The sequence below is a fragment of the Glossina fuscipes genome, unplaced genomic scaffold (assembly GCF_014805625.2).
Source record: "Glossina fuscipes isolate IAEA_lab_2018 unplaced genomic scaffold, Yale_Gfus_2 0, whole genome shotgun sequence".
NCBI lineage: Eukaryota > Metazoa > Arthropoda > Insecta > Diptera > Glossinidae > Glossina > Glossina fuscipes.
This window is the reverse complement of record NW_023998414.1, coordinates 13882961-13950170: the sequence shown is the minus strand read 5'-3', so window position 1 is coordinate 13950170 and position 67210 is coordinate 13882961. Positions and strand designations below refer to the sequence as shown.

The 67210-nt window shown below is 32.6% G+C and overlaps 8 protein-coding genes across 18 annotated transcripts; 2 read left to right on the top strand and 6 right to left on the bottom strand.

Annotated features, from left to right (window-relative positions):
• Positions 1–176: 176 nt before the first annotated feature.
• Positions 177–2278, top strand: LOC119644277 (p21-activated protein kinase-interacting protein 1-like). The gene is made up of 5 exons (XM_038043817.1): positions 177–340; positions 403–552; positions 759–1268; positions 1334–1410; positions 1616–2278. The coding sequence occupies exons 1-5, from the start codon at positions 254–256 to the stop codon at positions 2181–2183; spliced, it is 1392 nt and encodes a 463-aa protein (XP_037899745.1). The 5' UTR covers positions 177–253; the 3' UTR covers positions 2184–2278.
• An 82-nt stretch (positions 2279–2360) lies between these two features.
• LOC119644287 (nuclear envelope integral membrane protein 2-like) lies at positions 2361–4352 on the bottom strand. Its single transcript, XM_038043829.1, has 3 exons — positions 4086–4352; positions 3505–4009; positions 2361–3447 (listed from the first exon to the last, which is right to left on the bottom strand). Exons 1-3 carry the CDS (start codon positions 4177–4179, stop codon positions 2772–2774), a joined length of 1275 nt encoding a protein of 424 aa, XP_037899757.1. The 5' UTR covers positions 4180–4352; the 3' UTR covers positions 2361–2771.
• A 3159-nt stretch (positions 4353–7511) lies between these two features.
• Positions 7512–23577, bottom strand: LOC119633590 (probable serine/threonine-protein kinase drkD). Of its 5 annotated transcripts, none has more exons than XM_038027225.1 (5): positions 23534–23577; positions 15597–15722; positions 9619–10927; positions 9420–9501; positions 7512–9329 (listed from the first exon to the last, which is right to left on the bottom strand). In XM_038027225.1, exons 3-5 carry the CDS (start codon positions 10845–10847, stop codon positions 8022–8024), a joined length of 2619 nt encoding a protein of 872 aa, XP_037883153.1. In that variant the 5' UTR covers positions 10848–10927; positions 15597–15722; positions 23534–23577; the 3' UTR covers positions 7512–8021. The 5 variants fall into 5 exon arrangements, with proteins under 5 accessions (XP_037883153.1, XP_037883145.1, XP_037883137.1 ...); XM_038027217.1 differs by lacking the exon at positions 23534–23577 and adding an exon at positions 22468–23299; XM_038027209.1 differs by lacking the exon at positions 23534–23577 and adding an exon at positions 18514–18764.
• Positions 23578–23732: 155 nt separating this feature from the next.
• Positions 23733–37356, bottom strand: LOC119634777 (translation factor waclaw, mitochondrial). Of its 4 annotated transcripts, none has more exons than XR_005246982.1 (6): positions 37288–37356; positions 36663–37227; positions 36331–36599; positions 35332–36265; positions 35087–35267; positions 23733–23953 (listed from the first exon to the last, which is right to left on the bottom strand). XR_005246982.1 is itself a non-coding variant. In XM_038029142.1 (5 exons), the coding sequence occupies exons 1-5, from the start codon at positions 37347–37349 to the stop codon at positions 35142–35144; spliced, it is 1956 nt and encodes a 651-aa protein (XP_037885070.1). In that variant the 5' UTR covers positions 37350–37356; the 3' UTR covers positions 32765–35141. The 4 variants fall into 4 exon arrangements, 1 of the variants encoding a protein (XP_037885070.1); XR_005246980.1 differs by lacking the exon at positions 23733–23953 and adding an exon at positions 25501–26506; XR_005246981.1 differs by lacking the exon at positions 23733–23953 and adding an exon at positions 25501–26246.
• A 3218-nt stretch (positions 37357–40574) lies between these two features.
• Positions 40575–45225, bottom strand: LOC119637745 (RUN domain-containing protein 1). The gene is made up of 4 exons (XM_038033969.1): positions 43951–45225; positions 43712–43918; positions 40986–41816; positions 40575–40903 (listed from the first exon to the last, which is right to left on the bottom strand). Exons 1-4 carry the CDS (start codon positions 45165–45167, stop codon positions 40714–40716), a joined length of 2445 nt encoding a protein of 814 aa, XP_037889897.1. The 5' UTR covers positions 45168–45225; the 3' UTR covers positions 40575–40713.
• Positions 45226–45397: 172 nt separating this feature from the next.
• On the top strand, positions 45398–47816 carry LOC119634139 (protein bcn92). The gene is made up of 4 exons (XM_038028097.1): positions 45398–45467; positions 45582–45683; positions 45751–45871; positions 47576–47816. Exons 2-4 carry the CDS (start codon positions 45604–45606, stop codon positions 47651–47653), a joined length of 279 nt encoding a protein of 92 aa, XP_037884025.1. The 5' UTR covers positions 45398–45467; positions 45582–45603; the 3' UTR covers positions 47654–47816.
• A 27-nt stretch (positions 47817–47843) lies between these two features.
• Positions 47844–50238, bottom strand: LOC119634129 (6-phosphogluconate dehydrogenase, decarboxylating). The gene is made up of 5 exons (XM_038028085.1): positions 50125–50238; positions 49898–50006; positions 49704–49818; positions 48303–49173; positions 47844–48233 (listed from the first exon to the last, which is right to left on the bottom strand). Exons 1-5 carry the CDS (start codon positions 50130–50132, stop codon positions 47891–47893), a joined length of 1446 nt encoding a protein of 481 aa, XP_037884013.1. The 5' UTR covers positions 50133–50238; the 3' UTR covers positions 47844–47890.
• Positions 50239–54214: 3976 nt separating this feature from the next.
• On the bottom strand, positions 54215–63629 carry LOC119642858 (D-2-hydroxyglutarate dehydrogenase, mitochondrial). 4 transcript variants are annotated; one of them, XM_038042167.1, is made up of 6 exons: positions 63579–63616; positions 59391–59483; positions 55307–55852; positions 55066–55234; positions 54864–54993; positions 54215–54804 (listed from the first exon to the last, which is right to left on the bottom strand). In XM_038042167.1, the coding sequence occupies exons 2-6, from the start codon at positions 59478–59480 to the stop codon at positions 54231–54233; spliced, it is 1509 nt and encodes a 502-aa protein (XP_037898095.1). In that variant the 5' UTR covers positions 59481–59483; positions 63579–63616; the 3' UTR covers positions 54215–54230. The 4 variants fall into 4 exon arrangements, with proteins under 4 accessions (XP_037898095.1, XP_037898100.1, XP_037898085.1 ...); XM_038042157.1 differs by having other exon boundaries at positions 54216–54804; positions 63543–63629; XM_038042172.1 differs by lacking the exons at positions 59391–59483; positions 63579–63616 and adding an exon at positions 55942–56050.
• Positions 63630–67210: the final 3581 nt, after the last annotated feature.

Below are 67210 nucleotides of genomic sequence, written 5' to 3'. Positions count from 1 at the left end.
AATTAATTTAGATGCGTTTTCGCTGTTTTATTATAATAAAAATATTGTTGAAATAATTTTATCATTAGCTTGCCATCCAAAGCAATGCTAACCTTTCAGTGTGCATTAATTAACGGGATATCACTTCGAAATGAATTGTTTATTTGAATCATATGTGCATGTTGAGCTTGCATTTACGCGTGTTTTCTCCCAAATAGTAAACATAGTAAACATTTGCATACACTTACCTGCACGTGCTGTAAATACTTTCGTAATGGACTTACCCATTAAAACGAACAGTTTGGAAATAATAATCGGTACTTATGAAGAATTTCTGTTGGGTTATAAAGTTGAATTAAAAGTGAGGATATACATTAAATTGTAATAAGTTTTAAATAAAGCTAAACTTTCATCGATTTGCAGGATAATAAACCGGTTTTAGTGCAATCGTTCGCTGACAAATCGCATTCGGGTTCAATTAGATGCGTTGCCGTCCATAAACAATGGATAGCTACTGGGGGTACAGATGATCGTATATTCATCTACGATATGACTAGCAGAAGCCAAACTCAGGTAAAAATTTAACAAATTATTATGAAAACGGTCCAAATCAATTATTTAAAAAAAAAAAAAAAAAAAAAACCAAATCCCATAACTATTGCAATGCCCGGAATCAATTCGCTTCATTGTTGAACACTTAAATGAAAACAATATGATTTAAACTATTTTTATATTCAACATATACATATGTGGAAATGTTAAATATTTGCATTTTGCAGATTTTACTATGTCACGAGGGCTCCATAAATGCCTTAACATTTACTCCAGACGGTACGCATTTGTTGTCCGTTGCTAACGATGGTCGCTTCATTGCTACACGTTCGAAAACATGGTCAACTGAAGCTTGTTGGAAAAAAGCACATAATCGTTTAGCGGCAACGCATGTCAGTTGTCATCCCAGCGGCAAATTGGCGTTAACATTAGGTTCTGACCTAATTTTATGCACTTGGAATTTAATAAAAGGTCGGATAGCTTATAAAACGAATTTAAAAAGTCGTAATTCTTTGGGTCGTCAACCCAATTGTTTAACTTGGTCAAATTCCGGTGATTATTTCACACTCAGCGGTCCGCGCGTAGTGGAAATTTGGTCTATTCAAACGGCTAATGTGTTACACAGTCATAGCACTAAGTCAAAACCTATTTGCATATGTTGGACGGACGCTGAAGCTTGTGTTGTGGGTTTGGAGGATGGTAAAATTATGTGGCTTTCACTAAGCAAGGACGAAAAGGTAAAATAATTGTACGTAAGAGGCTAGGAGCGCTTTATTGAAGTGTCTTTATCTTTTATTCTCAGGAATTTGAATTAATCGCTCATAATGCTCGAGTAAAAGCTATGCATTCATTTAAAGACTATTTAGTAACGTCATCAAGGTAAGTCTATGACGTAGTCTAAAAAATATTTCGTCTTAGTATTACATAGATGACTTCTAGCAATTCGAAGGGTCAACGCATAGTCATATCAATCGAATGACAATATAAATTTTCAGCTCATGGAATCTAAATATTTTCTAGACTACCTAATATAATACGTTTTGCATTTATATTTGAAATTTTCAAATGCTCTTTTTTCCTAAAGTTCTGGCGAAATAAAGCTATGGCAAATCAATGAAACAGGGAAACACTCAAAGGCAAAACTTAAAGAGCTTGCAGTTACCAATGTCGGATGTCGCCCCACTTGCATAAACATACTTGATCTTGAGCAATTTGGGAAAGATTACGGCATTGCTCGCAGCTGCGATGAAAGTAGTAAAGAAACTAAATTAGTGAATAATACAGAAAAACCGTTTCCAAGAGGTGTCGTCATCATAGAATGTGATGCAGACGATGAACAAGAAAGTAGTAAGCAAACTAAGGCGAGTAAAAAAAAGCCAAATGGCGACGATAAGGCTGAAAAGGAGGCTATCGAAGAGAAAGATAACGAAGAAGAAACTCTTGATTACGTCAAAAATGATGCAGATGTCGATAGAGATGGCGACGATACGACATATAGCGAAAGTAAATGGACATCTCTGCACGACGCATCGAAGAGCAATAGACACAAATCTAACAAATCGCAGAGTGAAAAGAGCGAGAACAAGAAAAAGAAAATTCACGGATACAATGAGCAAAATATTTTGCCTTCTAAAGCGAAGAAAAGGAAATAGCCTTCTTCTGTTAAGAGAGAAAAAAATGAGCAAAATTTGAAAGCATCCAACAAACAAGCAATAATCACACAGACAAATTCCGTGTCATCGCCGCAGTGTTAATGTTACTCGCGGTTGCTGTCATCGTAAAAATCGAAAAAAAAAATAAATTATTTAATAAACCGATAATTAATTGGGCCGATATACGGAAACCTGAAAGTAGTTGATCCTTTAATTTTATTCTAAAGATCCGACCACTGTTGCCCTTAAATTTCCATTCGCTAAAGCTGCGACGATGACTGATCTTAAAGATTAAAGTTTTACGTATCTCTGCCGACTTCATATGTTTTCTTCTGTTTTTCTTAAATTATCAGCTCAGGTTTTAATTTCTTGTAATCAAAACTCATTATATTAATCACCTGGCTGAGTCTTTTCGGTAGAATTATGCGATTTCAAGTATATTTATGTGTATATATTAATATTTTTCTTTTTTTTTATTAAGTAGAACAATGTTATTAATGTTAAGCCTATGGACTTTACTATGTGAAATCGTAATACAATCGCGGAACACATTATTTTATCTTCTCATCTGAAAATTTTTATGAATGTTTATCTCTTTTGCTTTAATAGTTTATCAGACTTTAAATGTTCAGAAACTGATACTGTGGCTGTTAAGCGTTTCTTCGGAGTTACCAATGATGTATAGTGTATTCGAGACGTGCCACTTGCCAATTTTGGTCCATTTTCCATATTATTTCCATGAATCCGTTTCAGAACAACCGGGTAGTCTTTGCTTAATATGTAGGAACCATTAGGCAGTGGATAAAGTTTTTGCGTGTTTAGCTCAAATTCACTAAAGCTGGTATCTGTGTCAGAGTCAAAGTTGTTATTCGATTCAAGAGGTTTCAATAGTTTATTATCGCTTTCCAATAAAACATGTTTGTCACTATTTCGCTCTTGCAGTATTCTTTTCAAGGGTAAATAATTTAAGACAATTATTGCCACCATGATAATAACGATAGCTTCTTTATATTGACTTGACAGATAAATCGAGGCCAAAGCAATTATTTGTATTAACCATTTAACAATATTTTGCGAGCGCTCATTGGTCGGTGGACCCTGACGATAGCAAAATAAGAATGATATCAATCCACTAATAGCAACATATGAAGCAAAATATTGAGCATATGTTGACAAAATCATTTGAATGTTATCCCATAGTAAACGTAACAAATAAAAACCCACCGCCCAACCGCCAATTATTATTCCATGCATCATTGTGCGTCTAAATAAAAAAATTATCTTAAAGAAAGTGAAGAGAATCATTTTGCATAATACTTACTTTGGTAATAATTTCCCGCACACCCACACAATAAGCAAGATTGAAGCAAAAACTCCAATTATTGTACCAAATATGTAATAAAAAATTGCATTCGTCGTCAAAATTCCCGCAAAAAAGTACATCAATATGCCGCCTAACAATAATAGAAAGCGGCGGTAATCCACCGTTGTTTGTTTCAAATATACGCCGTAAGAATGATCCGTATCGATGCCAAAGCAACGCTGAGCAAATGGAGGCAGCGATTGACTTGAGTGGCTTTGGGAAAATAAATTCATATTCAGAAAAGAACGATTCTGATTATAGCGTTTTTTGACTTCGGCCGGTGTCGAACCTTCATACTGCACATAATCATCGCCATCAACATCCAATTGGAAAACAATACTTGTTAAGAGGCGAGATAACGATTTTGTGGCACCTCGATAGCAGTAAATTTGCATTTCTCTGTTGAACAAGCCGCGTTTAAATGGCGTGTGTATTAACATCGTATTTGGTTCCATAAAATTTACTGAAATTTAGAAATGAATGTCATCGATTTCAGGTTATGAACAAAAAAAAAAAAAAAAAAAAAAAGATTCAATCACTTGCGGGCTTCTCCGGCTTTTCTGAACTCGTAATCCATAAAGCGTTTTGTGTAAGAAAGATTCCAAATAATAACATTAAACTAATTAAATGCATTTTTTAAAGTTTCTATTCCATAATATTTAATTTATATGATTTTTATGTTTTTTATACAAAATGCATGAAATTTCAATAAATTATTTAATTTCAAATAATTATAATCGCATTTGTGAGAAAGAAATGACGCTTTGTCATAATTGTTTCAAACTAAAATTTTTCGTTATTGCATAAACGATGAACTGCAAGTCAAAAACAGCTATAAACAATTTTGTCAAAACAGGGTGGTAATCATATAAGCTGACATAATTATCACCATGTTATTTCCGAGATGTAGTCGATTGTCGCCTTGAGGCTAATCACGTACTATTATCGCCAACATTGCAATAGGTTTCTCCAAATTTTCATTACCATGCAATAATAACTGAGAAAGACGTAGGAAATGAGAGACAAGTTTACATTTGTTTGTTTTCTATAAACAAACCACATATGGTAGACAATAACAAACATGCAAAATGCAACGAAAATTATGTAAAATTTATGTTAAGCGAAAAATGATAAATGAATTTCAATGTTGAAAGGATCGTAATCGATTTACAAGAAATTTACATTTAATTGGTGCAAATTAATAATAATTCTTTGTAAATGGATAATGTTGTTGCACTTTTTAATAGTCAACGACACAAATTGAAAGCAATTGACTGAAGATGCAATATTCTTATAGGAAATATTTGAAAAAATAACAGCAATATGTGATGTATTGGCATCAAAGAAAGAAGTCATTGAAGAGGTTAAAAGAGTGCGATCAGTGAAGACGAAATATTACCTTGATCCTTTAATGGGCGTCACTGTTCTCCTCTTCAATAAACGAGCATAAAAACTAGTTAAGATACTGTGTGTTGGAGATGTGCACATTGATTATCATTCCTCAATTTAGCTCGATATATAAAAAAAAAATTACACCTATGAATTATTTTTTCTTTTTCTTCGGAGTTTAAATGCTCACAAAATTTATTCACAAATCTAGTTTCGCGCACAGTTCAATTTTCGAAATGAAAAACAATTCAATTGCTATCATCTGTTTATATTTTTTCTTACAGCTATTTTTCCACAAATGCAATCCTAAAAGGGAGTTGTGTGCAACTTGTCTTCGGTTTATAATCAATATTAATGCAAACTTGCTGTTGTAAGGTTGTTTGGTTAATCTGATCGGTTCATAGTTATTATATATTATTTGCCTAAAAATGCGTTAATTTTAAAAGGGATATGAAAGACACCGCAATTACTTTTTCCTTAGTAATACTAACGATATGAGTATCAAATAGAAGAAATTGGAGAGTAGAATGCGTCTCGCATACTGGTGGTATGCGAGATTCGCCCCCCGTCGAATATAACTTTATTGCCTGTTAATATATATATATATATATATATATATATTTATAAACATTAAAATAGTACGTTTTGTGGGGCGTTGTCGAAGAAGTGGACCCATGCAAACCATTTTCAATAGCGCTCGTCCTCGGGCCAAAACACATCAAAGCATCAAATTTCCCCAAAATAACTGAAAAATTGGCGACATGTAGTTTGAATAGAAATCTACATGAACGAACATCAGACAGACCGACAGGCATAGAGCTATTTAGCAAATTATTCTAAATCAATACATTTCACTGCCCTCTCACAGACATTCTTAAGGTATAAATACGTATTTTGTTTAAGACCTTAAACGTTGCCCTCTTAATCCCAATAGAAAACAAAACAATTGTTGATTTTTTACATCATGGGCAACATATAACATTAAATATAGGAATAAAGGCACAGTTAACTGTGTCGAGTATAAAATGTTTGAATAAAATATGTTGCAAACATGTTGCAAAGCTGCGCAATTTTTCATTAAGGCAAGTAATCAATGAATATTAATCGACTTACATAAAGCTATGACATTCAGTGCGCTAAATTTCTTGCGCTTCTACGTTTAATTGATACGGAACTGTTATGATATACTTACGCTCAACCGATATATATATATTCAATTTATTCAATTATTAGCTTATCGAAGCTAGTAGATTCGAATACATAGCTATAGACAGTTTGTAGACATGTTTGAATTGTGCGCAGTGGTGTCACGGTCAATGTCAAAAAAAAAAAAGTAACAAAGTTAATAAACGACCTTTTTTGATTATAGCTACATGTTGAAGAATGTTTCCACTATTATGTCGATATCTAAGCATGGAAAAGTATTACTAGGCCGCCCATCTTTAATACATAATTAGAAAGAGTATCCCACAATTTACGCAAGATTTGAACTAAATACCAAAGGTTTTTTTTTTTTTTAAATTCTTATTTTTTTATTGAATCATAATGTACATAGGATACGGTTATATGTGAAATAGCACATCGGATAAACGGCCTCGACGGCTTCCCTGGTGCATACGAACTCTTTTAACGAAATTTCCGAACTGTGGCTGTGAAGCTTTCATTATTTTTGAAATATTGTTCAACAATGAAAACGCAGCTCTACTTTTACTACCCTTGAACTGTCAGCTGCGAGGATTACCAATACTTCATCGCATAAATGGGCGGCAAATTCAAATCTTACGTAAATTTCGGACACGCTGAAGCGAGCCATAAAGAACTCGTTCAAGTTATTCTGAATTTTCATTAATTGCTGAAATAAATCGGAGTTTTTTCGTAAAACATATCGTTTTTTTTTTTTTTTTTTTTTTTTTGTTGTTACATCAAAATTTTGTTATACGTCATATGAAGAGAAAAAGGACTAAAAAATCATTTACATAATAAACTATTTTTATATGTTTTATATATAAAACATAATATATATATGTATGTATATATTATGTTTTAAAATCAAATCAAATATTAAAATTATTGAAATTTTAAAGCTAAGATGACTCTTGTTGGTGTTGTTGTTTTTGTTGTTGTTGTTCTTACTATATATAAATTTCTTGTTAAAACTTAACAAATATGAATTTCAAGTTTCTCTTAACGCGAGACAGTTTAAGATAATAAAAACATTAATTTAATACAACAATAACTTTCCTTATTTGTTTTTTTTTGTTTTTTTTTTTTTACTTGTATATTTGCGGATTTATGCTTATCGTATAAATAAGCATACGTACATTATAAATACATATAAGTGTGCATGTATTGCAATTAGGTATGTATTTATATACATATTGACTAAGTGCCTTTATATTCAAAAATAATTAATTATAAAAATAAAAATAACTACAATAATAATAATAATAATAATAAGATTGATACATAAATATATAAAAAAAAATTGAAACTCTCTAATATGTGTTTATTTATTTTGATCATAATAAAAAAGTGCTAACGCGAAGAAGAAGAAAAGGGAAAGAGAAATACGACGGATCAAAATTATACAAAAAAAAATTAAGAAAACAATGGAGTTTGAAGAGAATTCGAGAGTGTTAGGGCAGTCACTTGAATTGGGTTTTAAATACAAATGCCTAAAGGTAAAAATTGATACTATGTATTACATGACTTAAGATTTTTGATCACAGCCCTGAAAACACAAAAAAAAAAAAAAAAAAAATAGATTCAAATCGATCTTCAACGAATTTTTTAATAATTATAACAAAATCTACGGATAACACATTGATAAAAAAAAAAAAGAAAAGCTCATTATATCTTTTAAATACATGTCAATGTATTCCACCAATGTTTTCATTCTTGACTTTTAAATTATTCCTAATTATTAAGGATTAAAGAGAATAACAAAAAAAGAAAAAAAAAAAAAAAAAATTAAGAAGTAGAAGAAAAAGGTAACTAAAGGAAAAACTCTCTCTACGTATATTGTATAAACGTGCAATTTTGGAAGAATTAAAACTGCAAAGTATTGAGATATGGTAAATATATGATTAACGATTTAATTCAGTGCGATTGGCAGCTACTTCAGCCAGTATGAGTAGATCTGAGGTAGACGATATATTGTCGTTTAAATTATTTAAAATTTCGACAGATCTTTGATTCAATGGTGACGGACACGATGCCAAATTTAATGCAGTAACATCGGCACATTTATTGTCTGTCATATTAATGTCTTTTTCACAAGATCCATTATAAGTTATGGCGAGCGGGGTCTCTTGCAAATAACAACAACCATTTATAGTTAGCACGGAGGCAACTTCATTTTCTATGGCGCTTACATCACGTCTAGTTATGCTCTCTTTCCGGGCTTTACGTTTTTGACTGCCTACCACTGCGACAGCAGTTGCGTGCTGTTGTTTCTGTTGATTTTGCTGTTGCTGATAATGCTGCGATTGCTGTGATTGTTGCCGCTGCTGCTGCTGCTGTTGTGGTTGTTGTTGGTGGTGTAAAAACTGCGAACTGTTGCACTTAGTAGGAGTAGTAGGCTGCGAAACCGGCTTAGGCGATTTCATATTTATATACAAATTATCATTGTTGCCTTTATTATTACGTTTTTTATTGTTCGTTGAAAATTTCTTTTTCTTTTTTGTATTACGTTTACGTTGTAAATAATCATCCAAACTTAAGGCGGGCAGTTCTTTGATTTTCTCTTCTAAATCAAAATTTCCAATATCACAAGGCAGCACGTTTTCCGTTTCGGATAAGGAACGACTTTGTCCAATTCCAAGGAGAGCTTCTCTATCCATGTCCACCTCTCTAACAAGAGAACTTTGTTTACCACTACCATCTTGCAGTAGTGTTTCTGCTAAGCGTACGGATGACTTTGATTTTTTTACTAAAGGTGCAATCTGACCTGAGTTAATTAGTTCCTGATATATTTTACCCTTGCATGATCTGGCACTTTTCTTTTTCGGCACTACACCATCCTCTTCACTGCTATTGCTGGAAAAGCTATTCTCGCTGTAGAGACGTCTTTTAAGATGCTTCTCCTCAACCATTTCCATGTTACCGGGTATGTGAGTGGTTAAAAATTGTGTAGTCTCACCGAGAGCTTGTTGTAAAGCACACTGTTTGCTTTTGTGTTTCTCTTGCAGTAATGAGCTTAATTCACCCATTTGTGCTTCGTCAGCTAACTTGAAATAATTAACATTGTTACGTATTGTATTTTGATCCAACGCGTCAACAATTTCTTCATTGGTAGCAATATGTGTTGGCCGTGTGTTTAGAGTACGTAAAGGAGGTGCGGGCAGTTTATACCATTTAAAATTGGGATTGGCTGAGAAAAAAGCGTCTTTATTCTAAAAAAAAAAAAAAAAAAAAAAAAAACCGGTGAATGAAAAATGAAAAATTCGTAGATCATAATAGTCTTTTTGTATTTATTTAGCTACCTGTTGAGCTAAGTTTGTAAAATATTTCTTATCGTTGGCATCCAAGGAGGCCCACCAGTCCCCAAGAATTTTTGTTATGGCCCTAAAAAAAGCAAAAACAAAAAAATAATAATAAATATATATTAAAGATATATATATATATATATATATATATATATATGCATATATATATATCGCAGTCGGTATGTTTAATTTTCACCTGTTTTCTAAATTCTTATAGCGTTCTTTTACTATAGCCCGATGACGCTTGCAAAATATTAGAAATGCGTTCATTGGACGACGGGCATGATGATCCGGTTTACTGCTAGTTGTGAAATTAGCTCCATTTTCATGGGACACGTTTGGCGTTTCTACTGTCTCGATATCAACATCAATATGTAAATCACTATCCTCAGTCGATTGTATTTTCTGTGCTTGAATAGTATTTTGAGCAAAGTGATAGTTGTGTAGACGTTCCGTTGCACTATCATTTAGCTTCTGTTTTCTTTTATTATAGTAATGCTCATAATCGGTATCGATATCTACCATATCATCGACTTGTCCATTCTGCATTATATTATCAATGAGATCGTCATTATTACCATAATCCTCCTCGTCGTCGTCGTCGTCATCATCAACATCGTCATCATCGTCTTGGATGCTACTCTCTCCGCTTGCATTTGGCGAAGGCATGTCATCGTCGTCGTATGGCTTCAATTTGGCATAATTGTGTACACTCTCTATGCGACGGAAGGCATGTTCTTGGTCCTCGGTACGTTGGGTTATTGTTGCAGTGATTTTCTTACTCGATTCTATTTTATTAGCATTGCTGCTGCTATTATTCTTAGCAAGGATATCGGTTTGTACAGGATACAAATTATTATTGGTTTTGTTTATATTATTATTATTATTATTATTATTATTATTATTGTTGTTATTGTTATTATTATTATTATTTTCTCGAAAAGCATTAGCACTAATATCTAATTTTAAGGCACTTTCCAAATCTACAGGTTTGCATTGGTTATTGTTGTTGCTATTATTAGATATGGGATTAAGACTTCTAACATTAAGTTTCTCATCCGGAAATTTTGTATTCCATTTACCAAATGTATCGTCATTATCTCGGCTCTCTTCTCTATCAACAGTTGAGGCACTTAAATTGTTATATAAGGTACGAAAATTGTTCCAGCAATTGTTTTGTAGTTTTGTATGATTAGCTAAATGTTGTACTTTAACGCGTTCCTGGCGATCCGTTTTAAATTGTTCGCTACCGCTAACCGTTATCAATTGAGCGGTATTTGTTGCATTAGCGATCGCAACATTCGCATAATTTGTAAACGCTCTCGTCTGCGATTGCGGCAACATTCGAATTGTCGAGATATTACATTTATCCGCTGGAAACGTTTTTGGCTTTAGCACTTCCATTCTATTAATATTATTTATCATATTTTATTCTGTTTGATTGCCCGATTTTCTATTTAAATTGAATGAAGTTTTCTTCTCTCACTTTTTCAAAACATTATAGACTAAAAATAATAAAATGAAGAAGAAGAAAAGAACACAAAACACTTAGTATTAGTTCATTTAGAAATTAAATTAAAAATAAAAATAAAAAAAAAATAAAAAAAAACAATTAAAATCTCAAATAATAAATAATTTCACTTTTATTAATCAAACAATATGCATAACAGGCGATATATGTACCAATCAAAGGCAAACACTTACGCATCACACTGATTGGTTCAAAATTGAAAGAGTTATAATCATTTTAGGGTGAATTTTTTTTACATTCATCCACTGCTTAGGATTAATACACTGTAACGCTGAATACTATTTCAAGCCGTTTTCATAATGTTAGTTTGCAGAAATTGGTCCTCATTGGTCCTCCTTGGATATTTTTACCGTTTTCTCAAGTTTTTCGCTTCTTTTTAATATGATTTTCGCATTGACTTTAACACTGTGCAGATAATGCGGACGAATTGATTCGACATTAATGTAAAGAAGTCAAGATCCATACATACGGCCACATTTAAAGGTGGACAACAGCCACAACCGCAACCACAGCCCAGCATTAAATACTCTACACGATCTTACAGCTATTTATGTGAGGAATTTTCAAAATAAGTCGTTGTAAGGGCATTGGTCGAAAAGATGGTTCGATACTGGCCATTCTCGATAGAGTGCATCCTTGCGCCAAAACACGTCGATGAGATACATTTTATCAAAATATCGCAAAAACTGCAACCTGAAGGTTGAAAAAAACAAAACGGACAGACGGGCGGTATAAAGAAAATGAATCTATCTGAAATTCGACTAGGTGTTGCACACATTCGCTCAAGCTTAATATACATTTGTACCAAAAGTGATGTAGAGTAAAAAAATTGAACCAAAAATACATACACAAAAACATTTATCTGGCTTTTGAGTTATCGCCATTATACGATCTACACCGGTATACGTATCCATTATCTTTGCTATCTCGGCGTTTAAACAAAAATCTTAATTTACCAATCATTCGTAATATTTTCAAAAATTGAACAAAAGACGAGAGACGGACACTGGTGATCGAGAAATTTACATTGATCAAGTTAGTTAGGTATTTATGCCGTCGGGTCTATAATGTATACGTACATGTATATGTTACAAAATAAATGAGCAAACAAGTGTATATCTTGTAACTTTGATAGCCGCTGTAAAAAATTGAGTTGCACACTCAAATTTGGGATTGTTCGTGAATTTGGTGATTTTGCGAGTTAACAACTTCGCTTTAAGTTGCAAAAAAAAAAAAAAACAAACAAACAAACAAACAAACAAACAAACACAAAAACTATTGTGGGCCACTGCGCGTTATTACATACCATACACCTCCCTACAATTATTTATTACGACTTTTCTAAATAAGTCGTTATATGGGAATTAGTCGAAGAAGCGATCCAGCCCGAACCATTTTCAGCTGTGCTCCTCATTAGGCGTGAACAGGTTAGTGCACCAAATTTCATATCTCAAATATCTTAGAACTTGCACACGGTAAGTTGAACCGAAATTGACGGACGGACAGACAAGCTTATATCAAATCACAAAATGATTTTGAATCGGCCGATGTAATCAAAAGTGCGTAGAACCGCACCAATTTAATATATCCTTGCACCACAAGTGGCGTTGGCCAAAATTTTGCTATAATTTTTTTAGCGTACATTTTAATAAAAGAAAAAAAGAAATGAATCGGTCTCTTTAGTTAGCCCGGCATTTTAATGTAGATGAACATGAATTTAATAATACTTATGCGAATTGTAACCTTTTGAAAGCAGACTATCTAAACATTGATTGGCAAAAAAATGAAAACTGGATGTACTCGATCTCTTCTTCTCTTCTGTGACACATATGAAATAGATGAAGACACATTTGAGAGAAATAGATTGAAAGAGAACATCGAAATTTGTTTTTTTAATAATTGAGAGTTGTCACAAAATGAATAAACATTTTTGACAGCTCGCTTACAGTATACACTTTGGAAAATTTAAAACGAACGAAAAGGGGAGCAGGGAGTATCATATCATAGTTTTAAGGTGTCCCTGCATACAAGTTCCTATTTTTTTTTTTTGCAGAGACATAACGTTACCTAATTGCCAAAGACCGTATTCAACAATTACGCTTTTAACATTTCTACATGGCCGAGATTTCCCAGTGTTTGTATTTGTCTCTTTTGTCTCGATAGTTTCACTAATAAGTAAAATTATCGCATATGACTTAGCCAGCAACCCCAAGCCCAATATGAAATGTTATTACACATCCACAAGAATCGATTATTTGGGCTTCATATCATAATTGTAAAGGAAACGTATTTTTAATTCAATAAATTGAATTTGTCCATAACTATAAATGCCGTTTGCGAGAACGGCATCCTGATCGACTATTTTGAAAATTCAAATTGAATGAATTCAAAATGTAATTTGAAGAAAGCGATACAAGAAGCAACACACGCGCTAAAAGATTTTGATTAGAGCTTCGACTAGCGCGCCAACATAATCCTATTACCGTTACGTACGCTTTTAGTTCTATTGTCTCCACGAATATTATGAAATGAAAATGTCTTTCTCTAATCGGAACGGCTTACAAAAAGTAGGTTTCACAACATCGTACAGATGATAATATTTAAACGTAATTGGGAGAGAGTGGAAGGGAACATCGAAAGTCTCTTTTACTTCTAAAAATTTATATTAAAGCCATAACTGCATCCCAAAGCATACCTTTTTATGTTACTGCATTTATTTAGAAATGTCGATATAATCGGTTGGGAAAAAAGAAATTTCGATATTTTTTTTCGCTCTCTCTCTCCGTTTGCGGCAACTTATACTGACGTGAGAGATGCGACAAGAGGGCATAAAATTCAAAAATAATTCGATTGCACACCAGAGTTTATTTATTTATTTATTTTTTTCTTTTTTTGCCTAGCGATTATCGAAAACGGGTTCCCCCAAATCAATTGACCTCATTTGGGCAAGAGTGTAATGTTAAGCTTAGAACGATTTCGCTTTAATTATTCCATTTTTTTTTTTTTTTTTTTTTTTTTTTTTTAATGTACGCTTGTTATGCATGAATTTGTTCAACCTGGCAACAAAATCGATCAATCGGCCCCAAACGACGATCTTTGCATGAAAGCTTACTGAGAAAAATTTCAAACAAAATTGTTTACAAAACAACAAAGCAGTGATTTTTTTCTCATATACTAACAGAAAACAAAAATTCATACATCTTGCATTTGCAAGATGTATATGCATATATATATATATATATAAATATAAAAATATATATATATATACGCGTGCGTGTGTGTGCAGATAAAATTACACTCATACATACTAACGCATAGTAAAATGAATATTGAGCAGAAAAATATATTATTTTTTTGTTAAAAAAGAGAATTTTTGCAGGTGGAAGTAAAAACCAATAATTACTAGAAATAATGAAATGAAATGCAACGAAAATCAAGATTAAAAGAGAAATTGAAGAAAAAAAAAAAGGAAAAGAAGATGAAAATTGGGATCAACCTCTTACTCCAAAATGCAACTTCTCTTTTTTTTTTTTTTTTTTTTTTTTTTTTTTTATACTAACAAAAGAAAATTGTTTCTCGCTCAAGTTCCAATAATGATATACATATTCATATTAGTATATGTATCTACTTAAGCATATATTGTATATAAATTTTCAATATTCTAGAAGCTACATTTATTTGACTTCTTTTAAACTTTCATTGTAAACAAAAAAAATAAATAAAAATCAAAATTAATAAATAAATGATAGTTAATAAAAAGTAAAAACGTAATTATGAATTGTGGAATAAAGAGGTGCTCGTTTAAGCTAAGCCTCTATATGATATACTTTACTTATTTTTTTGCTTTTTAATTTGAGAATACATTTTTGTTTTTCTTCAAGCACTTACATATATATATATATATATATATATATATATTTATTTTTTTTTTTCTCATTAAAACACTACAGCAAATTTGTTTAAAACTTATCATTCAAACTTGAATATAAATTTTAAAAAAAATATTGTTTTTTTTTTTTTTCTTTTAAATAAAATTGCACTTAGTTTCCTTGTCTGACTGTCTGTCTTTTAAATATTATAGCTGTTTAATGAATGCGCTACGTGTACACCGATACGCAACTCAATTGTCATGTCAGTGTACCCGAAAAGCGGCAGCAACAGCTCCACACAATACCACAATAAAAATACTAATACATTTGTCATTATTACGTTCATCTATGTAAACTTTTTGATTTCTTTTCCATGTGTAAGTAAGCACTTTTCCTACATGTATGCACTTAGCGAGTATATCGTTCATTAAATAAAATACAAGCAACGCAATGCTTGCTTATGTTTGTTGTCGATGTTTTTGCTTGAACTTGATTATGGTTGTTGTGTCATTGTTGTTGCTGTTATTATTCTTGTCAACAATATATTAAAATAAACATAAAACTGAAGCTTTCCTTCGTTATAGCAAAATTTTTTATAAAAAAGTATGCAAAGACAAATTAATTTTTTTATATGATAACTATATGAATATTATAAAAATTAATTGTTTTAAAATATGAAAACACTTAAAACAATTTATTGTAGCTACTTCGCTCAATTCACGAATGTATAATGAAAAATTTTCACTTTTGTGTAGTTAATAACAAAAAGCTTACTTGTAAAACTCACTTACACACAGATATCGTCTATCTGTTTCTCTCTTTCTCTCAATTGTTGCTTGTTTACATTTTGCTTTGGCTTCTCATTCAATTTTTCAATCAGCTGATTAGATGATGAGCTTTCTGCATTTATCGATATAATGTATACATATATTGTTTGTAAATAAATGTAAAAGAAGAAAGAAAAACAAATTAAAAAAAAAAGAAAAGAAAAATATATATTTCTACTAAGTTAAATAAATTTTCTTTAGTTAAAAAGCCCTAGCACTATATAGGAATGAGTAGATAATATATACAATATATTGCTTACATATACGAATATATATTCTGTACATATGCTACACAATATTTACGTATGCAAATACTATATATATATATATATATATATATATAACATTATCTATATATAAATGATTTTAATTTAATTCAAGTCGAAATGGCAAAAAAAAAAACAATTGCATCAATTTATTTTAAAAAAATGAAATAAATGTATGTATCCATGCATTTATGTACGTGCATGTATACTAAGTTATTGCCTTAATTTTATTCCTCTCTTTGTTTTGCAATTAAAATTGTAGAGTTGCCATCCTTAAATTGAATATTAATACGTTGATTGTGCTCTACTCAACTTAAGAACATATATGCTGAGATTTCTGTTCATTATCAGCAAATGAAAATCAGAATATTAAGGAAGTGTTTAAAAAAAACGATATACATGTCAAATTTTTTGTATTAATACGTTTGAGTATTAATATATTTTGCGCATGTATAGCGAAACTTTTAATAAAAACTTAATCTGTTGCTCGATTGAATGTAGTTTAAAAGTTTAACGAGAATTATAAGAAATATCGTTCTAATCTTTATATTTTCTATAATTTTTGGAGCTTTCGACATATTAGTAAAATCGTCGTTATATTTTAAATGAGTTGTGTGAGTTAAAATCAGACACCAAAAAAGCCGTAGTTATTTTATTAATAAGTACTGATTAGTTTTAGACGACATCGTAATATCCCTAACGTCGCAGAGATCTTTCTCAGATAATTTTTTCATGCTTTAGAGACAAAATGATTAACTTGACTTTTTTAGCGACTAAAGAATTTATATACAGTTTGAAACGAACCTGACACACTCATCTTTTAATATACGTAATAACTAAATTAAGAGTACATATTACCTTTTTTTACTATGATTTTTAAAAATTTGAATAATAAATATGCAAGAAATAGATCGATGAAATTCACACAATAATTATTCTAGATTCTCAATTTCAAAAGGCTATACTTAAATATATTAAGAATTAAAAAAAAAAAAAAAAAAAAAAGACATCGTCAGTAAGAAAACTGATGAATGAAATAAATGGAAAAATTTTAGTTTCGTAAGATTTCAAGATTTTTCTTTTTAGACCGGCAAATGTATTCATCGTTTACTCTTGCATATATACGTCAAAAGGGAAATAGGAATGTACATTATATAGATTCCCATTATCCAGCAATATGTTATATTATTAAATTATAATAAAGTTTCCCCACTATCTTTATATAATTAACAGTTTAACTACAATTGGCAGCCCTTCACGATTTGCATATAAATTACTGAGAAAGTTTCTGGCAGAAGCACTGAGTGCTTTGAAAATGCGAATGCATATGTAAAAATAATCAACAAAAACAAAATTGACAAAACTCATTCATTAAGTTTTCTAATCATATGTTGGAACGGCTGTTATTATAGTTGGGTTGATGGAACTTTTCAAAATCAAATCAATCATGCACATATTTTATTATATCAATTTAAGATCATATCCATATGCACACAACTACTTAGCCCTTAGACAATAAGGCGTTAATGACGGAACACGCACGAACATAATAAAACAGGTAGGAATCGTTTAACGATGAGACAGGGAAGGAGTGTTCTTTTCTTTTTTTTTTTCGTTGCTTTCATTTGTTGTTGTTATTGTTTAACTGTATATTACTCAAAAAATTTCAAGGCCACAAATGTCTACAATAAACACTAATACACATACAAACGTGCACGACTATAGGTAAATATATGTATGCTAAGTAAAATGTATATATATATATATATATATATATATATATATAAATATGTATTGAGTATAGATATTTTTTACGTTTAAAAAAGCATACAAACGATGCCGTTTGTCTTAATATGTATGTATGCATATATGTGCGTGTATTTATGTGGAAACGTATATGTGTGTTCGTTCATTTTTGTTGTTTTATATAGTTTGAATATCGGTCGCTTGATGCGCGACAGAATTGTAGGTAAAACGTTCACTTTCAGGGTCATGAAAATTCGATTTTCTTTCTTTCAAATATTCATATAAATATGAGAAGAGAAATGAACTTTTTGAGTAATAAACAATGCATACACAGATGTGTTGAATTCTCAATGCATAGAATAAGGAAAAGTTAAATTTTGTATGAATGTATAAAAATGTCATTTAACTCAAACACAAAAAATAAAAATATGTTAAGTATATATTAATTATGTATGCAAGTGTGCTAAGTGTTTGCATTTGCTTAAAAAACTTATTTTAATAAATATTATGGAGATTTTCATATACAGATATGCTTTATATTCGCATTTACAAAGAGATGATTACTACTATACATGCAAGTGTCATGTATGCTTATTATCTGTCTGTCTTTAATAGCATTCGCTCTCCCTCTTTCTCTCTCGCCGTATATATAGAAAACTCTCATAAGCGGAAATAAACTACGGTCAAAGGCATTTAAATGATATAATGATAAATATATAATATTATTGTGTCGCGTACAGTAAAATTGCAAATAAATTTAATTAAAATTTTTTACAATTAATGATTAATTAAACCCTTTTCTTGCAATAAATAATGTTTGTCTTTTCTAATTTACTTCATATTTTTACTCACCGCTTTTTAAAAGCGACGACATTGCCACGATATGATTGTTGTATATATAATCCATTACTAATAAGCTAAACTAATAAAGAACGGCTTTGGAGAAACTAATTAGCTCTTTATATTAGTATTTTCTTTTTTTTAAAAATAACTTTATCAGGGTTGCTATGCCATCGAATTTTATCAGTTTTGAGCTTAAACAATGCGCATCACCGTCATTGTGGTAAACACATTTTTATAAAAAAAAAATTTTTTCTTTTTGTGTTTTTTATAATTAGTCTTACTAACCACAAATTGAAAACAAAGACACAGTTGTGACAGTTACGATTAAATATATTTACGCGTATACAAAAGAAATGAAAAAAATATTAAATAAAAATGAAGAATTACATTACACGAATTCTATGTAATACCACACATTTCGATAATCGCAATCAGCATTTAATGATTCTAGAAAACAACACCAAATATTAGAAGTTCATTTGTCACTTGGGTCGATTTAAATGTACGGCTTGAAACCGCCTCCATTGCGTCCATTTTTCTTGCGTCCACACATATAATTGACTATTGAATGTGCACTTAAGGACATATACAAGTATATGTCAATCTTCATAAAAAAAAAAAAAGTTGAAATTAGCGCTCGTTTAAATGTAGTAAATACATATAAGATTTATTAATAACAAAAAAAAAAAAAAAAAAAGAAAAAAGAAAGACATAGAACCGCTCGCAGAATTAGAAAACAATAAACTCCTTAACGGTTAAATGTCTAATATATGCGCATGCGCTTTAATCATCGCAACTAATCTTCTTTGCAAATTTCCAAAATAAAACCGAAAAATTAACGGTTTTTTTTTAGTTCCCTAATCTCAATTGCAGTTAGAAATTTGATGATCAAAGTCATGAGTGACAATTCAAAAAATATATAAAATCTACAATGGAACGTTGTAAAGTACCGGGAGAATGGAAAATACATCTACAACAAGCAGATCAAGACAACTCTCTACCGAAGACATAAGACGAATCTTAAGTTAAATAAACAAGCATCGTAAAGTTAGTGCTGCGATCAACTGAATCGATAATTCTGTTCACAACTTTAACAAGAGTAAACAAAGTACTTCACGGGCCAAAAGCATTTGATAAATATAGGGTGTGTTATAGATTACTCTTGAGACAGAACTTGGACATCATCCTTTTTCTGTTTCTTGTTCGTCAGCATGAATTATAAACAAAGATCTTAAATTTTTGAATTTTGTATATAACTTTTCTTTAAGAAGCAGTTCTGCGTATTTGTCCTGAAGACCATGATCTTATTGGTATTTTACCCATTCTAACTAAGATTTTTGACATTAGAAACATAGGATGTTCAAAGCTGAGTATGACAACACTAATTTAACAGTTCTAGTTTCGAATGGTTTCGGTAAGGCTTTTATTGTTGTGAATCATAGTCTATTACTGGAAGGGTGTTACGTCGGTTTTTTAACGCTACGGCACCTGAGCGCATAAAGATCGACATCAACATATTATTGTCTGTACCTCTTCTTCTCACATAAAAGAAATTGTTTGTGGTGTCGTGTAACGGTCTGTATTAAGGTTGATTTTATTTAGTTGTCATCACTTGTAATACAGAGTGTATTAAGTTTACGCGGATATACGTAACGATCGGAAGGGCCTAAGATAGTCCTATCTTTGTTATAGCTCTCGATTGAGAAAGTGATTCTAAACTTGTCTGGCCATCTTGTTCATCTTGTTGTTTTAATGAAATTTGCTACATTGACGCAAAGGCCCAAAGGCGAACGGTATTGAAAATAGTGTGTATCGGACCAACTTTTTCGATCACTACTCCCCATATACTGCCTTATTTTGAAAAGTCGTTACATGGAAAAAATTGCAATTTTCGACATTCTAAATTGGTATAAAAAATTTAATTATGCTGGGGCAATAATTCGAATCCCCTCTCATATAAGCGGTTCTAAGAAAACTGTTCTTTTTGTATGGTAAAAAGCTTTAATTTTCAATATTTCACGGTGGAAGGAGTTCATAATAACAAGTTGACAAAAAAATCAACCTTACCGAATATGGATCTTGTAAGGTCCGGCTTATAAGGATTGTCAGGGAATTTAAACCCTTATGTGCTAAAAATGCTAATTGTTAATCAAAGTGGACCAAATTTGAATCATATAATTCTATTTCGTGGACCCTACTCCATATAAGATAGCTCATGAATTGTAAGCACTTTAGAGAATTTATAGATTAAATTTCCAATATTTCATAACCAAAATTGGTCGATTATTAAAATTTAATAAAGAAATTAACTGTAGAAAATTTAGATCAAATGAGTCCATTTTTCAGATCCCAAAATATTTACAAGCCATCACGAGAAGCAAGCCCTTATATAGAAAAAAAACTGTAATTACCAATGATTTATGACGGAAATTGAAAAATCATAAGAGTGTTAGGGAAAATTTCACGCCATTTGATATTTCGGTTACGATTTTATGAAAGATATGCCTTTTCGTAAAAATAATATTCGGTGTATAATTACCAAAACGAGCATATAATTATGATGTAGCGCATTTGAAAGTCGGCCTTGCGCGATTACAATGTTTTCACTTGTTTTCATATATTATTTAGCTACCAGTAAGTGTAATATTTATGTATGTGCTGATGATTCTCAATGTCACGTCTAGTTTTCACGTCCGCGCCGATTTGCGGAGGATATAGTTCAACGGATGAATGACGTATAGTTCACTGGTCTAGTATAAGTAAGTTCATTTCGAATTCATGTAAACGATTGTCATCACTCTTAAGTAACAAGTCGATCAATAACTCCTGAGGCTAACACATAGGTATCGTCTCTAGGAAATTGTTTCATTTTATCTTCAGAAAATTCCATCCCCCAAATGACTTTGATTTAGTGAATTTGGTGTGCGCTCATTTTCTTCACAAAGCAATAGAAATATTAGGATCCGCCTGAATGCCCGAAGGCGAGGAATCTCGACTAGCAACTCAATGGTCGTGGGTTCGAATTTCAAGTGCGATACAGTTTTTAATAAAAGCCGATAGTCTTAAATGCTAATGCTTTAAGAGTTTAGTCTTAGAATTTATTTCTCTGGCGAAATTAATAATAAATAATAATAGAAATATTGGAATTTCGTGTGTTAATTGAAATATTGGGTTTTGATGCGGAAATACATTGTCCAAATTCAGCAATCGAGTCTGTAATGATAGCACCTATCAAATGAAAATAACTATTGGTTGGCGGTAAAGTTGCACGAGTACGTTAACGTTCTAAATAAGATATCAAAAGGAAGTATGTTTAGTGCTTTGCATGAAAGTTTGAGCAAAAAGGGAAGCGGTTTCCAAATGGGTTTTTGGAAGCAAAAACACCGAATAAAAGTCGATGGCTATAATGGTACAATTGGATGAAATGAAAGTGGAAATGTTGTCCTGTCCCCGATATTTTCTAGGTCCAAATTCCAGCGATTATTACGTATTCGTTAATCTCAAAGGTATGTTTCAGGGAAAAAGATTGTTATCAAACGAGAAGGTCGTTCTAAGAATCTATAAAAGCGGTATCAAAATATAAGAAAAACCGTTTGACTTGTTGTATCCGTCTATAAGGAGATAATGTGGTTGAATACGAATAGAATACGAAATCATGGTTGTTTAGGTTGAAGACCATGCAAATTGCACGATAGCGTGAGTAAATGATATTTTAACAAAAACCCATTGACTCTCATTAACCTTTGCCCTATTGGAAACTAAACTACGGTTAATTACATGTCATGTCCGTACCGTTTATATCGCATTTATATACCAATGCGTAAGATAACCTTGACAGTCTTTCTAAATATAAACGACAAGTCGTAGTGAATAAATATGCGAGATACGTCTAGCGTAACTAGCGCAATATATGATAAGAGATCAGAATTTTCTTTAAAATTTTTTAAAATAACTTCAACTTACTTGCTTATTTAAATATTAAAAAATATAATTTTTATTCATGAAATTATTTACACTTTCATGTCGCGAGCTCTTGTGCGATAAATGTAATTTCGCCTAACCGCAAATACTTAATTAAGGTTGCGAAGGATGTTCTTCATTGTCAGCGTAAAACAAAAAAAAAACAAAAAAAGACAAAATTCTTTGCAAGTCAATATCAAGACCGTTGCTTGCTCTCAAAGCTTTTTTTCTTTAAAGCATTTCTAAAGTATGCGTGGATATTAACTGCAACATTTTTTCACTCCTTAATTTTATACTATATTCAATATATCACACCGAAGGAGACATTCGCCCGATGCAAACAATTGAAACTTATAAACGACGCGACAAACACAGTACACATCGTAGCTCCTTGATGCATATAAAATAGAAGAGAGCGTTTAAGCAAAAACGATAGAAGGAAGAGCAACCTGCGCATTTTAATCGTAAATGGCGGATTAATTTCTATAGGAGGGCGCAGATAATGCTTTCAATGCAAAGTTGCGTACATTCTACGAAGTAAAGAACATTACAAGAAAAAACGATAATTTGCGAAATATCGATCGTGTAGTATATATATGATAATAGGGAGGCTCATCACCATTACACAACGCGAATATTGCTTTAGAATACCCTCATTTAAATGATAACAGCCGTCTCTGAACGCTTTGCAGGTTTCGATCATTATTAAATGTAAGATAACAAGATCGCTGATTAAATATTGAAAGTTCGTTTTGTGTTTGACAGCAATTGAAAGAGAACTTAAATTCGTTACTAATTTCTGTATCCATAAACGTAGTAAAGCGTAATAACAAAACTGAAGGGTTCCATTGCTTAATGAATAGTGTAGAAAGAAGAAAGAAAAAAAAAAAAAAAACATTAAAATCAATCACAGAGAATTTGTAAACACACACACAATGACAGTTTATATGAGACATCTTTATTTTATTTAAATAAACATGTTTATACGTATATAAGTTTCTTTTTTCTTTACATTCTATATAATATTTGCATATAGATTTTTTTGCACATATTTCTCAGTATGAATTACCTTTATTTTCTTCTTTAGTATGTTGATAGGTTTTGTTTTTTTTTTTCTTTTTTATATAATACAAATGAATTTTTATGTTCATATCAAAATTTACATAAAATTATTAGTAAATTTTTATATATAGGTCTTTATCGTTCGCACAAAAATAACAATTTTATTTAATAATTATTTAATTAATTAAAAGAAATTATTAATTGACTGACTATATATTTAATAATATTTTATTTATGTCGTAAAAAAATTTTTAGATATTGATACATAAACAAACAAAGCGAATAATAGTAAACGGTATGCGCAAAATGAACGAAATAGCGAAATAAAATTAATATATATATATATATATACATATATTATGAACATATGTACACTTGCTCTCTAAGCATTAAACAGTCACGTCAACAAATGTCGTCTCGAACTAAACTAAAAGAGAAAAAAGAGAAATTAAAAAGCTTACAAATCAGCTGTTCATCTGTCCATTTTATGCACACACAACTTGCTAATGCATGCACATTAGTAAAACAATAATAACAGCATAACGAATGCAATGTAAACAAACTCAGCTGATCATAGTTTATTCACACATTAAGCGTTGTACGGTTGATAAACAGAATTAACGGATAAAGTTTGTTTATAAAATTGTTGAAATGTATTGAATATGTATTTGAAATTTTATTATTTTCCATACTTGTGTCCCTTCACGTTTTCCTAAAGCATTCGTTTTCTATTAATTAATTTGTAGTAAGAGATTTAGCTGCAAAATTTAAAATGATCCGAATACAAAGGTAACGCAATGTTAAAGCATTTTAAATGAAGTTAAAAATTAAAGGTCAATCATATATATACATATATATATATATCGGCAACCAACATAGAAAGAAATAATTAGCGTGAAATAAGTAGTGACCTCCAGGCAGGAGGTGCACAATGGTGCCAATTACCACTTTTCTTCCCTAAAACTATGAATAGTTGAAATAATGCTGTTTTTTTAAATTAAAATTTATTTTTTTATAGCGTACTTTTGGTGCTTTAATCGAAAATAATTGAATTTCTCGAAAGAAAAAAAAAAAAAATTTACATATAAATTTTAAATTTTAAATATAACATACACCCATTTTTACTCAAATATTACGCTTATACTAAATTCTACTTCAATTTAAATTCAATTTATTATCAAAAACTGCTGAATGTTACGCACAGAAGTAAACTATAAAACAAAATTTTATTCTCAAGAATCGCAAAACTAAGTAAACCATACTCAAAAGCTACCCGCTTGCATGGAACTAATTTTGGTTTTTTGATCTTATCCTTAACAATCTTAAAAGAAAATTGCAAAAATTTAAAAGACTTATGGGTAAAGTGATTCTAGCAGTCAAATTTATATCATTTTCCTTTATAAAATTCATGGATGAACAAACGAACAAGCGGATATGTTAAGGTGCATTCAAGATTTGAAATTGGTCAAGAATTTGCATACCTTATAGGGTTTTTGACGCTTGTTTTAAATAAATTTTTCATATACTACAATATTGGGTAAGCGTGGTCCATTTTTGTCCACAAATGCTACAGTATTACCCACAGAATATATGTTCACATTTTTGTACATTTATTTGCTATATGAGTATATCAAGAATATATATACGGCCAGTCGGAGATGCTTAAATCGATTTTCAATTTGATGCTGATCAAGAATATATATATATACTTTGTGGGTTCTCTGATGATGCTCCCTTCTCGGCTTTGCAAATGCGTAGAGAATGCCAAAAAAAAAGTTCTATTTGCGACCATGGGGCGGTGGTATCTTATGTGTGGTACTAAAAAACACCTTCGTAGAATTTCGAAAAAATACGGATTTCCCAAAGAAAAACTTTATTATTTCGTATAAACTAGAGATTAGATCGAGAGCGACTTAAAGACGTGTACTTGCGCCGATATTGCAGCACGATGATGCTCCAGCTTACTGCTTGTTCGTAATATTTTGGCCAAAAAAAAAAGACCGTCATTGTGTCTCATCCATCGTATTCATCGGACTTGGCCTCTTGCGACTTTTTCCCTTTTTCCAAACTGCAGAATCCCATGAAAAGATGGACACCTGCCACGCATATCAGAAGTGCTTGCGGGATTGTAAAAAGCGTCCACACAAGTATATTATATCTAAAAGGGATTATTTTAAAGGGGACAAAATAGATATTGGTTTGAATAGATATAATAGATGATTGAGCACACCTCGTATACTTTCTTAGCTGATTTAAAAAAGACGTCTCTCATCAAATTCTCTAAAGCTTTTTATCAGTTTTTACAATTTATTGTTTTATTCACAATTTACATTAAGTATATCGTAATTTCTAAAATTGGTTTCAAAGAGTTAAGGCGTATAACTTATTCATACATTTTCTTTAATAAATAATAATATAAAAAAAAATAATAAAATTAAACTATTTTCTAAATTATTACAGTTCTTTATTGATATATGACAATTGCCCGATGGCGCATTGATTTTTAATTTATATTTGAAAATGTTTTCATAAGTGCAAATGAAACATAAACGCAATAATTATGGTTTTAGATAAAGTAAAGTTATATTAATTGTAAAGATAATGCTTTCACTTTTTTCCTCTATTTTGCTGCATCAACTGTCGCTTGCGTTTACCGTTGTTGACAATCATTAAAAAACTTCACCATTTTAAACATAAGGGCATTCATTTATTTTTACTACCTAAAGTAGCGATAAAGGTAATGTTCAATTGAACTGCCGATGAATTTATACCTTAAGATTAATGCAATGCCTTATGATATCCAGTATTAAATATAATATTTCAATATTTATTAAAGACGCTTTTTTGTTTGACGAGTTAAAGTTAATTATTCGAATCTTGGTTATATTGTATTTAATTCTAAATGCACCAAGCACACAGTGGCACTAAGCCGAACTTGTACACCTAGCGAAAATATTTATTTCTTGTGATATATTTCAAACTAAATATATAAAATATATAAACAAAAAAAAAAATCCTTTTTATTGTTTTATAGTATTATATATTACATTAAATGACGTAAACAAATTTCAAAATTTATCATTATTTATTAAAATAAAGATAAAAGACGCGGCCCATAATTAGCAAAAACCGATCATTCCTTTCGTTTTTTTTCCAAATCGCAAAGCCTTTCCTCTTTGAAATCTGAAAATCGTGTACGAAAAGCAATAAAACCGGCTAAGGGAATCGTCAAGAATTACAAAAACGCCATTTTTTTTTTTTGGCATAATAAAAAATGTACGCATTAGGCTTCCTGCAGGTATATCAATTTATGTAACTTCCATTAAATAGTTTACATAACTCACCAGATTTGCAACAAACATTGCTCTGGCAATGACTTTGCGAACAGCTGTTTGTTGGTAGCGACATTTTAAATTAGTGAAAGTTTTTGGTTTCGGGCATTTTGAAAAAAGATAGATTATTTCTTCTCGTTTTGATAGGTGCTGATGCAAAAAAAAAAATAAATAAATAAATACCTTCTCACATTTCCTATCGCCTTAGATAGTGAAAAGTATATTTTTCGTCTTCACAGTCAATAAGAAATCGTGGCATTTTTGTTATCGCTTGCGTTTGTAACAATTAATTTAACTGTTATATATATAGCATAGCGGATTATGGATCTAAATTCAAGTTAAAAGGTCCAATCCATATCAAATACAAACAAAAAAAAAATATATATATAACATAGCGATAAATAAAGTCAAATTCTGTAAATTAAATATATGAGAAAAGTGGAGTTAAATGTAACTTCGTGGAAACAAATTGGTAATACTTCCCAATAATTGAATTAATTATAAATAAATAATTATTTTGAAATTTTAACAAGTTAAAGTAATTATGAGTTGAAATAAACGTTAAAGTGCAAAGTAGTGCTGGTGGCAGAAAAAAAGAGGGCAAGCAAAAAAAGGATGTGCGTGTTTAACTTCAATATACATGCAAACAATTGTACAGTACAGATCTTTTATTATTTCGTCATTAACAAAAACAACAAAATGTTCGAATCTTTTATTTTTGCTAATTGCATTAAAGCATTTAATTAAATAATGCACACGTAAAGTCATATGCGCGGTATCGAATGGTGTATAAATGGCCACCTAACAGATGATGTAGGGGGAAAAAGACATTCAATCGGACGGTGCTATGAATGAAAAAGTGTAAATTGTATATTAAAAAAGAATTGGCTTTGGTAGAGTGTGGATTATAATGGAAAACATAAAGAAACACTGTTGTATATCTAAATGTTACTAAATAACGTAATTAATTATATAAATAGTAATTTCTGTGATCGCAATTGATTAACAAGTAATTTACACCTATTGTGCCATAATTGATCTTTAATGATATTAATTAAATATTAAATACAAATTGAATCTTTGCAAAAAGCGAAATTCACATTACTAGAAACCTCATTTTTTTTCTGATTGATGTACATATGATTTTTTTTACATTGAGTTGCTACAAAAAACAAATGAAAGGCATAATAGTTGGATGCAGATAAGAGGGTTAGCAGGGAGCGGGATTTACTATAGTAATTCCTTAGGTTAGGTGAACTAAAAGGCGATGGCATAATATCAACATTGCCGCCCACGAAACATCTAATTAGACTTGGTAATCCTTAATAAAGCAAACAAATCCCAATCCGACGAGGAGAGCTCGGAAACAGGCATGCTACTCTAACTAGTTCCGACTGTCTTAGTTGCATCAATGCATTAACATCTAGGGGTTTATTCCTGTCTGCGATTGCCTGAGTAATGAACCCAAAGCTACTCAATCAATTATATTAGACTAGCTTCGTTAAAGATTATATAAGAACGGTGAATATGAAAGGCTTTTATAACAAAATGTAGTGATTGTTATAACGCAATGTATGTTTTTTTTTTTTTTTTTGGCAGTGACCACAATGACAACAGAGGCACAAAACCGGTATGTGAGGACGCATAGTCAAGCTTATGGGACGGTCCATACAAAGTCGTAATGAATGGCCAAGTTAAAGTACACCAGACAAAAGGTATCGATCTCCAGGTTTTGTCAGAAAGGTAGTTGAAAGCCTCTTCCCGAAGCATGTTGTCCGCGAAATGCGCACTTATCTTTGCGCAGGCACTGTTGAGGAGTTAAATGATGCATTGCTGGAACCAGGAAACAACAAAGCACCAGGTCCGGATAACATCCCAATCGAAGTCCTAAAACTAGCCATGGCAGGAAATACCCAGCCATTTTTGAAAGTTTATAATAATTGCCTACATGCGGAAGTATTCTCGAATATATGGAAAAGCCAAGAGTTTTTGCTGTTACCAAGCCAGCTGAGAAACCGAAATTGTATGGGCCCTTATGTATAATTGATACGCTAGGGAAAATGCTGGAGAAGATGATTTGCAGGCGCATGGTAGATCATATCGAGCAAATGGGGGGAATCTTGAATAATCAGTATAGCTTCCGAAGAGATTCGGTCAGCTGTCGACGCTACACTCCAAGTGAAAGCTCTTGCATAAGACGTTATAAAAGGCGCTAGATGGAAAAATGGTAGCAAAAAGTACTCCGCTGTTATCACTTTATTTAATTATTTAATGACTACAACTACAAAGAAAACATTATTTCCTAAACATATGTTGAAATTGAGTTATATAGAAAATAAATTTGAAAAAAAATTTTAGAGTAATATTTTGATTAAAATAAATGCAAAAATATTAAAAATTTATTTGTAATATTGTATGCCAAGTATATTTAATTATAATTTTCTTTGTAGACCTTTGTATTTAAATTGATTCCCCCGTTAAAAATACTGAAGGAAAGAAAAGAAAACAATTAGAAGATGAAGAAGAAATAACGAAAAGAGTGAAAGAAAAACTTCCGTCTACATCATCCCCTATAATAGATAATAAGGCTAAAGGAGAAGGAATAGAAAGCAAAAATTTGACTATCCCGAAGAAGGGACACAAACATTTTTGCCAAAGCACGTATTTGATTAGCCTATAGAATTTTTTGAACAAAATTGTACGCGATTCATATTTAGAAAAATGACGACAACTCAATACCATACATATAACTTCTTAAGCAAGTGTATGGACAAACTCGTTACCATTGCAAATATATCCGCGTAATGCACAATCTTAAACATACATGCTAAAAAGAGACAAAAACATTATGTATATAAGTTCGAACATTTCCTTAGCAACATTATTGCAACATTTTGCCTTTACGGTCTTGTGTAGGGAGAGGACGAACTTTTGGCGAATTTCAAAGTGATGTCGTCTAACCAGGGTAATGAAATTAGGTATTTCTGATAGGCATTTTTGACGACATATCAAAAATCTGTAGTCTAAAAATGGTTATAACACAATTTTAACATTGCATTCTTTCAGTATTTGTGATATACATTTGCATGAGATTTACTAGCAATAGATAAATATTTTTACTTTTGCGTTCGTAATTAGGGGCTTAGTATGTTTTAGATGTGCACGTTTGCTAAGATTATTTAATTTTAACACTTATTTTACTTTATTGTTGTTTATTTCGCAATAAATTCTAATTTAGCAAAGACAATTTTAGTAAAGACACGATCCGTAAAAATGTGGGTTATCTTGGGGGGCTATCTTTCACTTCAGTAAAATTTAATACTTAATATAATACTTGGCAAAAACCAAAAGTCTTGTGCGATTGACGGCTGGTACTGGAAATTATAAATAAATAAATTGCTAACAGACCCTCTCTGATTAAAGAATTGTGAAAGTCTTTTTCAATTTGTTTAAATTGAAGTAAGATACATACAGTAGCAGCAGCGGCAGTGAAATGTAAGAAGATTTCTTACGTTTTAGTAATTCGGCCCTGACTTTGGATTGACCAAGTAATTGAAAAAGAAGTTAGATGTGAAGGCAATATTATGTTGTCTGTAATTGTTCCACTTTTAATTTCTATTAAATTTTTATTATTGATATACCCACACACAGGCCGTGAATGCGCATTCGCCGGCTAATTTTATGGGTGAATTCCATTTAATTTAAGATTTTTAAAAAAAAGTAAAAATTAGGAAGAGTATTTGCTAAAAAGCTTTCTTAAATTAATTGCTTTAGTTAGAGTCAATTTTAACATTAATATTGTATTATTATATTCACCTTTGATTATATAATTATTTTCATTTATTAAACAATTACAACGCATTTTAGAATAAATTTGTTTTGTATAGATCCTGGCAGGTGAGGTGAGTCAACCCTTACAGATCGCAGTAAATCCGGGCATTTAAATTTAATAAAGTAAAATTACGCAGATATAAATTGATTGCAGTACTGAACGATGCATATATACGCTCTATTATCGCTATGAAATGCTTCTCTTTCCCTCAACAGCAGATTTGCGCCATTAAGGGGAAAATTAAAGTACATTTTAAAAGATGGCTACACAAGCGTGACGCCGTCTATAGAATTTCAAAGCATGGGACAATAAAGGGGCGCCGAATGCATACATATGAAGATAGCTGATAATGCTTTATATTTGTGGAAATGAATGACGGAATGACGGATGGAAGAGAGAACTATGAAAAGAGGAAAAGTCCGTCTGCATGATTTGAGCAGATGTTTTTTTTTTCTTTTTAATGGTTTAGGCAAGAAGACAATTTGGTTTTACGCGGGGAGAGTTAGTTAGTTGTGTTGTGCCGTCGAAAGAGTTTGTGCTGCGAAGAGGGAGTTGTATGATAGTCTTGCAAAACTGTTTCACCTGTATGGCTAGAATTAATAAAAGTATTGATAAAACTGCGCATAATAAATGTTGTTCTAATTTTTGTCAATTAATATTGTCAATTATGACAATAATAATGTATTACTTAAATTCTTGTTGCATTGTCTGATCGATCGATTGCTTGCAACACGTATGCAGTTACTTAAAATTATAGCTCCATACATATAACTGCCCCTACTTCTTTGTTAAGCGTATATCTCAAGGCACCCGATTTGCTTTAATTTTCATATTAATTCCATTATTTATTAATTGGAAAAAAAATGTTCAGGAAAAAGTCAATTTAGAAACAAATGTAAATGGTCTTCCACACTGAACGTTTGAGATAAAGATAACAACTATGATCGACGCCAAAGTAATAGCAATTTTAACAGTACGTAGCATCATCTGGCGACGAGATGACGCAAACGTCTACAGGCGTCAGATCAGATGGAATTAACAATCGATTTTTTCATCAATAACGTGAAGTGGCAAAGTATACGTTTCAATCAATCAAAAACCTGTTGAAAACAAATGAAGTATTTAAATAAATTCAACCTGCAATCATTTCTCTAATATTTACATGTAAAGTATTTTGTCAATCAGTTGAGTACGAAGATTTTAATTGCGTCTTATCACGAAACCACTTTTCATTTCTTACGATTAAAGAATTATATTTTCAATGAAATTCTTGCATAGCTTATTGTAATATAAGTGAAATAAACTTAATACATTTCTATAAAGGCCGTTAAATATCGGGTTAGCTTGAAACGATTTGCTGTCCTTTATTAACATATAACAAAACCATGAAAAATACATTATTGTGCGGAAATGCTAAACGCGGAGATTTTGCGACATAACCTACACGCAAATTACAACAATATCAGCATCCGTTTGATTCTAATTACGCAGGTTGGGTGTCGTTTACCACTAAAAAAAAAAAACGTTAAAGCCGGTCGATTTACTATAACGGATATCATATATATTGGCAGTTAACAACTCAAACTAGTGACGGATTCACCGTTGTAAGCAATTGAGAATCTCAAATATCAACACTGATCTAATCTAACTATTAACTTGTATAATGTTAGTGATGTACAAAAATGTTTGAATAAAAAAGGTGAGGACTCAAAATCGCACCTAGTTTTCGCCTCACATGTCGTTCGGGTCTAGATTGAGCTAAATTAAGAGTAACAAAAAAGGTACATAAGATTTGGATTAGCAAGATTGGATGTGATAAACTTAATAAAAGCTAAAAGGGCGATTTTCGATATTTGATGCCATCTTGCTACGACAATCCGATTTTGCCTTTCTTCATGAGCAGCCAGCCGACGCAAAAAGACATGTCGCGTCAGATATTTTCTTCTAGCGGAAACCGCTCAAGACTTCTAAATCTCTTCTTATCTATTATTGAAATCAAAATCTAAAGCGGCAGTGAATTATTAGAATAAATAGATTTGAAAAACGATCAATTAAGATATATCAGACGATGTTGTTTTTTTTTTTTTTTTGTTAGCAAATCTTTCCATATTGCCAATTAAAACCCAACGCCTGAGTAAAATAATCGAATTCGTTACGATACTGATGAATTAACTAATAATTTATATATAAATCATAAACTTATGAACTCCCTTCTTAATCAAACAAATACGTTGTGGGCAATTAATTCGGTAAAGTATTAAATTTCAACGGATGATGAGATGTTTCTATTAACAATTTCCCACTTAGTACGGCATATAAAAATTGCCTTGCGGGTGGTGTAAACAGTTTGATTCAGAATATCAAAATCTAATAGTATATAAAAAGCGAAATTCTAACAAATCAAATGAATTCGGTTTCGAGTCTCAAAGGGATAGATAAATAATAAATTTCTTTGAGTACTCTTTTGAGACCGGAACTGAAGCTGTAAAACACAAGTACACCGCAAGTATCGTGTGAATAAAGCCGAAAACCACACTCTTGTGAATAGAACCACACGACTAACCTCCCAGAAAAATTATGATGCACAGTGACAACATAGCTTGGGAGCCAACAATTTTGGTGAACTGGGCACGATGGTTTACGGCACCCTGTTCACCGCAGCAATATCGCCACAAAGCGGATGAATCGAACTTCAAGACTATTGTGGAATTGTGTGATGATCAGGAATTTCCAAGCACTAAAAGCAAAGAAGAAACGCTAGAAGAGAAAATTTTGAAGTTGAACGACACTTTCATTATTGTGGGCGATAACGTGCACAAGTTCAGAGAAGGACATGCGAAGCACTGCAATCTGAAAGGACGCGAATAGGCTCTAGATATGAAATACATTTTTTTAATGTAATATTAATTGTCATTTATCGAGAATTGTGAAAACACTCCTATCATTAATTAAAAATTTGAACTAAGCAAAGAATTGTGACGAGGTGTACAATAAGAAGTATAAGAAAATTCCTATAATGTACAAGCTCTTTATATATGTAATCTAGGCAACGTGAAATAAAATAAAATATTTCTTCAGCGTGATCTGGTCTTCCGCCAAAATGATTGCTCCGGCAGCCCTATTTAAACGTATAATGTCGGCAAAATTTTGGCCACAAGGCAGAAAGGGATCAGAGAATAATCAAATTTTGGCGAACAGGAATTGATCAATATTTGAAGACAAAGTTAAGATTTAACGCAGGCAAGACTGACCTTTTGCGAATGTGTATAAAAATTTATTAAACGCTTATATATCAGGTGAGGTTTTATAGAGACTAACGTTAGTCATCTTGGTAAAAAGTTTATAGATAGCCACCAAAATAAGAAAATTTGCATTATTTTTAGTTCATATCTGCTTATCTGCATCAAGGCTGACTTGTAAAAACATGAACAAAGTTTTTATAAACTAGCGTAGGTTACCCTGCCTGAGTTCCAAGTTACTGTAATTTCAGTTCAAGGCCATTATTTTGTTTTTTATAATAGTTTACACCATTATAACTGTGAATCTTTGAATTTATGTTGATAAACTGTTTCCTTACATTTTTTTTTTTCGTTTTCATTCCGATTCTTTTTAGCGAAACCAAAGCTTGCCATATGTTGGCTTTGAATTAGACACATAACGTCTTCCATACATAAATACGAATGTTAACCTTTGTTCGGACATTATCTGTGAAGTTATATAAACTATCCGCAAACTGGCGAATATATCATATCTTAATGACCTGCTCCCCCCTAAACTCGACATCCCAAAAATAATTAACAATAAATGAAGTTAGTGTATTTGGGTCAACCGAAAAGCAGGAAGCCTTGCCTACGATCACAAAGTTTGTTTGTTCGGTTCGTTGTTCAGGTCAATGGCGTAATTGGACAGTAATTTTTTTCTCCAAAATTCAATTGTACCGAACAACAGCTACAAATAGATACTGAGCTATTTAATCATTGGACTTTTTGGGGATGAAACAGTTTCGCGTGCATAAAATTTGGTATTTGGAAGTGTAGATCAGTAGTGTGTGTGTGTGTGTGTAGGAGCCAAAAATAAAAATCCTTCGTTCGATTTCAGCTCCTTACTTTAGTTTCTGAATGCGATAAAATATATCTGTTGAACAAGTAAAACGCCTACACTCGCACGACATATTTATATATATATGATGAGAATTAAATTTGGGGTTTTTGCTAATTATGCGTGTATCAATAAACCGATTGAATAGATTTTGCTATGTTGAAAGTTGATGTATGCGCGTAAATTACAGAAATAGACTGAAAAAATATTTACGCCAAATATTTGGGTAATAGCCTAGGGCACTTTAAAATTTGTTTACGTGCATCTTTTCGTATACAATTTTAAATCTAAAACTTACTTTATATGCATATAATTAAATTTATTTCGAAGCTAATTTCACAAATCAGCCATAGTTATCGCTTCAAAACATTGATGAAAGTTTCATGCGGCACTTGTATATTGGCAATTTGACGCATTTTTTTTTTACCTTCCGTTTGTTGTCTTAGCAATTTCATGCGTCGCGTCACATCCCCGCCATACTGTAATTGAGAATTTATATATGTTTAGATTGTTTAATTTTATGTTTGCTTGTAATGAATTTACCAATTTTGCCGTAACATCTTTGCGGTAGGCTTTAATCGTCTCTCTCGCCAATACTTTACTACCTACACAAGCTTGTATCGCTATTTGTACCATTTGTCTTGGTATCATATCCTTAAGTTTAGCAACTATATCTTTTCCCACATCTTTAGCTTTCGTTGCATGTACAATGCGAGACAATTCATCCACTAATTTTCCATTCAGATGAACATCCAAACGTACTAGATTGGTTAAATGATATCCATAGTCTTCATAGTTAAAACTAGCGTATCCGGAACTTAATGATTTTAAATGATCATTGAAATCTACGATTATCTCACTCAAGGGCAGTATATATTTGATAAGCATGCGATCGTCATCTATATTTGTGGAACTCTCCTGGATACCTCTACGCTCCACACATAAACTTATTATCTGCCCCAAATATTGATCAGGAGTCATTATTGTCCCCTTCACCAAGGGTTCGTAATACTCCTTTATATTAAACGGCTCAGGAAATAATGCAGCATTTGAAATTTCCATAATATCTTTACCCAGTTGCTTAATCATCTTCGGATTTTTTAGTAGCAATCGATATGTGACCGATGGTGCTGTGATAATCGGTTCTGCCCCATGCTCTTGTTGTAGTCGCTGACAAAAAACCTCCATATGTAAAAGACCTAAGAATCCTAAACGCCAGCCTTGACCCAAAGCTGGACTAGAATCCGGTTTTACAGTTACAGCGGAATCATTCAGTACTAACTTATCGATAGCGCTACGCAGTGCAACATGTTTTGATTGATCTGCTGGGAAAATGCCCGCAAATACCATTGGCTGTTGTGGCTTGAAGGTGCTAATAACTGAACATTTTTGATTCTTTAAATGTATGGTGTCCCCAATTATAGATTCTTTACTATTACGCATATTGCATGCAACTAAAGCCACTTGGCCCGCCGATCTGTAAATGAAATAGAATATGTCATATAGTAAAAAAGCTTATTCCGATTGAAGACTAACACTCACACGCAATTCACTTCCTTTTCATTTGGGCTTAGAATTGATATACTTTTCACAGGGTAAACTTTGTTTGTAGTTAATGACTGTATTTCTTCACCAACTTGCAATTTTCCATTGAGCAAATACATCAAATTTAAGGCACCGCGATAGCGATCAAACCAACTGTCAAACAATAAAGCTCTAAATGGAGAATTCCTGTCTACTTGTGGTGGTGGTATTGATTCTACGACTCTATCCAGAACTTCTGATACGCCAATACCTAATTTAGCGGAGACCTGAACAAGCGTTCACGACTATATCAAAAGTCTTTAAAAAATTTTTATTAAATAGTTAGTTACCTTTAAAACATCTAATGGATCAATGTTAAATAAACTTTTTAAATCTTTGCAAACTTTAGCTGGATTGGCATGTTTAATGTCGATTTTATTCAACACTGGCACAACGGTTAGATTTCTCGCTTTCGCTAAATGGTAATTAGCTACCGTTTGAGCTTGCACGCCATGACAAGCATCAACCAATAAAATGACACCATCGCAAGCTGCTAAAGAACGTGAAACCTCGTTCGAGAAATCCACATGACCCGGTGTATCAATTAAATTTAGTAAATATACGTCATCTCTGTACTTATGAAATATAGAGACTGTTTGCGCTTTTACTGTTATGCCCCGCTCTCTTTCTACTTGTAAATTATCTAATACTTGACTGCCCGAATTGCGTGATATAGCTCCTGTCAGTTCCAATATACGATCAGCCAAAGTACTTTTGCCATGATCAACATGAGCGATGATACTAAAATTTCTGATATTTTTTACCGCTATTTTTGCAAATTCATGTAAATTATGTTCGGCATTTAGATCCTCAGCAGTTTTGGACGACGAGTTCAATAAACGAATTGCCTGTGTACTTCAATTAAGTTTATTTATTGAATACATATATACAAACACATACAGACAATCAACTTACCGACAATTGAACAGTTTAATTTTTGATTTCCATAACGATATTGGTACCGTCGTCTTTATCATTTTCTTTAAGAATGTTCTCGCAAAAAAAAAAAAAAAAGCAATTATATGCCGGTTACTTCAGCTGACTCGTACACTTGAACTGAGTTTATACGATTTTGTGCGTGTTTTCATACTAATTAGCGTTTTTTATTTAGTTGTCGTTTTTTATCTCGCACACTTCTTATTGCTAATTAGTGATCAGTATAAAATGCTGGATAGCCGTTACGTTCCCTTGGGCAACTGCCCATCATCTTATTTGGATTGTTAAACTTATTTCCTTTGCCCCTATTTTATTGAGTTAGGCTCGCGAGCTCATTCTGCCTTATTGCCAGGGTATTTATTCTACATTAGTTTTTGACTTGGTCTTCAATGTCAGAGCCTTAGAGCCTTCGATTTGATGTATTTTATCAGAATTGTTAATGTTGAAATTGTTCTGCAGCAGAATTGCATTTGGTTTGATATATCAAATGATATGTAAAACGACTTATATATAATTTAATATTTTTGGAAAGAATGTTTCAATCCGAAAACCGAAATAACGAAATTGATTTAGGCAAAGTTTCCCGCTCATTAACTATGCGTTGAGAATTCAGCGAAGTATTGTATTGTATATGGTATTACAAACGAAATAAAATTTTCTGGAAATGGCAACATCTAAGTTTATTGAAATTGACGTTTCGCTGTATGAGGCTCAGATGAACTCTAAATATCTATGAATTCAATAATATGAAATTCAAATAATATGAAATTCTTTATATTTCTGCCGATATTAAATAAGAAAGCAATGTTGCTATTGTATCTTAGGAGATAACCCGACTGCGACAGCTTAGAAAAACTTCTTCAGACACCATACGCCATAGAAAATTTTAGAGACCTCATAAGAGACTTCGTAAAGTATATATAATCCCAATCGGCGTCAAATTTTAAATCAATTTAAGCATGTGCATCTGTCCATCTAGGCAATGTCTGTTGTAAGCATTCTCTTGGCCGACAAAAAAAAACTACCGACTTCAAATTTTGGTAGACACACTAGAAGTTCTTGCACTTGGTATTGAGGACGGAGTAAATTAGTCGAAAGACACGTCCATACTACCACATAAACTGAGAATACCTCTGCTTGTCAAAAGGAATGAAAAACTACTTTTTTGCTAATTATTCATAAACAATAGCAAAGCAATGTACAAAAATTTGAACGCGTATTCTATGGGCGATGATGTAGCACAAAAATGAAAAAAATTGACCATGCCTACCCAATATTACAGTATATCAAAATTTAATTAAAACAAGCTTCAAAAAATCCCATTAAGTATACAAATTCTTCGCCAGTTTGAGATCTTGAATGGATCTTAACACGTTCGCCTGTTCGTTTGTCCATCTATCTATTTGCACAACTGTCGAGTATATCTGGTAAACATTCTCCCGCAAAAGAGTTTAGAAGTGATCTAAACTTTTTAAAGGACTTGTCTACAATGCCCATGCGCCCATATGACAGAAACTTTTATTTCGAAAAAGGGAAAAAAATCAAACGAGCACACTGAAAATTTAGTTCGGTTAATTTTTTTGTCTTTTTGAAAAGAACGGTGATGGGTATAAAAAATTCGACCTTAACTCTGAGATATTCGAAAAATCGCTAAAGATTGCTCGATTTTTGTCACCTTATTGATTAGATGATCATAAGGATAGTTTGTGACTTTATGATAGAGTTTCCAAAGCGAATATTCATAAATTTATTTATTGAAAGAAAATTTAATTAGATTAACTTTTTTTTTTTTTTGTTTTGAAGATTTACCTGTTCACTTCCTTTAAGTGAAGAGGAGTGCATTTATTGGTAAAAAAACATAACTGCCTAAGTATCTTATGTATGTATTAAGAAAATTTTTAAACTTTGAATTTTGAAAGAAGAAGATTTTCTCTTCTTCTTTTTCGAAATATATAAATTAAAAAGTTAGTTATAAATTCGAATTTCAAATAAATCAAGTCAGGCTGTTAAACTTTTTCACCAATTGTTGCACGTAAATTGGGTATGTTTTGTATTACATACATCCATATATATATATATATATATATATTGTATTGTATATAATTAGCTTATAAAGTATTAAAATTAAACAACAATTTCATGTCATTAAATTACATTAATAAAACTGTGTTTGTAACTAAAAACAATTCGCCTTAAGACGAATCTTAAATACCCATCATTAGCTAAAGCTTAGTATTAATATACAAGTTATTTGATATGCGTTGCAAACAGATATACAGGAAGGATATACGGATTTTAGTCATATGAAATGATGAATTGATATTAGATGGACAGATCTGACAGTTATGACTGAAATGTGAATTTTATTTTATTTGGATTATGAGAAAGTTATTTCCAAGGTATAACTAATTTATCAAATTGTTCTTCGATTTTTTTTTACAATTTTCGTTGGCGGATGTTTTTTTTTATTTTTTGTAATAATAATACCAATAAATATGAGATGGACATGTCTAAATTAAGTCAAAATCGTCTGCTCATCGAGTTGGTTATGTTATTTAACAAAAAAAAAAAAAAAAAAAAAAAAAAAAAAAAAAAAAAAAAAAGTGGTTATGATTATTCTCCGATTGTGTGCAGAAAATGGAGTCCGTATAGTTATAGACGTAGCCCGCAAATTGATTATTGGCTTGTTTAACAAACGGTTTTGGAGTGAAATTTTCATTTTCTTCAGTCCTGTGTCACGTTTGTAAATACGATGTAAATATTACAAGATTTTGGAATAAAAAATAATTATTTTTGTTTAATTAATACACACAGAAATAGGAATATATATATATAGTAGATATATATATAGTAGATGAACGTAAGATTTCTTCTCGAATTAAGTTTCATTCGTTCGGCGGCAATTGTTAAAGTTATCGCGATTATAACAATCGATGATATTTGAAACATATCACGATTGCGCAGACGATTCCTTATATTTGCTAAGAACTTAGACAGTCGAATTGCGGCAAATACAAGCTCGCTTAAAATTGTTTGGAAATATTGATTTAAACCTTACAGGAAATAGTCCCAAATCTGTATTGCTTATTAATCCTAACTTTAATGATGGACTTAATTGAACTTGGCCAGAAATACATTCTATAGTAGTATATATGAGCACACTAAACATTCCTACAATTTTTTCTTTTACTATTATTATTATTATTATTATTATTATAATTATTATTATAATTATTATTTTTTATTTTATATCTTTTGCATCTTTCGATTATTGCTTGACAAAAACAAAAATAAATATATTTTTAACAAATAAAATAATCAATCAAGAGAAAACACTTCTTCGACATAGCATAGAGTATGAATGCATAGTAAATAATTTTGCAAGTTGGATAATATAAAGTGAAGTTATAGATTTCGAAAATGTCTTACAGCAAGATCGACTGGTAATTTAAAGTCATATTTATATAGCGTCTCAATCGATCGTAAAGCATCACGGAAACCAGTGCGTGATACATAACTTGTGGACAAATAATATGTTTCAATCAAATCGCTGCAGCTAAATATCAAATTAAGCCAATCCACTAATTGATGCGAACTGCAATTCAATATTAAAAAAAGGAAAATAAGGCCTTTCAAATAACTTTTTCATATATATTTTCCGATATAACGTAACTTACTTTAATCCGGCGCAAATAAACGCCTTAAAATGGGCATTATAGCTTCGTTTATAGGGCCGATGCATAGCGATAATTGCGCCGACAGCGCTTAATAATGTCTGCTTGGCCGTTACAGCCTGTGAATCGACAATTTCTAAATTGAAGCTTTGCGATAACTTACGCGCCGGCGTATTATTATAATCATCGCCGTTTTTAATGTAATAATATTCTAATATCAACTCCCAAGCATGCATAGGACGGCTGTTAGCTGAATTGAAAAAACCGGCATTTGAAGAGGTATTGTCTGCATTCTCGGTTTCCTCGTTGCCAAACGGAGAAGCCGTAAAAGAGGCGGCATCAAAATCGCGAGCCCGATAATTGTGCTCAGCCACATATTCTGGGGACGGATTTAAACAACGCATAAATGGCACAATTAAACTGGATGCTACCGATTCAGTCTGAATACGCAGACCGTGCTGAATTAATTTTAATAATGTCATCGCAAAATTTTTACGCACAGCTGTAGTCAATTCTTTACTTAATGTGGTAATTGAATCTCCTCGAAATCGAGCGCACTGAGCCAAACGTCTATTATGTATTTGAGACATATCGTATGAATCGCATTCATCCTCATCCGAATCCGACGACAATCTGTACGGTTTTAATTGCTTTTTGCTGGCTGCGATTGGAGCAGTTGTTAAAATTCCGTTGTATGTATGATTACGTTTTGTAACAATTTTTGATTTTTTCATGGCTTTATGCATTTTAGCCAGCTTCTCACGATCAAAACTTAAGGTAGCTGCTAACGAAGCGACCTCTTGTATGTCGACTTCAAGCTGAGCTCGTAGATCACTGAAAAAAAACGGAATAACAACAATTAAAAAAAAATTCTTATAAATTTAATTCGCATTATTAAGGATGTATATAATTGAAAACAATTAAAAACATTATAGTCGAGCCACGCTAACCATTAAATACCCTACACCACATTTTTTAGCATGGAATTCTTAATTTTGTATGAAATTCCTGTTGTGGGTCAATTTCCATCACCACTTGTTAAAAGCTAAACTTTCCTGCTCTACACTGGGTCAATTTTCGTGTAAATCGCTATTAGGGTAGGATCCAAAAAATAGGCCAACATACTCCAGATTTGGTATACTTAATCCTTTTTTATGTTAAATTACTGTAACGATATAATTTTCATACCTTTTTGCCATATCAACTTCAGTTTTCGTTGTATGAGAGAGGGTTCAAAAATTGCCCCAGCCAGTCCAAAGTTTTCATATCAATTTAGAATGTCGAAATACTAGTACTTAACCACTTTTGTCGAGAAATTTTGAAAATTACAATATTTTCCCGCATAACGACTTTCCAGAATAGGGCGTTATATAGGGTGTCATCAAAAAAGTGTAACCGAATCTGTACCATTTTCAATAGCGCTCGTCCTTGTTCAAAAATGCGCCACTGTACCAAATTTCATCGAAATATCTCAGAAATTGCGACTTGTTGCTTGAAGACAAATTTACATGGACCGACATCAGACGGAAAGACAGGCTTAGATCAATTCGGATTATGACTCTGAAGCGATCCATACAATAGAAGGTGGGTCTAAACCTAAGCTCTTCTGCATGTTACTTATGACCGCACTAAGTTCCTATATCCTGTATCACCAAGTGGTGTAGGGTATATTGAATATATTTTCAACTTACTGAAAATTAGAGATGTAGGTCTCTCTTTATTTGACTTACTATTTTGCACTTTTCATTCGTTATAGCATATGCATCCATATACATAAAATAGGTAAGAGAGAAAGGTTGGGCATAAGCCGAAGCATTTGCGACATAAACCAAGTAAAAATTGAATCATTGGCATAGGATTAGAGATGCATTTTGCACCGATAATACAGATTCATTTAGAATTCGAGACAGTATTCCAAAAATTTTGCGTAAATCCTCTCTAGGCCTAGCTCCAAATATCTCATAAAATCATGAAATAAAACAAAATTCTTCTAACCTATATAATCACACATCTGATCCTTCCTATTTACTATTTACTCAAAATAGAGGTATAAAGTCGTTGTCCTAGATTTGGCTCTCATGCAAGCAGGTGTAACATTTTCACATAATTTATTTCGCTAATAACCTTATCCACTATTCTTAAGTATTTTGAAGAACTAAAATTATCGGTTTCCCATTTTTAAACATTAATGCTTTTCCTAAGAACGCTGGCGAGACCTGTGAGATCGGCGAGATCGGTGAGCGATATAAAATTGTGTATATATGCAGTTAAGGTCAAGCTTGTACTTCATTTGTTCGACATTCGATTGACATGTGCGTGAATGAAAAAACAGCTACGAGCTAAGCTTATCGAAATTTTCCAGAAGAATTATACGTAAACGCAATAATATTAACGTAACGATCTTATTAAAAATTTATTATAGAGTACATCGAGAGAAAATCGTTAACTTCGTTTTAATGATCGTCATAATGGCATTTCCTTTACCCTTAGCGCAATTCTCGAATTTATAAATAAAAGTAAATTTGCTACCTTCATAGCTACAATTAATAATAGCATATTTATAGGAGAATATTTTAAATTCAAAGAAAAATCCGCATAGTCGTAGTACAGTTTGATAGTGATATGTAATGGGATCGAAACGAAACCGCGAAAATAATATATGTTGACATTCACTTATTTAAAAATGTGTTTTCATGCATTTTTTGATAATTTTATATCACTTCACTTACCCCCAATGATTTCCTTTATCCGTCTTCTTTAAAATATTCTTTTGGAAGTGCTCAGGCTTGCTGCCAAAATGGGTGCTAGCAAACATTTGCATTAATAGCGATGCTTTATCCATTAGACCGTGAGCTTTGCTATGAAGACTTTCGCGAGCTCTTACAGCTTCTGAAGTAGGAGCCGAAGCTATCATTTTCTCGGTTTTTGCGTCAAAACTACGACCAACATCATCAATGTCATGTTCCACGGTATTTGCAGCTTTTTGGATATGCTTTTTTTTTTTTTAGCCGCATAACTGTTATAGGCTTCGGTCATTTTTTCGCCTGTGTTAAAGGCTTTCAGTTTGCCTTCATCGGTATCACACTGCAGAAACGCAATAAATCGCTCCAAATCGGTGATTTGTGTTTTTAATTGGGCTACTAATTGCTCTTTCATTTTTAGTGGTCCCACAAACTCACCAATCGCAGTGTCAACATGTGACTTGAGCTCTTCTGCTGTAAGTTCGGGAAGTTTATATTCGTCGACTTTAAAATTGAGTTTTTGTTTTAATTCATCGATAATGATTTTCTGCTTTTCAAGTATCATATGTTGCGGCAGCACTGGAGCACCGGACTCATAAGCCAATTTCTCCAATTCAATTAACTGTGACTTTAAATGATGAATAAGTTCAAATTGACGTTGATGTAAAGCAACGTCATCGTCGCCGTGTTTTATATCTGAATTAGAAGATAATGCGGAAGAACAACGCTTTGGGGCAGTGGTAATTGCAGCAGAAGCCTCTGGAATGCCACGAAAAGCGAACTCCTCTAGATCTTTAAGCAACTGATCACGTTCCTGGGATGGAGCCTCGACAATTTGCTGTACCCTCAATTGAACATGAGCAAAATGTGAAGTTAGAGCCATTAGGGATGTAGTAAGAAATTCTTGTTCTTCCTCCAAAGTTTTTAAGCGTGTTATGTCAGTTACCAGTTCAGTATTTTCATAATCAAGTTTATCTTGATTGTCCGAATGGCTTAGCAAATCCAATTCAGATTCCGGGCTTAATAATTCTGAGGAAGGACTTACCGCATCATCATAATTAGCACCCAAAGGTGACCAACGTTCGCTTAGAGGTTGTAAGCCTTCATCGAAATCATTTTGGCCATCAAAAAGTGCAGATGTGTCTGCATTTGAAGCAAGCAGCTGTTGCTTCTCTGAGGAAGAGTCTGCAGACTTTGCATCAATAATTATAGCGCAATCCTTGACTCCAGTCTCCATTTTACAATTGTCATTTTCGCGAATTAACTCTTCCAGCTGTTGATTGTTATTGTCAACATCATAGACATCAGTAACGGTGGTAATGATACTTTTAATTGCATTATTACTATTTTTTTGATCCTCCAAAAAGTAGTCATTGGAAATTTCACCAATTTCACATTTTTCTTTTAATTTTATATCCATTTGTTCACAATTCATGCTATTCATCTTAAATATGAAGCATTAAAAATTGATTCATTAATAAAACCGAATTTGGCGAATATTTTTTTCTGAAAAAATCGATTATATTTCTTTCTAACTGATTATGTATACGTGCATATACATACATACATACATACATACATATATAGAAGAGCTACTTAAAGAAGTAATCCTTCTTCTAATAATATTGCAACGGTAAGAAGCAATTACATATAATCGATGTTTTTGCAGTAGTCGCGGCAATCATCATACATTTAATATAAGAATAACGGCAGCCCTAGCTATAAATCAGCTGTCTTTGTGTTCGTAAGTATTTTTAATTTTTAACATTAAAGGAGGACACTTCATTAAGCATTAATTTTCAAAGTGTAACGATTAAAATATATAGTTTTTTTTTTTTATTTAAATTCGTTTGATAAGAATTTCGGACATTTTAAAAGGCATGGCGACGCGGCGCTTGGTTTTATCAATGTATCGGAATTTGTTGCGTGAGGCAGAAAAGCTGCCCACTTATAATTTTAGGTAACATAGTTGATTCAATTGTTGTACATAGTTGTACAATTTTTCTAATTATTGAAATTATTTGTAGAATGTATGCTTTACGCAAAATCAAAGATTCATATCGGGAAAATAGTACAATCAGCGATTTTGATAAAATCAAAGAATTGGTTGGAGTGGCGAAATACAATCTTGCTTTAATTAATCGACAGGTGAGTGAGCGTTTAACAAATGAACATGCCTGCATAGGATTGAGCAAGCATGCATATCTTCGCTTCGTTTTTGTTCTAGAGATTCTAGGGAAACTCCGGCACATAATTATATGATTTGCTTGTTAAACTTGATTTTTTTTTTTTTTCTTTCAAATGAATAGAAGGAGGAGGGCATACGTTAGTAGATTCTCTCAATTTGATTTTTTTAATTGCGCTTGATCACATAGTGAAGATTTGTTTGTTTATTTCCATTGTAATTATTCTAAAATGATCTAAGAATTATACGGTTATTTTCTCAAATCTGTTCTTAACAAATCGAAGAATATTTAAATAAGAAATTTAAGTTTATCTCACTTCAAGATCAATCAATGATCAAATTTGGCAATTAAATCTGGACAGCAGATTTTGATTCATTAAACAATTAGCATCTCTATGAGATTTATAACATTTCTTGCTATTAGAGTTAAGGGGAACACAAAATATTCCTTATTGCCCCCTTAGAAGTGGATCTAAATATTGTTACGACCGCTGACGAATGATAGAAGTAAGTAAGTAAGAACTAATACATTATACATGTTGATTCCTAGGAAAGGACTTCACGATTTAGCAATGGCTGTGCGTCCTTGAAAAATTTGTTCTAGATGAAACATAACTTCCATCTACCTACTCGTAACATCTAAATTCAGTCATATATATATATGTATATATATATATATATATAGATACATACATGAGTATGTGAAACGTATCTTCAACGTATAAATATATATATATATTCAACGTATGCATATATTTGCACCGTATCCAGTATATGATGATAAATGAAATTTGTCTTTTGTTAAAATTGAGCGAGAAATTGAAATACTGTTCGAAGTTGTCTCTTGATTCTTAGTTGGGTGTAGTTTTATTATGGTAGATTTTTAAGAAAGCCGAATTGAGATAAGTAGAATACTTGGAAACGCTTTTTTGAGAAAAAGTTCTGATCGCAAGGAATGTTTAGTTATTATATCGGTTAGCGATTCCCGAGACTAACATATAAATGTCGTCTGTAAAAAAAAAAATTTCTATTATTTTTCGAAATTACCAATTACCGGGGGAGAAGAAGTATATACAATGATATTAGGCGAAATATTTTTATTTGCAAAAATCTGATTGACGTACGTTGATTAAACATATTATATTTTGATTGGAAAAAGACCAATTAAAGTCAGGATAAGCCCTGTGAAATGGTGTCTCTCTGTTCCGCTGAATATATATATATCTTTATTATTTTTATTATTATTGTAATGTTGGATGTTGGTTGGGCTTTTCGAATTTACTATAAATGCTTAACCAAATTTGTATTGTGTGTATTAGAAACCTTATAAAGTATAAGGGTCCTTGGTCCGTACAAATTAAAGAATCAGTTTTGCTATGTTCACTTGTTTGTCATTTAAAGTTAACTGTTGTCACTTTAAAATTTGGCTTAGAAAAATAAAGTGACCTAAAATTGTTTTTTTTTTTTTTATTCTTTATATATATAGATAGTTTTCGGTTGATCTATGATATATATTTTTTTTCTTTTGTTATTATTTTGGTATTATATCAATTTCACTTTATCTTTCGTGCATTTATAAAAGTTACTTTTTACACTTTTAATCATTTCTAATAAAATTTCACAATATTTCTTCCAAAAATTAAAAAAAAAAAAAATTATCATTTTAGGTGATCATTGGACACTTGTATTCAGCTGAAAAACTAGTTATTGAAAAGAAACCGACCTTGGATCCTCTTGAAGATTGAGCCACATAAATATATGCATACATATATACATATAGAAATAGTCGCACGATTGCATAATTTTGTTTCAGTACTTTTGTTAAAATGCAATTAAGCTTAAAAAATTTAAAAAAAAAGTAATGAAATTGTTGAACTTAATAAAGTTAATAAAATTTAATAAGCGAAAGTCAAATAAAAAAAAAAATATATATATATATATATATTCATTGTAAATATATGAAAACAATGAAAACAACTTTGTTAAGCTTGATACGTAGTGGCTGAGATATCACCGCCTGTGCCCGTCCAATTGGTGTGCACAAATTTGCCCTCTCCGCCTAACAGTTCATAAGTGTGAGCACCGAAGTAATCACGTTGAGCCTGCAATAAATTTGCTGGTAATCTGCTAGAGCGATAGCCATCATAAAAAGATAATGCTGTGGATAAAGCGGGCACCGGAATACCCCAGAGGCAAGCTTTCGATACTACATGACGCCACGATTGTTGGCCTGATTGTATGGCCTTCTTAAAGAACGGATCCAATAGCAAATTTGACAAATTCGCATTGCATTCATAAGCTTCTTTTATATTGCCTAAGAAAACGCTAAATAAAATAATTGTGATTAAATAAATTTCGAAGAAAAATCGTTAATTATATGCTTTTATAAATTACCTTCTAATGATGCAGCCTCCTCTCCACATTAGAGCAATGCCGCCATAATTTAAATGCCAATTATTTTCTTTGGCCGCTTCACGCATTAACATGAAACCCTGTGCGTACGATACAATTTTTGAGCAATACAAAGCGTGCTTAATATCATTGAGGAATGCCTTCAAATTATCCGCTTTAATTACAATTTCTGGACCTGGCAAGTGTCTACTAGCTTTTAAACGTTCTTCCTTAAGAGCTGATAGGCAACGTGAAAATACAGCTTCGCCGATTAACGTAACAGGTATGCCGTATTGCAGTGCAGCTATCGCAGTCCATTTACCCGTACCTTTTTGACCGGCTGTATCACGGATACGTTCCAGCAAATAACCCTTGTCATCTTTGTACTTCAATATATCGGCTGTGATTTCAATAAGAAAAGAATCCAATTCTTCATTATTCCATTGAGTAAATTGTTTTGAAATCTCATCAGGTTGTAAACCTAGACTATGCATAATATGATATGCTTCGCATATCAATTGCATATCACCGTATTCGATGCCATTATGAACCATTTTCACGAAATGGCCAGCGCCTCCCTCGCCTACCCAATCGCAACACGGTTGTCCATCTACTTTAGCGCATATGGCTTGAAAAATATCTTTAATCAAGGGCCAAGCGTCCGCGTTGCCACCAGGCATAAGCGATGGACCATAGCGAGCTCCTTCCTCACCCCCACTTACACCTGATCCCACAAACAATAGGCCCTTATCTTTCAATTCATTGCAACGTCGTGCGGTGTCCAAATATTCAGAATTGCCTCCGTCAATGATAACATCGCCAGGTGATAATAACGGTATTAGTTGTTTTATAAAACTATCAACTGCTTGGCCAGCTGTAACAGAAAGAAGACACTGACTTATTAGCGGAAACAGCTATGCGAACGCGAAATGTAATTTTAGTTTAATCTAACGACTCCTTCTATTTGTTACGAGCTAGCTGCACTTATCAATTACGTAGGCAGAGCAAATTCGATCAACAGGTGTTACCGGTTGAAATTATCAGCTAAACATCTTTTCTTTTTTCTCTTTTTTTCTGTTTAACGACAAGCGATAAAAGTCATCAAAATCGATAATAGAACCTACTCGACTGGGATTGGGCACTATCAACAAATATAACCGTATGACGTAATCGTATAACAGGATTAAAAAAATCTTCGTTTGAAGTAAACGTACATTAACACTTGATTAGATCTAAAACCGTGTGTGTGTGCGTGTGTGTGTGCGTGTGTATATGTGTATTTACAATTAAGTGAATGGAATGGCATTGTTGCAATAACAAAGCCACATGCCCATGACCTCTATGTATGTATGTATGTACGTACATGTGCATTTTTACCATACGCATAACTAGATATTTGCTTACCCTTCACTAATAGCATAATTTTGCGTGGAATTTTCAATTTACTGATCATATCCTCTAATGAATTGGCACCAATGATTTTTGTGCCCATGGCTTCATTGTTAAGAAAATGCTGAATCTTTAAATTAATGAGCAAAAATTTTATACGATTTGAACGTTAACGTTATGGATAAGATTTAATGCTTATGTTAACTCACTTTATCAATGGTACGATTATAGGCACATACTATAAAACCTTTCGAATCCATATTCAAAATGATATTCTGACCCATAACGGCCAAACCAATTAAGGCTATATCGGCTTTCCTTTAAATTAAAAATTCAAAACATTTAATATTTTGTTTATTTATTTAAAAAAAAAAAAAAAAAAAAAAAAAACTATGAAAGTATGCTAAACGTTAATTCACTAATATCCCTTACTTACGGTGACATTATTTTTATAAAATATTTGCACTTTTTTTGAACGTTAAAGTTGCGTTTACATGCAAGTTCGCTCGATTACTAAACACATTGAGTATGATTTCTATCGATGAACATTCATTTTGAACATTAAAACATATCAAATTCTAGCTGAGTAGATTATTTTTCTTGTCTTAATGAACAGCTGAGCTTGGCAATAACTTTGAAACTTTGTTTTTCCTTCTCCGAAACGTTCCGTGAAAGTTTTAAACGACTTTTGTTCACCCTTTCTTATATCTCAATGTGTTCATGTGTTGGTCAGAAAGCAATTCAACTATTTCGTCTTTTTTTTTTCCCTATTTCAAGTAAATATAATTGATATGAACGAAAGAGATAGACAGATAGATAGATAGATAGATAGAGAGAGAGAGAGAGAGAGAGAAAAAGAAAATAATGAAATATTTTTAAAAATTGGCATCAGAAGGCCTACAATTATGAATGTAAGTGATGACGTCGCTCTTAGTTAAGTAAAAATTTTCAAATTTCAAAAATATAACTTGCATTCACTCATTCATTCATTCATTCATTCATTCATTTAGGGTATATTAGGATTAGTGAAACTATCGTTATCTCTTGCGGTGATGAACTAAATGAATTAAAGGTCGCGTTAACAGTTTCGCCTTAATCGATTGAACAAAACCGTTAAAGCAAACCTCATCTCGCTGCCTCTAATGAAACGATTATTTGTGTCGAAATTGTTAACCAACGCGACCGTTACACTCAAAACTTTGTAGAGAGTAAGAGAAGTGAAGAATATAAGCAAAAATATTGTTGCTCTGGATTTTTCGAATTTCGAAGACGTTATTAGGTCCTGATATATTTGTTGCATACAAATTTCTGATATTATTCTCAATTTTCGCGTCATACATCACTTGTACAAGGTAGAAGGATGCACTAAATTTGTGCAGATGTACACAACACCCAGAGAACGGGTTTAAGATAGACAGACATTTTATTATTATGCCAATCGATGTAGAAAATGATTTGAAGTTTGTGCGTCTGTTGATTCGTTCGTCCGTCCGTCCGTCTTGTTTTCTCATGTTCAACGTATAAGTCGCAATCTTTGAGATGTTCGATACATAGATATGTTTTAGCCCAAGGACGAACACTATTGAAAATGGTATAGACCATACCACTTTTTCGGACACTTTTTTTACAACACCTTACTTTATATGGAGGATGCCAGGCTAGGTCTCGCTCTAGTATGGTTTTTTAATATCTATAATAATTTTACAAACGTAATCCTTCCATAGTAATAAGAGTTCGAAATGTATATTATATTTTCGGACAAAACTGTTCAAAATATAAAAAAAAAAATTATTTTGTATTTGTAATTCTCTCGAGAACTAAGTTATCATTATTTTGCCTAAAATAGAAATATCATAAAATAGTTACACACTCTTAAACTCTGATTGCACTATGGATAGCTTCTAAAAACCTATTTTATTGTAGAGATTGCGATTCTGATGGCGTTAGTTGGAAACTGTTACACCTTTTTTGGCGTCTGATCTTTTGATAATAATCCGAGCAAAATGTACTCTAAAACTTTAACTGCTCAAGTCACTTGATATAGCTATTTATTGTTTAAAAAAAAAAAAAAACAAGTGAAAAACACTATGATGGGACACGACTCGTCGTTAAATACCCTAAAGCCATTTTGCTTAATATTGTTAATCATACAACGACTTTTCAAAATAAGATTTTATAAGGGATGTGGTTCCGAACAATTTTCAATAGCGAACATCATTGGAACAAAAACTCTGTTTGTGAAATGAAAAAGTTTCGTCAAAATATTTCAAAAATTACGATCTGCAGATTGAACAAAAGAAAACAAACGATGAGAGGACAGACGCATAGATAAGTTTCGATCAATTCAGAACCACTATCGATATAAAAAAAGTTGGATCTTTCTCAAGTGTTTCTAGGTGTTGCACACATCCGTACAAACTTAATACACTTTTGCATCACAGAGTAGTGTAACGTATAAGAATCGAAAATTAAACGCATTTTATATGTGTTTTGTTTACTTTAAGGTTTTTTTGTTTTTTAGCTTTTTTTTGTTTTTTTTTTTTTGTCAACTTTCTTTTTCTCATTTTTTTTTCACTCTAACCCTATGTTACGAACTATGTTATCGAATTGTATTTCATTTCACGATTACCTTAACCTATAATAAACTGATGTTTTATAAAAATACAAGTAAATCAAATATTAGTAGAAGTAGTATAATTAGGCAAAGCATTAGCCGTATACACACATACAATACATAATAGGTGCTTGCATGTATTCTGATCAATTTTGCATTTGAAAAAGGCATTTATTTATTGGGGAAAACTGCTACAACATATACATATTAATCAAAATATTCTCCAGCACTTGCTACAACTTTTCCTCATCTTTTTGGAAACATGGTTAGACCATCGTGTCGTGAGAATGATATTGTTTTGGCAGCGATATAATGCATTGATCCATTTTTTCATTTCTTTAGCATGGGTGAGATAGAATTTCCCATTTGAGCTGCGACAATGCATCCTTAACAACTCTTGCAACATGTAGTCGAGCGGTGTCGTACAAGAGGATGACTTTGCGTCTGTTAACTGACATTGCTGGTTTCCTTTTTGCAATAAGACATCGTTCAATTTACTTAACTGACGTCGGTAGACATTTGGTGCAATAGTTTCATTCGGTTTTAGCAGCTTCTAATACGCTGCACCTTACTGATCTTGCCGAATGCATAGGAAACCTTTGCGGCTATGAATATTTCGCAGTCACAATACGTCACAGAACTTTTTTTATCCGACAAGCAATGAAACCGCGATGTTGTTGTAACGATTCGAAAAGCCATTTTCAGTCATTTTACCCCTTCCTATGGATCTTTCCCATCGCATGTAAACGTCTAGAAAAGTGTTGGTAAATTGTTCGAAAATTCTTTGTGAGTTCGATTGGGGTTTTCTTCCAACAAATCTACGAACTTTTTTGATCCTCCAGGTTGTACCTTTGTCATGCAGACCAAAATTACCGCATTTTGAACCGTTGAAAGCAAAGATGACAAATGGTATATGATGGAGCAACATCACCGCGAGCTTCTAAGACTCTTTGATAGGCTTCGTCAGCATATTTTCTTCAAGCTAATGCTAAATGGGAAACTGTTATGTAGATATATAGAGACATGTGTACATTGATACTTTACATATCTATGTCATCTTCACCGATAGAAGTCCCTGATCAAAATGCATGGAATCACGTAATATATTAGAAGTTTTTATTTACCTAGATTAATGGTGTTTTCACGAACAAAAATCTCGTCAAAAATTTTTATCAAGAGGTGACAAAATCCAATATTGATTTTAAGATCTTGTGCGCGAACGTAAAATGTTTATCTTTGTGATACAAAGAGCACTTCACACCTTCCCATCGAACTAATCCCTTTAAGCTTTAAACAACTTTATAAATTTTTGATCCATAACACGATACTTACGGCAACGGAAACGACATGAGACTATATATGTGATAGAATGTCCAATCGAAGGAGTCATAGTAGACCCAATAATTAGATTGTGCCCTTGTAAGTTCTTTTTAATGCCAAGGTGATAACCTTGCAGTAGCATGCTAGTAAACATCTACGATAATATATATATATATATATATATATATATATAATGCATCAAAAATAAGTTCGTATGGGTGACAAATCCATACGAATATGTGTCAACCATCAAACGGAGTGTGCCTAAATTTTATGACATGAGAAGTGAAACACTGATAGTCTGTAAAGGCATTACCAGTCACTTACCAATCGGGCGCATCAATTGGGCGCCCATGATTGCGGCGACTCCGTATCTATGTCCCCACACTGCGTTCATCTGATCGTCACGTATACGTATAGACGATCTTCCGTGAGTAGAGCGAAAAAAAAAAAAGAAAAAGTAATGATGTACGGATCACAAGGGTCTGCTGACACTGACTAAAGAAAAAACGAATTGGTTAACGCGGATATTGAATTTTTTTTTTTTTAACCTCATTTAATTTTATTGTATCGTATTATTTACAATTTTAAAAAACTCAAGATATTTTTCAATTCAAAACTTTATACGGATTTAATATGCCACTTGGGTCCAATAATTTCTTTACTTCACGCATCATTGTGATGGCTTCGGAACTTTTCGAATATTTTAAATAATTTTTCTTTGTAAAGCCGATACCATGCTCAGCGCTTACGCTACCCTTTAACTTGGCCGTATGCTCATATATAAACGGTTCGATGCGTTCATATAGCTCTCTTGAGTATTCCTCACAAGATACATTCAAATGAAGATTAGAGTCCCCTAAGTGACCGTAACCGCATACACGTTTCGCCAATTTACCAACATGTCCTTCCAAAACCGGAACAATATCGTAGAACGAGCGTAACGGCAACGATATATCATATTTGAAGCAGAAGCCATCTCTGATCAATGCTGTTGGTATTAGTTCGCGTAATTTCCAGATTTCCTGAATTTTATTCACTTCATTAGTGACTGTACCGTTAAGTATATCACCGCTATTCATACAGTGTTCTAAAAAGAAATTCAATTTCTCGGAATCGTGAATGGCATTACTTCCAGACGTTTCGATTAGCATATGGAACGGATAGTTTTCAATAGGCGATCTAAAAAGAATAAAAATTTCAAATTCAAAATATCGATAACAATCGATAAGAGAATTGACTTTAAATTATATTGTTTGACACTAGCATCAAGTGACCTCTCGTCAATTAATTCACAGGCAGATAAAATCTCACCCAAATATCGTTTAGCATTTAAAAAGGTTTTCAGTACACTATCAAACGAATTTAAGCCTAAAAAGTGTAGAGCAATTAAGATAATTTGATACCGAGTTGAGAGTTTAGAAGATTGAAATTGAAACGAACCAACGAAGGCAACGTGCACTGAACTCGATACAGTTTGGCAGAGTATTGCCAGTTTAGTAATAATACCGAGAGTACCTTCGGAACCAATAAATAAATGCTTGAGATGATAACCAGTATTGTCCTTTTTAAAATTCGACATTAAATCTAATATTGTACCATTGGCCAGCACCTAAGATGAAATATGAGAGATTTGGAACTGGAAAACTGAAAATATATTTATTTTTAATAACAGTTAACTTACAACTTCCACGCCCAATACGGAACCATGTAAATTTCCATAACGTAAAACCCGAAGTCCGCCTGCGTTTGTCGATAGATTGCCGCCAATATGACAACTGGATTTTGCACCCAAATCGATCGGTACCACCAAACCTTTTTCTCTTGCTTTCGCATCGAAATTCTCCAAAATACAAGCGGCTTCACACGATGCTATACCAGTTATTTCATCAATATTAAGAACTTTATTTAGACGAGCCATCGATAAAATAATTTCATCGCATACGGGTACTGCCCCACCCACCAAACCGGTATTACCACCCTGCGGGCACACAGCCAAATGACGTTTATTACAATACTTTAAAATTTCAGAAATTTCTTGCGTTGTACCGGGTCTTAGAACCAACTTACTATTGCCTCGCACGCTACGCAAAAAATCCACATTATAACACAACAAATCATCTGTACCAGCATCTTGCAGAACATATTGAGCACCCATCAATGAACCGAAAAAATTTACGTCCTTATCGTCAACAATTGCATAATTATTCCGTTTAACGTTGTAATGTTTCTACGAAAAAGCATAAGATAAATAAATGAAGGAATAAATTAATTGTCGCCGCATGAGTAGCTGCGTAAGCAAAATATCGCAATTAATACCTTAATGGTCGCGGGCCCAAATCTCAAGTGCAGTAGAGTTTTCAATACAGACACTCGAGCATACATGATCGACATTATCTGACATAATCGTTACGTTTTACATCAAAGAATTGCGTAACTGAATTTGCCAAAGTGTTCGTCAGATCGGGCAGTGGATTTTTGGACTCTACATGAGTAGTCGAGTAATTAAACAACCCGACTATCAAATCAATGTTCCCGAGTTTAAAATCTCAAGAGTGGTAGATTTTTGCTTTGCTATCAGTTATAGTGCAGAGCTTAGTTTAGGTGTAGATAAAGATATCACACTTACCGATCGGACACACAGACGTACTAGGTGGCCGTACCATTCTTGTCGCCTTCTCTTCGCATTTGCATAATTTTTGATCAATTATTACGAAAATGTGTGAGTGACTATATTTAAGCGAAGTAGTGTAGTGTAGGATATCTAATCGTCGGCCTTGCCCGACTATAACGTTCTTACTTGTTTTGCGATTAATTAGACGTGAATAATGCAACATTGCCATGTTTCAGTTTGTGTGTGTGTGTTTGCTCTCCGAAAAGAAAATAAAATGCAGCTCTCCGTTGCAAACAATGGAAAAGAAGGCAAATATTTGATCGGATAACAAGTGCGAAAGTGGTTTTTTTCGTCTGTGACATTACAATAGAATGCGTAAATATTAATTTTTGCGTTGTGTTGCTTTTGAGAACACAAAAGTAACATTTGCATTGTGGCAGTGCCCTTCGATCGGTCCGACCCAATTGCAATGTCGACGGCTTTCAATGTTTTTGCAATATTTGAAGACGACACACGGATAGACATGCTTAAAATGATTCAAAATTTTATACGTTTTGTCGGTCGTAGGTACCGTAGCAGCTACATATATGGAACGGATATATAGGGATCTGTGTTATGTTGCTTATTCCTTATATAGTCAATTTTTTTTTTTTTTCTTCTTTTCGTACCCATCACCGAAGAATAACTTGACACTCTTGACACTTTGTCAAAACGAATCGACGTAGGCACGTCCGTCTGTCTGTCCGTCCGCGAAATGTCTATTGTAAATATTCTCCTGGCCACAAAAATAAAGCCATCAACTTCAAGATTGGCAGGTCTTGCGCGCAAGTTTGTGGTCCAAATCGGTCGAAGGACCCGCCTAAAGTATCTCGTATACTAAGAATACCTGCGTTTTTTAAAAGGTATAAAAAAATGGTCTGTTGCCCATTACTCATAAACTAGAGCTACCGCGAATAAATGTACAAAAATTTGAATGTATATTCTATGGGCGATCTATGGGGTAATCTGAACATAAAATTGAAAAAATTGACCACGCCTACCCAATATTATAGTGCATCAAATTAAATTTTTTCTTCAGTACCCTCTTCAAAGCTCGTTAATTTCGGAATGTACCTAAACATGTTCGTCTGTTCATTTGTTCGTCCATCTGTCCAGCTGTTTGGTATGTGTGGTAAACATACTTCTAGACATAAAAGCTATCGCCTACAAATTTGCAAAGAATTTGAATATGAAACGACGACAACACTGTCAAGATCACATCAAAACCACCTTGTGCGGAGATGTTGATGTAAAGGTTCGACTCAACTCAACAACTCGTTTTTCTTTCAAAAATGGACCGAAATTGCCTGTAAATCTATTACAAAAATCTATTATATCGTTTATGTATGTATATGTTTAATAATTTATTGAACGTATTCCGCCTTTCACGACACAATCGTCGTGGATAGTGAACGATATTATCCAAACGATACCATAACGTATATATAAATTTTTTAAAGAATACCAGATATGAAAACGGCGGACCATTTTTCTATCGATAGAGAACTTTTAGAATTGTCCAAAGCGCAATCTATATATGAATGTATGTATGAATGTATGTATTTTCACAAATAAAGATATGAGATACTAACAAAAATATACTTTGCCCTCATTTTCAATATGTGTTTATAAATAATTGTCGATCTGTAATGCATTTATTACCTTAAGATACTATTGCATGAAAATAGTTTTACTCAATCAAAAGATGTACTCCCCCAGTCATTATATCATATACAATAATCTATGTAAATATTTATCTAAAAATTCGAGCTTTAAAGCGAACGCAATGTTCGCTTGCATATTATTGTCAGTAAATTAATTAAAACAGACTGTGCGTATATGATAATCAACCCTCGTATAATAGGCGGACAAGTTGGATTGGTGGTTACCTAAGGGTGGGATTATGTAAAAAAAAAAAAGAAAAGAAAAACAAAAAAAAAAAGGAGATATTGTGTCAGTGGTTATATTAATGGGGTGACTGTTAATACGAATAACGTATTAAACTTTTGTAATGCGAACCTGTTCAAGGTAAAACCTAATTATTAAATAAAGGCGGAGCTCTTACTGAATCATCCTACACTTAACGCTAAATTGCAATATTTTAAGTTTCTCCGATGGTCAGTATATCCATAGAGTCTAAAATGAATTGACTTGATTTGTATTACACATCTATTAAGGTGATATTATGTACTTATTATCTTAGGCATACTAGGCTTTCGAAACAAGTATACAAAACGTAACGTGAAATTCATAATTTGAATACGAATCGATCAGTTAACGATAAGTTAAAATATTCTTTTCTAAATTTAGAAAAGTTAGGCTCCATATATAAACAAGTAAGAACACTATAGTTCGACACGATCCACCTTACGGCAATTCGCTTATCGTAACTATGCATACAATGACTTTAAAAAATAAGCCATTTTCAATAGCATTCATCCGGGGATCATAGCACGTCACTATAGCAAATTTCCAACATAGCAAACTCTAACTTGAACGCACACGTATATGAAAAATTTTTAGACGGACAGACAAGTTTAGATCGATTCAGAAAATAATTCTAAATCTGATGCGGAATGGATACGCAAGTGGTGTAGGGTATAAATATAATTTATATCATAAAAAAACATCTATTAGCCATGATCGGGACATGAGTGTACACTAATCATATAATTCCGGGGTGGGGTATGCAGAAATGCGATTCAATGAATCCGTAAAATATATTATAAAGTAATGTTTATCGGGTCACTAACGCATATAAAATTAATAATGACTTTTCGTAATTTCTAAGAATGTGCTGATCATCGTTGTAAAACTCGTAAGGCCGAACGCTTATAACACTGAAAATTATTTTAAGGTTATCTGTCCGTCTGTCCGTCTGTCCATCTTGTTTTCTTGTATTTTGATAAAATTTTGGTACACCAACATGTTTTAGACAATGCACGAACGCTATTGAAAATTATTCATGTCGGATCATTTTTTCGATCCCTTTCTAAATAACGCCTTAGTTAGTGAAAAAGTCGTTATATGAATATTTGTAGGATTATGTAGGGTACTTTATATAGCAGCTTCCGGTTCACTATAGTGCTTTTGCTTGTTTTTATTCATTTTATACCTGAGTAAATTCCGGCAACCCGGACGCCATATACATTCGGCATTGATTACGCACACCGTTGCCAAATTTAAGCATACTCTGAAAACGCATTATCTGCAAACAGAAAGAATATCAATTTAAAGAAATGTGTCTGCAATAAAGCTCTCCACAAATTCTACTCCGATTCTATCAAATTTATATCGTAGCATTAACAAAAATTCTCGATCATAATTAATCATTGTAATTATAGTTATAGTTTGGATTTAAATCAAAAATTTTTTTTGTCTACATATATGCACTTCACTACTAACATATACGAGTTAAATATTAATCTAATATATCAAAAAAGAAACAAAATAATATTGGAGTTTTGGGCCTTAAAGGGTTAACGCGACGGGAGCGTAAGCCTAAGAGAAAGCATACGTACTTTTGATAGATTGTATACAATGGAACGCAAGTTAACAGACTAATAATATTCGCGGCAAGTTTTTAATATATATAGTTATATATGCTTAGTTAGGTATTTGCGATATCCATCAGTAATGAACTATTTGCAAAGAATTGTTTTCATATTCTCGCTCTGTCCGTTCGCCGCTCTTCCAGTCCACAATGCGATAGCCTGGCTACAAAATATTCTAAGGAGAATAACTTTTCTTTTACAACACTGTAATAAAATCACGGCATCCGAGAATCAATATTCGTGATTGCACATTTTTTCATCGTCAGTCCGGAGTCTAATGCAACAGCAACAATAAAGAAATGTCCAAAGTTTATGGATATGCATTAAAGGTCAACAAGTGACAACGTTTGTTCAAAATTTTCGCTGCTGGTGATAATGATGCCTTAAACAAGTCTCGAAGTGATATTGGCACGCTAACACCTGTAGTGTGCAAGAATTATAGCGAAGCCTTTGGTCCAACTGATCAAATATATATGGATGGCTGTGCCTACGTGAAATTGGAAAGAACTTTGGGAATCGCATCAGCAAATTTGAAAACGTTGTCTTCATTTATGCGACCAGGAGAGTGCCAACAACACACACCGCACAATCAATTTAGAATTTCACGCTTATCAAGAATAGTGGGTGTTACAGACGTAATGCAAAAAAAAAAAACAAAATGAGTATACCGCCATCCTTGAGTGGCAGGTATGATAATTTTCTAACAAGTCAAAGTACACTTAAATTCTAACTATACTAACTACTCAATACATATATATATATATATATATATACATCAAGCTTGATTCAATTTATTACTTATACAATACGATAGATGCAAAAAATTTTATTATTTATGCTCACTTTCTATTCATCAATTTCTAGATCCAATAAGACTGTGAGTATAATAATAGGCGGTCGGTCGTGAAAATAATCCTATCCATGTTTTGCAATTCACCCACAGAATGTTGAAGAACAATAGAAGTGCTCCATAACAAAGCCTAGCAGCAGCAACCAGATTAACCATTGGGTGTTAAAATATACCATGGCATTTACTTTACTTTAAGAACTGACGCCGAGATCATAAAGTGGATGATAGACCTCACGTACGAACACTAATCTCGCTTGGCGAAAATCACCAGATAGATACTTTTATAACAAACGAGACGTCTAATCGGCTATGTCTACTGTCCAAGCTAGGAAGATGGATAAGCTTAAGACGACTCTCATAAGGAGGCAACGGTACTGACGTGTTCAATTCCAAATCCCGCAAAGCAAAGTAAGCAAAAAAATATGTCTTGCACAGACTCAGACGCTGATAGACATAGCACGTGTAGTTCAGCGATAGTTCACACCATCACGGAACTCTCCTAGCAAAAGCCTCTTACTTACACAAGGGTCGTTAAATTCGCTTTTAAAGAAAATAAACTGCAGCAAAGTTTTCGCTTTGTCAACGGACACTGGGACCCATAATCTAAAGTGCAGTTTTGGATCGAGTATAGACCCTAAATTCATAAAGTACGAAATAGACACCGCCTTATGGGTACCAATATAATAGTTCCTAGCTAACGGAACTCCTCTAAAAAACTTTAATTTTTTTTAAATTAAGTGGTTCAGAATGCGGACGCTTGCTCTCTTCTCAGGTAATGAAATAGAGAAACAACTTAATGTCATCCACAAACATTAGCACATATTATAACATTGAACGCGGGATGATAAGTCATTAATAAATAAATTATAAACGAGCGAATTTAAATATCTCCTCAAATATATGACTTGTGTACAGACCGTGATGTAAAAGAATTAAACAACACACTTTTTGTGCGGCCAGCTAGATAGATAAAGATAACTAAATTAGTAGGAAAAGGTGTGCAATACAATTCGTATAAATGGAGTTTATAGACAACTCGATCAAACACATTAAATAGTCGACGTAAACAACATTACGTTGCCTTGCCTACCAAGAATTCTTTATATATATGGCAAATAAGTCCCAGTAAGTTCACCGAAGTTGATCTGCCATCTTGAGAGGGCGATCAGACATCAAATGAAAGTCGAAATCTATGGACTAAAAGAAGTTTAAATAGTTTAGGCAGAGCCCCCAGTTAATCAATCTCTCTATAATATTTGTCATTGTTTCTAGCTTCTAAGGGAATTAAAAACAACTCTTTCCACTGCTCGGGTAGGTATACTTTTCTAAGAGAGTAAAAGGAGTGTGTAAAATACTAGCATAATCCCTCAAGATACAAGATGATATACCATATGGATGAGAGCAATAAAATACTTTCAAGGCAGCCAAAGCTGCCGGGAAAATATCAAATCTATCTTAGGTGGCATATCCATTAGTTGCCTTATCCGTAACAGCATAGGACTGTACAAAAAAGTTGACGAGCATCTTACAAATTTCGGAAGGACAAGGACGGATGCAGTATTATTGAAGTCGATGAGGGAAGAGAACCCGGCCATAATTAATGAATTTGAAGAACATTTTCAGATGTCTAAGCATTATAACAACCTTTACTCAACTTCGTTCACAAAGCAAGCCAGTTTCCTTAGACCTGTTGAAATATCTGTTCCTCTTATTATGAATATCTGCTCGAGAACCAGGCAGCAGAACGCTCACCTGAAACGCATAAGATTTGAATAAATGCCAGGTTGAGATCCCTCAATGTCATCATAATCTAAATCTCAAAACACTAACCCACTACAAAGCCATTCATAATTAGTTTTCCGAGAGAAATATCGCCAGTTATCGTTCGTGTTAAAAGCAGAAAGTGACTTACATTCACAGCTCGACGAGATCAGCAAGTTTTTCAGTTACACTTCGCCTTTATTATGACATCAAAACGTAAAGTCAGACAAATCGATTTACGGAGCCGCATTCTGAGCAACATCATGGAGACAAAATATACCCTAAGCAGTATTCTCTAGTAAATCATTATGTTTACCACAAATGAAGTAAATATACATGAATTAGGTGAATGACATGGATGTGCGGCTTTTAGTTTGCATAAACACCTATAAGGCGCTATCAACTTGCATCAAGCGATATATCGCATTGTGTATTAAAAGCTCTGCGCTTGATCTTACACACACACAAACTTTGTACATACCAATGCGTCAATTAACGTAAAAGTGGTGAGTATTAAAAGTGCAACCCTTTCTTCTATTGCTCAGACTATTTTTCACAATGCTTTGATTGCGCGGAAAATAAACTTTCCATCTTCCATCTTTCTGTCTTCGAAACTCAGTCCTATCTTTTATCTTATGATAAATCGCACAACGAATGTAAATATGTAAATCTCTGCTACACACTAATGCTAAGCGTATGTTAGCAACCGATACACGCAGTATTTTATTAAGAAGAAAACCCTGAGAGATATTCTCAAGGGTTCATTAACAAACAACACGTACGAAATCTTAATATATATATATATATATATATATATATATATATTTTTGTTTTTTTTTTTATATTATTTTGAATTTTTATGCAATAATTTTAAATTACTTATTTTATAAAAACTATTTTCTTTTTTTTTGTAAATTTCAAAAGGAAAAAAATAAAAATACATCTTCTCTAACAGTTTGGTTGATGCGAAAACACTTATCAGCTGCGGCTTTCATAAAATGAAAAATAAACAAATCCAATACAAATACTTGTTTACATATAAAAATAAACATAATTCAATAAGAGGATGTTGTTGCCGTGATGCCGTCAATTTTTATCCTACCTTTTTTAATAATTTTATTACTTTTTTTTTACGTACTTTACTTAACTTAATGCGATCTCTTAAGGGACTAATATTAAATTATTATCAAAATTTTTCTTAAATCTTATCTTAATTGTACTCTCTTTCTCTCTCTCGAATAATTTTCATTTGATTACGTTCCGTCTATCTCTCTCGCTCTCCCCTCATCCCCCACCCCTCTCTCATTCAATCTCTTTCTCTTTCTTTTTCATTCAGTTTCTTTTAGAGTTACCAGAATTTTTAAATTCTTTTTAATTCTTTTTTAGTTATAATATTTAATGAAAACATTTCGTTGCCAGTTGCTAAGAATACACGATTTGTTTTGCACGTACTTCGAAAAGAAAAATGAAGAATGCGATACAAAATTGTGTCGATGCATGTTACGTTAATTTTTTTTTTTTATTTCCTCCGGATTACGTCATTTTCTAATTAGGATAAGCAGCCAAGAAGTATGGAAAAAAGAAATGCATTGTATGTAAAATTTATACTAAAATATCAAAAGTAGAATATTCTAAGGTTCTCTAGAACGAAACGAAAAACTTTGCAAAAATTTCATGAACAGAGAACAGTAAAAGTGGCACAACACAAACTTGTACAAATACAAATACGATGAGCTATCGAAGAAAATGAAAACAACTTTTCGAAATAAGGTGTTATATGGGAAGCAATGGGAAACAATGCCCCGACCTGAATCAATTTCTGCAGCAATCGTCCTTGGGTCAAAAAGTGTCAGTGAAGCGAATTTCATCAAAATATCTCAAAAATTGTGACCTATAGGCTGGACACAAGAAATCAGGACGGACATACAACCTTAGATCGATTCAGAAAGTGAATGTGAAGATGATTTTACATCAAGCGATATAATAAAAAAATGGTTGTCTCTCAAGCTTACTAGGGCTGTAAGATATAAAAAGACGAAATATAACGTTACAATGCTCGAGGAAATCCCGATACGAATGCATCCAAGTCGGTTTATAGATGTTAACACATTTTCAACAGACAAAAAATTACTATTAACTTGAAAACAATATAGAGATGGACTAAAGGTTCGGAAACGTTTCGGTCAATCTACATATAAAACCGTAATCAAATTAATGATCGATTCCACCAGTGATTCTGGCTTAAGTTTTATATGATAATCATTACGAAGCATATGACATAGATTCGTTAGTAGATGACACTCCACATATTTGATCCGTAATCGAATGGAACAACGATGGGAAATACAAGGAATACCAGAATTTCGCTACGCATGTATATAGACGAAATATTATATCGGAAATCGCTTCATACAGGATATATAAACTTTTTGCCCCTGCATACACATCTCGAACTATCGAGAGATTACGTCCCGCTTACTATTACTCCCTTAACGATTGCAAAATCAATCGTGAAATCGGGAAGTAAAAGTCAGTCTAAGTACTTCTTTACGCTCCAAACAGTTAATAAAAAATAATTTAGCTCGGCGACCCAAAGAAAGAAGAATACAAAAAATGTTACTTAAGGCTTGGCACTCTCTCTCTCTCATTACGTAAGGCGACCGCATAAAAATTACAAACTATTTCTTTAATTGAAACGACGTGCTCGCTGACCAATTACGGTCATCTTTACTGATGATCTGAATAGACTTCTATCAAAAGTTACTATCGGCCTATAATTTGCAACAATATGCAACAACCTTTTTTTCTTGTCTTTAATGTGGCAGACGTCACGTCCAGTTGCTAATTTTTCGTGCAAACAGACATAGCTGCACTGACCATAATTAGACGTGTACTTGTATATACCTTTGTCGCGTATATTTCGATATAACATGCCAACGAACAAATGTTTTACGCAAATATACCGTAAAGTCGACAGAACGAAGGTATTGCAGTTAGCCAAGACAAAGCATTTCGCTAATTATTACTCTTTATCAATCCGCCTTTATGCCGATGCATGCAAGCCTCAAAAAGGACTTATGATGGACTCATGTTTTATTGTATCAATCAATTTAGAATCATTTAAAAAATCGTTCTACCCATGTCAGTCCGTGCATCCGCGTGAGATATAATCGAAATTTAATATAGGAATATGATCGATCCATGCACCAATACTAATAAAAATCAATTGGATCGATAAATTTTTATGTCCCGCTTTAAAAAAAAATCGTTATATTAATAATATAAATATTATATATATATATATATATATAATAATACAAAACAATTTGCAATTTTTAAAACAATCTCACTGCAGCATAAATGGCGTAGGGTATAAATATATTTGCGACATTTTAGCATTTTATTACAATCACTACCACAATGATAATTTGAATAGTCATCGCATAGGATAGCATGTAGAGTAATTCACTTCAATTTTTCTTCATCGGAATGACGAAAGTAAAATATACTCCTTCGCGCGTTGGTCAAGAAAAAAAAAACAAATATGGAAACTAAGAGAGGCTAAAAAAATGAAAAGAATTCAATTTTCAGACGCTATAACATGGAATGGATGAGGTTGATATTTTTCCACTTTCAGAAAAATTTATATGGTTTAGGTGTTGTACTTTATGTTGTTGTATAGGTGTTGTACGCGTATCCTTTAACTTTGACTTGGGTCATTTTCAAACTGTTTGCAAACTTGTAGACGATATGTTCAGTTTTGCGGCCGGTAGAATGTTTACCACATTACTATAGATATTCCATAACAGACAGATGGACAGACGAACAGGCGGATATGCTTAAGTGCATACCGAATTTCAAACTGACAAGAATTTATATATTTTATGGGGTTTTTAAAACTTCAAGTTTTGAAAGAAAAATTAAATTTTGATGCACTATAATATTGATTACGGGGAGCGACAATTTTGCCCATTTTCCCATAGATAGCAAAGCGCCGCCCATTCAAAGTTTTGTGTATTTGTCCGCTGTACGTTATGAGTAATGAGCAGAAAACCCAAGGCCTTCTCATTTTACGTAGCATTGTATGTTTCTTCTTTCGATCGAATTTCGATTTTTGGCACCGATCTGTGTCCAAGAAGAACAGACGGACATGCTTAAACCCATTCGAAATTGGATGATGATCAAGAATAGGGATACTTTGCGGCATCTCTGAAGCTTCGCCATGGACGAAGGACATGTTCTGACAAAATCAATATATCGCTTATTTTTCAGTGATCGGTATAAGAGTGGTTGATCTTGACAAAGTTTCAGTGAAAACAGTTGCAAAATAAGTAAGAAAATTGTATTCAGTTGTGTGCGGTGAATTTTTTAAACTCACCATCTTTTGGAAATTTCTGTCGCTTTATCTGTAATGGCATGCGGGTAATGAGCAAAATCCCCATTTTTCTTATTTTTCTTTCATTTTAAATATATAGGTCTGTTCTATATTTATATGGCACTGTTTTGTATGCCCTTTTACCAATTTCGACCATTTTCCATAGTAAATTGCAAGCAAGAATTTTCTGTCAAATCTAAAGCGGATAACTACATATTTGGTACGTGGAAATCATTTACCGCAGGCATTACACAGATGGACAGACGGATATACTTAAAATGGGTTCGGAATAGTCTCTGAAATTTCCTTTGATAATAGGTATAAAAATATGAGGAGTGCAAAGGCTTAAGATGACTACAAGCGAATTTTTATCTTTTCATCAAACTCAAAAGGAA

What these genes read in the sequence shown, in the direction of transcription:
- LOC119644277 (XM_038043817.1), top strand. Translation starts at nt 254, where the DNA reads ATGGACTTACCCATTAAAACGAACAGTTTGGAAATAATAATCGGTACT. An exon ending in CTAGCAGAAGCCAAACTCAG is followed by an intron (nt 553 to 758) that starts GTAAAAATTTAA and finishes TGCATTTTGCAG; the next exon opens with ATTTTACTATGTCACGAGGG. An exon ending in CACTAAGCAAGGACGAAAAG is followed by an intron (nt 1,269 to 1,333) that starts GTAAAATAATTG and finishes TTTTATTCTCAG; the next exon opens with GAATTTGAATTAATCGCTCA.
- LOC119642858 (XM_038042157.1), bottom strand. Translation starts at nt 59,480, where the DNA reads ATGCGTTTTCAGAGTATGCTTAAATTTGGCAACGGTGTGCGTAATCAA. An exon ending in GGTTGCCGGAATTTACTCAG is followed by an intron (nt 55,853 to 59,390) that starts GTATAAAATGAA and finishes GCTTTTTCGTAG; the next exon opens with AAACATTACAACGTTAAACG. An exon ending in GTCAAACAATATAATTTAAA is followed by an intron (nt 54,805 to 54,863) that starts GTCAATTCTCTT and finishes TATTCTTTTTAG; the next exon opens with ATCGCCTATTGAAAACTATC.
- LOC119634777 (XM_038029142.1), bottom strand. Translation starts at nt 37,349, where the DNA reads ATGATAAAGACGACGGTACCAATATCGTTATGGAAATCAAAAATTAAA. An exon ending in ATTAAACTGTTCAATTGTCG is followed by an intron (nt 37,228 to 37,287) that starts GTAAGTTGATTG and finishes ACTTAATTGAAG; the next exon opens with TACACAGGCAATTCGTTTAT. An exon ending in ATCCATTAGATGTTTTAAAG is followed by an intron (nt 36,600 to 36,662) that starts GTAACTAACTAT and finishes ACGCTTGTTCAG; the next exon opens with GTCTCCGCTAAATTAGGTAT.
- LOC119644287 (XM_038043829.1), bottom strand. Translation starts at nt 4,179, where the DNA reads ATGCATTTAATTAGTTTAATGTTATTATTTGGAATCTTTCTTACACAA. An exon ending in AAAGCCGGAGAAGCCCGCAA is followed by an intron (nt 4,010 to 4,085) that starts GTGATTGAATCT and finishes TCTAAATTTCAG; the next exon opens with TAAATTTTATGGAACCAAAT. An exon ending in TGCGGGAAATTATTACCAAA is followed by an intron (nt 3,448 to 3,504) that starts GTAAGTATTATG and finishes TTTTTTATTTAG; the next exon opens with ACGCACAATGATGCATGGAA.
- LOC119634129 (XM_038028085.1), bottom strand. An exon ending in ATAATCGTACCATTGATAAA is followed by an intron (nt 49,819 to 49,897) that starts GTGAGTTAACAT and finishes ATTAATTTAAAG; the next exon opens with ATTCAGCATTTTCTTAACAA. An exon ending in AATTATGCTATTAGTGAAGG is followed by an intron (nt 49,174 to 49,703) that starts GTAAGCAAATAT and finishes TTTCTGTTACAG; the next exon opens with CTGGCCAAGCAGTTGATAGT.
- LOC119637745 (XM_038033969.1), bottom strand. Translation starts at nt 45,167, where the DNA reads ATGAATAGCATGAATTGTGAACAAATGGATATAAAATTAAAAGAAAAA. An exon ending in TCCAAAAAGCTGCAAATACC is followed by an intron (nt 43,919 to 43,950) that starts GTGGAACATGAC and finishes TGTTGGTCGTAG; the next exon opens with TTTTGACGCAAAAACCGAGA. An exon ending in GATAAAGGAAATCATTGGGG is followed by an intron (nt 41,817 to 43,711) that starts GTAAGTGAAGTG and finishes GTTTTTTTTCAG; the next exon opens with TGATCTACGAGCTCAGCTTG.
- LOC119633590 (XM_038027225.1), bottom strand. Translation starts at nt 10,847, where the DNA reads ATGATAAATAATATTAATAGAATGGAAGTGCTAAAGCCAAAAACGTTT. An exon ending in TATAAGAATTTAGAAAACAG is followed by an intron (nt 9,502 to 9,618) that starts GTGAAAATTAAA and finishes TGCTTTTTTTAG; the next exon opens with GGCCATAACAAAAATTCTTG. An exon ending in TTACAAACTTAGCTCAACAG is followed by an intron (nt 9,330 to 9,419) that starts GTAGCTAAATAA and finishes TTTTTTTTTTAG; the next exon opens with AATAAAGACGCTTTTTTCTC.
- LOC119634139 (XM_038028097.1), top strand. Translation starts at nt 45,604, where the DNA reads ATGGCGACGCGGCGCTTGGTTTTATCAATGTATCGGAATTTGTTGCGT. An exon ending in CTGCCCACTTATAATTTTAG is followed by an intron (nt 45,684 to 45,750) that starts GTAACATAGTTG and finishes AATTATTTGTAG; the next exon opens with AATGTATGCTTTACGCAAAA. An exon ending in TTGCTTTAATTAATCGACAG is followed by an intron (nt 45,872 to 47,575) that starts GTGAGTGAGCGT and finishes TTATCATTTTAG; the next exon opens with GTGATCATTGGACACTTGTA.